The sequence below is a fragment of the Patagioenas fasciata genome, chromosome 1 (assembly GCF_037038585.1).
Source record: "Patagioenas fasciata isolate bPatFas1 chromosome 1, bPatFas1.hap1, whole genome shotgun sequence".
NCBI lineage: Eukaryota > Metazoa > Chordata > Aves > Columbiformes > Columbidae > Patagioenas > Patagioenas fasciata.
In genome coordinates this window covers 117,916,158-117,987,554 of record NC_092520.1, presented here as the reverse complement: position 1 = coordinate 117,987,554, position 71,397 = coordinate 117,916,158, and the positions used below count along the sequence as shown (strand labels likewise).

The 71,397-nt window shown below is 38.9% G+C and overlaps 3 protein-coding genes across 9 annotated transcripts in view; 2 read left to right on the top strand and 1 right to left on the bottom strand.

Moving 5' to 3' along the window:
* Window positions 1-13,100, bottom strand: part of LOC136097122 (interleukin-5 receptor subunit alpha-like) — an 18,520-nt gene extending 5,420 nt beyond the window's left edge. Inside the window, exons 1-7 of the mRNA XM_065829192.2 lie at window positions 12,998-13,100; window positions 12,485-12,639; window positions 12,212-12,359; window positions 11,530-11,638; window positions 11,259-11,446; window positions 7,132-7,268; window positions 2,888-3,032 (exon numbers count right to left, since the gene is read on the bottom strand). Coding sequence (XP_065685264.1) covers window positions 2,888-3,032; window positions 7,132-7,268; window positions 11,259-11,446; window positions 11,530-11,638; window positions 12,212-12,359; window positions 12,485-12,639; window positions 12,998-13,100 — 985 coding nt within the window. The remainder of the gene's footprint in view (window positions 1-2,887; window positions 3,033-7,131; window positions 7,269-11,258; window positions 11,447-11,529; window positions 11,639-12,211; window positions 12,360-12,484; window positions 12,640-12,997) is intronic.
* A 25,199-nt stretch (window positions 13,101-38,299) lies between these two features.
* On the top strand, window positions 38,300-55,344 carry LOC136115410 (granulocyte-macrophage colony-stimulating factor receptor subunit alpha-like). Of its 6 annotated transcripts, none has more exons than XR_011740830.1 (10): window positions 38,300-38,415; window positions 39,304-44,197; window positions 44,290-44,465; window positions 45,238-45,377; window positions 46,998-47,036; window positions 47,864-48,002; window positions 48,945-49,032; window positions 49,613-49,694; window positions 51,179-51,628; window positions 51,759-55,344. XR_011740830.1 is itself a non-coding variant. In XM_065861544.2 (10 exons), exons 3-10 carry the CDS (start codon window positions 44,070-44,072, stop codon window positions 51,248-51,250), a joined length of 864 nt encoding a protein of 287 aa, XP_065717616.1. In that variant the 5' UTR covers window positions 38,300-38,415; window positions 39,304-39,458; window positions 44,068-44,069; the 3' UTR covers window positions 51,251-51,704. The 6 variants fall into 6 exon arrangements, 5 of the variants coding, with proteins under 5 accessions (XP_065717616.1, XP_071669482.1, XP_071669486.1 ...); XM_065861544.2 differs by lacking the exon at window positions 51,759-55,344 and having other exon boundaries at window positions 39,304-39,458; window positions 44,068-44,197; window positions 51,179-51,704; XM_071813381.1 differs by lacking the exon at window positions 51,759-55,344 and having other exon boundaries at window positions 39,304-39,458; window positions 39,582-44,197; window positions 51,179-51,704.
* A 1,092-nt stretch (window positions 55,345-56,436) lies between these two features.
* On the top strand, window positions 56,437-68,261 carry LOC136111483 (granulocyte-macrophage colony-stimulating factor receptor subunit alpha-like). Of its 2 annotated transcripts, XM_065855728.2 has the most exons (11): window positions 56,437-56,554; window positions 56,955-57,010; window positions 57,214-57,425; window positions 61,331-61,460; window positions 61,549-61,724; window positions 62,267-62,406; window positions 64,140-64,178; window positions 65,083-65,212; window positions 65,653-65,749; window positions 66,612-66,693; window positions 67,901-68,261. In XM_065855728.2, the coding sequence occupies exons 3-11, from the start codon at window positions 57,341-57,343 to the stop codon at window positions 67,973-67,975; spliced, it is 954 nt and encodes a 317-aa protein (XP_065711800.1). In that variant the 5' UTR covers window positions 56,437-56,554; window positions 56,955-57,010; window positions 57,214-57,340; the 3' UTR covers window positions 67,976-68,261. The 2 variants fall into 2 exon arrangements, with proteins under 2 accessions (XP_065711800.1, XP_071669476.1); XM_071813375.1 differs by lacking the exon at window positions 56,955-57,010.
* Window positions 68,262-71,397: the final 3,136 nt, after the last annotated feature.

Here is a 71,397-nt window from a genome sequence, read left to right as displayed (position 1 = left end):
TTCCTAGTTTGAACCCATCTGTATTGTAAACCAAGGATATTATGAATTTCCACAAATTTGCTGTGAAACCAAGAAAAAAACTTACAAACCTGTGAGCAATTCTTTATTCACTTGAAGTTGAAAAAGGAGTTTTTCCCTGCTTGTCTGTTGAGATGAGTGCACAGAAGATATATTCTGAACAATCTCTGGACTATGTAGTAGAAATTATTTTGTTTGAGGTAATTGTTTTGCATCATTCTGCTAACCCCATATCACGTACACAGCCGAGAGAAGAGGAAGCAGTGGTCTTTACACCAGCCAAACCGCAAAGAGGTTTGGTTCTCTTGCTTTCTTGCCTCATGCACTTTGGAAAGGAGGAAGAAAAGGAAGCATGTGTACTGTTTTAGATAGACTATTTTATGGTGGTTTTTCTTCAGATGCAAATGGTTAATCTTAGTCACAAATAACAGAACTTTGAAACTAAAACAAGTGGCTTGGTTTGCAAAAATGCAGAACACCTCTGAATTACTATTAACTTCAAAGTGATCTATGAATCCTCAGCAGCTTTAAAAATCAGACCAATTATTTTGAGTTTCTATATGTGAATAAAGCTGATCAAACATTTTTTAGCAGAAAGTTTCTATACTAAACAGTTCAGTTCAGTTTAAATTGTGGGATTTTTTTCAAGAGCATATGCTAATTCTAATGGAAAATGAATGTATTTCCCATGAGAAAATTAAAAAATTCTTTTCATGTCAAAGGAACATTTCAGAACAAATATTTTAGTTATGTTTTGAATTATGTTATTTCATTTTGATGTTTCAGCTTTTTTCAAAAGGAGACTGAAATTACTCTTAAAAACACATTCTTAAAGAAATGTAGTACATTTCCTAGATGAAACATCAGAATGTCATGTAGAAGTAAACAAAAAGTAGGTCATTGCATGCTCCACCAAGGCTTCCAGTAGAAAAACTGACACATTGCAAAATTAAAAATTCTGAATGGATGCTTCTCCTTCCTAGTTACTCCACAGAAAAATTTGATTTTTTCAGTTCATTGTGTCTCTGAAATTAGGTACCTGACTTTCATGGAGTTACAATGAGCGATACTCCTAATAAAGAGGTTTTTTTTAATCTAGGCAATATTAAAATGCACTTCATAATGTCCACTTATATATGTTCCCAAACTTTCTCTCAGCATCAAAGGAGATGTTTAAAGAGGTTTACCTGAGCATGTGGTGCCTCTATGTCATATATTCATAGATTCATATTATAAAAGCCACCAATCCTCTTCACATACAGGAAGGAAGAAGAGAAATTGCCACACTACGTGAACTTGTGCATCTGTGCATTAGGCTCGAGGGGTAAGACAACACACTGCACTGAACACATGGAGGTATTAGAGCTTATATGCAATGGCAGCCTTGTCTGCCATAGACTTTTCTGAAGCGGAAGAAATGTTTTGGTTGTTCAGCATCAACAACAGTTGTAGTGGAAGCTGGAAGAGCAGCAGGGTTGAAAACAGCTGTAGGAGAGTTGCAGCTGCTGAGAGCAAGGCTTGGTAAGCTGGAACCAGGATGGGTGACAGTTCAACTTCATTTCCTTCTTCTGGTGAGGGGCTGGCAGTGAGTGAATAAACCTACATCCCCCCACCAGAAAAATCCCTTCTAATTTCCCCTCCCTCCACTGCCCACCCGTCAGGTATGTCCAGCCTGACATCAGGTAGACCTCTCTGCTGGCCATGCTATGATCCTAGTCTCTCCCTGTCTTCAGTGATAAGAAATAAGCGTCTCCAAAGGGTAATTCAAATCCCCAATGGGCTGGAACGTGTTCTTTCCTTCACCACAATGAGCGTGTGGAGTAACTACGCTTTCCTCTACAAGCACTTTAGAAGTGAAATGCTTTATGAAATTAAATGAATGAATCTGGGCCAACAAAGGCAGCAGATGAGAGGTGGGATGAGACCAGTGGGATGTGGTGAGGCATCTGACAGAGTAGGCAGGCAACATCCTATAAACCCCATGACTGAGTTTACCTCCAATCCATTGCAAAAATAATAATGTCTGGCTTTATATTTCCTTTGTCTTCAGATAAATATGTACTAGAAGCTCAATAGATCAAAAAGACATATTCCAAAACACACAATCTGTTGCATTAAATAAAGATATCTATCTTCTTACTTATCATTAGTATTGTACTTTTTTCTTTTTTTTTTTTTTGCATGTCAGTGCACAGAGACAAGTCTATGCACCATTTTCTCTCCATAAATATAGTGTCACTCCATTATACTCCTTTGCCTTTACTTAACCTGACACTAAACTGCTGCATGTGAAGGTATTTTTCTCACCATGGAAAGCACAAGCTTCCCTTATTAACACATGAATGGTAAAATCTAGTCATAGGAGGTGAAGGAAAAGTAGTACAAGGTTATTGTACAATTTGTGCTGAAGTGAGTTCTAGGGGCCAGAGCACATATGTTTAAATGAGAGCTAAACCACTTCCTACCTCTGTTAGATAAGAAATTATTCCCCTGATGTAGTAATAGAAATGTTAGGCTTAGTCCCTGAGGACTATGTGATTTGATTAATATTATGCTGTAGTGAGCTTCTCAGCTGCCAACCATTCTTGTTTTCTAAAGGCTGTCAAGAGTCAGATATAGCATTTCTGAGAACAGCCCTGTGCTAGATGGCTTTAGGACCAAGGAGGTATTATACAACTCATTAAACCAAGGATTTCCCTACAGCACCTAGAGCTGTGTGAGGCTGGTGCATGGTGTGGACCTCTAGGTACTGCTACAGTACAAAAATAGGGCAAGGACAAGAACAGAGGTAGTAGTGAAGTAAATATGTTGAATAGTAAGAACATATTCAATGATAAGGGTTACGAATAGTAAATACATGATAACTTACCATCATGAATAAAGACTGGTTCACTCCATTCACTCCATATCTTGTTTCTTATACATATCTCTTTCTTTGCCCTCACTTGTGCTGCACATGTTTTTGCTGGCTTATGAAAGGGATACTCATATTTCTCTTCAGTGACATCTACAATCTGTCAAGAAAGGTTCAAGGGGGTATTTTAGGTGATTTCACATTGCAGTTCAAATAGATACAGATCTGAGGATGTCAAATACTATTATTTGCATCTCAAACCTAGTAGGAGAGATTTTCAAAACAAGTGTTTATGTCCAGACACAATCTGACTCTTACCTGGCTTGTATTAAAACTCAGGACTGAAAATTAAGAAGAACCTAGAACTGATAATATGGAAGGAGTTATCAGCTATAGTAGGACAGTAAGAATTTGAAAACACTGATTCCCCTTTCATTTTTTATCACACTAAGTGCAGGACAAATACAATAACTATGAAACTGTAAGTTTCAAGGTTTTGGTGTGGGTACTGTGCTAAACTTGCTTGTCTTGTAGAAAAAAATCTTGCATTTTTCAGTTGACTGGTGGTAAGGGATGCCCACTATTGTAGTGACTAGCTCGAAGTATCTTCAACTGTGCAAATAAAAGAAAGCCCGTTACTTCAAAAGATTGAGCTCACACAAGGAATGTCAGAGTTTAAAACAGGGATCTCTGAATCAGTCATCACTTTTGAAAACTAAAGCCAGCTTCTGTAAATAAACAATGTTGAGAATTTAAGAAGGAACAAAAAAGAAAGCAGGAGAGGAAACTCCTGCCTAGGCAACTTAAAAATAATGTCAGGAAGTTGCAAAGAAGTAGAAAGTATGTGTCTCAGACACAGAGAGGCCCAGAATTTTTTTCATCTTTAGTGTTCAGAAAGCACAACGAGGTAGTATTATGAGGTCAACTCTAAGAATAGGTGATATCCTGCTCTCCTTATACTGACTGGTGTGGTATGGATTTGACCCTGTGTACCCTGCCATTTCTTTCACTTCCTTTACACTCCTTAAGATCTTTCCAGATCTGCTGCCAAAAATAGGTCCAAAAGTTCACATGCTAAGTTTTTCAAAAGTAAGTAAAAATCAGGGAAAGCCCTTGGGCTTTCAAAAGCTAGTTGTAAATGACTACAAGGATGAAGTGCTAACCAAATGATGCGCTTGAAAATTTCTTCCTGAGGAGCCAATAATAAGCTTATGTCAACATAGGAATTTTTCAAAATGCAGGACTGAAAGGCTTCCTACAAAACTAAGTCAGTCACCTCCTGGAAGTCATGATGTGCAGAAACTTTCAGTCACATCTACCCAGACCATTCATGGAGCACATTTGTCCAATCCATTGTCTCTATACAGAGCCATCCCCAAGCAGCCTCAGAAACCTTTTCTTGTGCTAAGCTGTCCTTGGAATTAGGACACTTTTTCTAACTCTTAGCCTACATTTTCCTGACTTCAAATTTGGCCAGTCACTTTTTTCCCTACTCACAAGATGGCATGGGTAAATATGATGCCTATGCTCTTTAACACAAGTTACACTCCTTTAATCTAGACTATGTCCCTTAGTCTTCCATTCCTAGAGCACATTTTCAAAGCTTATGCTCATTTTGAGAACTCTCACTGGCATTCTCTGAACCTTTTTTTTAACATGTATTTTGTGGTGGTGCCCAAAGCACAGTTTGAAACTTCAGGTGAAACTCAGTAGCTAGGAAGGCAAATTAGTCACAACCTACATCTTACATGTGACATGCCTGTCATATATACTTGAATAACATTTGACCTTTGTGTAAAAACATGGAATTATTGATTCAGTTTGTGGTTCAGTGTATTCCACAGACCTCTTTTCTTCTGCAGTGCTGCCTATGTGTTAGTTCCTTATTCTGTGTATTCACATTTGACCTGTGCTTCCTAATCACAGGATATTTCCTTGTCACTGAATTTTTACTTGCTGATTTCAGACTTATCCAACATTTCAGATTCTAATCTTGTTTCCACAGTGCATGCCACCATTCCTAGCTTCCATCAGACTCAACTCCCTATTTTCAAGTTGTATCGATCTGTATCACAGTATCATTATTTGTGTGCCTAAAGTATTCAGCAATTCATCTCTTCAGACATTCAAAATTAATAAATGTAGACCTGTATATTTTAATCATTAAACTCTTACCTGTTCTTCAATAAATATCTACAAGCTTACTTTGGGACACCCTAATACCTGAACTCATTAGGTCTCTGTGACAGCAATTAAGACCTTGCTTTGACCAGGAAGAGTATCTCAGGCTTGCTCCGTTCTTCTCCCTCCTATGTTTCTAGCAACTGCTGTGCTTTTCTTCCTTAACTCTGCACTCACACCTGCCCTCTTTTTTTTCGTGCCTCAGCTAGGTAAATACTATCATAGTCATTGTTAACTTTGACACTGATTCTCCTCAAATCTACCGTAAAACCCCCTCATTTATCTCACACCCTCATATATCTTGTTGTTGTTGTTATCACACTTGCTTCTCTCCTGTATTCCCAAACAATCCCATCTGAGGAAAAACCAGAACAAAACAAAACATGATTTTCCGCTGCTCTAGATGTTTATGCACTTCCATGCCCAGATGATTTACTTTGCTTTCCTCTAGTATGTTTATATCCTACAAATGTGTACAAAGCAGAGGAACAGCTGTATAAGACAAGGAAAGCAAAAGAAGTTTATTCCATTTAACTAAGGGTATACTAGACTATTTTATGTATTTGATGTTTACTTCCAGAGAGTGGAAGGTGTTAGGAAGCTGGAAACAGTGGCTGCAGTGGCTGTATGAACGCTGTGGATTGCTCTGAGTCTCAAAACAGGAAGGAAAACTGTGTACATGGGCAGAATGGGATCAGAAGGGCCTCATCATGTGTCTGAATAGAACACCAAGGATCTGGCATGAACCTCCCTTCTCCCTCTGTTCACTGCCTTTAGTGAATAGGATCTATGTTAACGGACAAGGACAAGTCCCCAGATGTGGGACAGGGGTTTTGATGTATAAGACTTGGGAATGGTTTGGGGAATGACAATTATTTGCAGAGGTGGTCTAGAAGGAGGCTACTTGTCTGTCTTCTGGAAAAACTCAAAGAAGACTGGGAACATTCGGTATGTCCGCGTACAGTACTTGACTGTTTTTTCATGTGCTGCAATGAGGGAATGTGGGAAGAACCAGGCCAGTTCTGGAAACTGCCTAGAAGTATTAGCACTGCATCTGAATTAATAAACCCTATTGTAATTTATGAAGATAACATTATGTGATCAATAATGTGTCAACCTCATTGCACTTCTCCTTTCTACTGTGTCTAAAGAGGCGTGGATCCATACTAATTTAGTCGTATGTTCTTTCAGGGCTTAATCACGTTTAAAATGTTTGCAGCCGGCTTAGATGAGCCTTTTATTGTCAGAGCAATGGGCACTGATTCAAGTGTGTTTTAGCTGAAATTTAGGTTCTTAAACAAAAACACAACTTCAAAAACAGCTGGATGAAAACAACAAAGATTCAGAAAATTCACATTTCAACACACATCTGAATTGCATACCTACCGTATCCTGAATTAAGTGCTTGTCTTTCTACTCTATGAGAGTTCAAATAAGAATTTCCATGAAAATTTTTCAGCTCTTATTTCCAGGTAATTTAAAAATGCCACCAGGTAATGTCAGATGGTATTTAGTCACCATATGTCACAGCCTAAACTATAACACTGTTCCAGTTCTTACTGGTAAGACTTAAAAGAAGCTGCTGATACACCATTAAAGTTTTTAAAGTATATCTAACACATGCAAACAGCATGGATCATTCTTTTCATCGTGTATGTAGAAATAACAAAGATAACATGGGATTTTTTCTTTAAAAATATTATCAAAGCAGCTGCTAAACTTTGGTTTTTATCAATACTCATTTTTCTATATCAAAAAATTCAATAATCTCTGCGATAGTAACGTACAAAGAAAAAGAAAAAACAAAACAACAACAACAAACAAAAAAAGAAAAAAAAAGAAAAGAAAAAAAAAGAAAAGAAAAAACAAATCCAGTCCAATGCAAGTATGACTCTGAAAGACCTCATGTGTTGATTTTCCATTTTTGACAAGAAAGACAAAAAAAAAGTTAGATTAGTCATGAAAGATCTTGGGCCTTTTTAAAGTTTGGGTTTTAATTCTATTAAATTCAAGGGATGCATAGTTTTCATGGAAGTTATGTGATACAGGATAAGTGTATTACCAAAAAAAACACTTACCTTGTGATCTGTTATTTTCACTTGATACAAAAAGCACTTGCTACTTGCAGAGCCAATAGTAGGCGGGGGTTTCCAGTGAATTTTAATACTTCTGTTTTCAAGGGAAACTGAGACGTTGATCGGTGGGTTCAGTTTCTCTGAAAAAAAGAGCACAGAGAAACATTGTGTACCTCATGCTTTTTCTCATATTCATGGTGACGCAAAACAAACAGAGTGTGTTAGTCCTTAAAATACATTGCTGACTATTTGGGAGATTATCACACCCAAAGAAGGCGTTCAGTGAGTGACATATTTTCTTTGAAAGTGCTGCTCACAAATGGCATCCATTTCCGTCTCAAAATAAAGGGAGTCTTTTTTTTTTTTTTTTTTTTTTTCCATTTATCTTTCCAGGGAAGGTAGCAAGGGTGGACAGGAGGAGTGAGACCTTTGAGCTCACTCTCCAGAGTGAGGATTGATGTCAAGGAGACATCTGAGTTGCTACAGGCTCCCTGCCATGTAGGATAATTTCCACTGTGTCTGGTGGGTTACCACAAGTCTGACCATGAGCCTAGTAGCATAACTTTGAAAAAAAAAAAATGAAGTTTCATCTCTCACTGAGAGGTTACTGAAAAGATGTCAGCTCCTGACAAGTCTTATTAAACATGCAAAGTTTGCTACAGATGCTTCAGAAATCTCCCCCTCTCTCTCTTTTATATGAACAGGCAAGCACTTGCTATGGAGAAAGCACAACATGTTTAGGAGATGTAAACAAACAAACAAAAAATCCCCCTCCTGCCATTGTTCTCCAATCACAAAGTGCATGGAATATGATGGCAATGATTGTTTTTTTAGAAAGGGATAAGGTACAGGGTTGTAAGCAAGGGACATTTGACTTCCTGGGATTTTAACCTTTGGTTTAGATAAACAAGTCTACAGTGGCTTTCTAGTGTCAGGATACTGATCCTGGGTGCGTGCTGGAACACTCCCACTGAGTCCCCTCTGGCTGCTGTTGAATTGCTGTGAAGGGAGGAAATGCAGCTGAAGTTTTTTGGAAAAACTCTCCCAGAAGCAGCAGAAGTGTGTGGCAAGTCTATGGACAGGGTCAGTGAGGTCTGGGTCTAACAGGGCTGCAATGTGGTGCTGGATACAAAAGTCAGAGAGAGACAGAAAGGGCAAGTGGCAGCATTACTCATCCATGAAGTCGCTGTACTTGCTCTAGTAGCTGGGGCTGTGTGACCACGTCTCTCCACAGACTTGTATGTCACACTGGGGTTTCCTTTCAGACTTTTCTTTTTCCTTCCCCTCTTTGAGAAGTCTCCTCTATTTAAGCGAAATTCCTATAAAGTCAGTAAAAACACTTATTCCAGAGCTACCTCAGGCTTGTAAAATTGTTAGCTTCTGCCTGTCCCCAAGGCTGTTGGCAGTGACCAACACCTGTGTTTGAGGGTGAAGGCACACTATGAGACATGAAAGGTGATGAAAGTCAGCAGCAACCTTATTTTCATTTAGTCTGAGAAATACTATTCCCAGAGCATCTCTCCCTTCAGTGAGCATATCAAGAGTAGGAAAGAGGTTTTTTTCATGCTATTCTCTCCTACCACCTGGAAATTTCTTCAGCACACACCCTCCCTCCCAGGTAACCAGAAATGAGTAATTTTTGGGATGCTTGCAGCACAGGGTGTGCATGAATCCTGTTTTATCAGACCATATGTCATGGTAGAATCGTAAGAATAATTTGGGTTCGAAGGGACCTTCAAAGGTCATCCAGTCTAATCCCCTGCAATGAGCAGGGACATCTTCAACTAGATCAGGTTGCTCAGAGCCCCGTCCAGCCTGGCCTGGAATGTCTCCAGGGATGGAGCATCTACCACTTCTCTGGACAATGTGGGCCAGTGCTTCACCACCCTCAGTGTGAAACATTTCTTCCTCATGTCTAGCCTGAATCTCCCCACTTTTAGTCTAAAACCATTACTCTTTGTCCTGTCAAAACAGGCCCTTCTAAAAGTCTATCTCCATCCTTCTCATAGGCTCCTTTTAAGTACTGAAAGGTCACAATATCCAGGCTGAAAAACCAAAACTCTCTGTCTTTCCTCGTGGGAGAGATGTTCCAGCCTTTGGATCATCTTGGTGGTCTCCTCTGGATCCTCTTGAGCAGATCCATCTCTTTCCTGTATTGAGGACCCCAGAGCTGGATGCAGTACCCCAGTTGGGGTCTCCCCAGAGCAGAAGGGCAGGATCACTTCCCTTGACCTGCTGGGCATGCTCCTTTTGATGCAGCCCAAGATATGATTGGTCTTCTGGGCTGCAAGCACACAGTCCCAGTTTGTGTACAGTTTTTCATCCACCAGTATGCTCAAGTCCTTCCATGTTACTGGAAGAAAGCTTGGATTGCAGGGGCTGGTAACTCCCAGCAGGACTGCACAAGGTCTGGGGCCAAGCCCAGCTGGAGGCTTTCCTGTTTAAGAAGGAGAGCCCAGGTATAAATGACCCTTTTTGATGTGTGTGACCTAAAGGGCACCTTCTTAGGAGGGAGAAGACAACTCAGGTTTGCAGTGTTGGAGTCAGTAATTGCAAAGTGAAAACCATCCCCTGCAAGCACACTCAGATTTTGTGGTGCCCTGCCAAAGCTTGGCAATGGGTTTTAGAGGCAAGGCAAGTTAACAGGGTTTGTGTTTGGTGCTAAGGCATGAGGGAAAGCTGCTGGCTGAGCCAGCTCTGACAGGTGTGCACCCTGCTGATGGCTAAAAATGGCTAAAGCGGGAATGGAAGAAGGACAGCAAGCAAATTTTGGCACTCTGGCCTCTGCAAAGAGGTGGTGGTGACTGCTCTGAGCAAGGGGATGAAGATTAAGTGGATGGAGAGAGAAGGAAGAAAGGGAGATCCTGCTACCTCTCACCTATCAGCTCACTCACTCCTGCCCACCCCATCCGTATGTTCCATGGGGAGGCCCTGGGTGGGAAGTTTGCCTGAGGAGTAGCAGAAGGGTGGAAGAAGACATGAAACTGCCAAGGTGGAGCTGGGCAAGCCCTTGCTTGGGAGGTTGTCACGAAAATCAGAGTAGCTCAAGAATCATCCCTGAACATCACCTGAAAGCTTTTGTTGCTGTATGAGGCATTTGATCCTAAGACTGGATGCACTATGGCAACTCTGCTCTGGAAACTGCAGGTGGGATCAGACCCAGGCAGCCAGTCTGGAAGTGAGCATCTTCCCAGTCAGCTATGAAAACACCTACTACAGTCTTCCTGCACATAATTTTTCTGCTTTTTAAATTTTCTTTTTATTACTGCTGTCTTTCCAAGAAAATCTGATTTTCTTAAAAATGTTTTATTTTGCTAAAATAAAGCATCTTGCTTATAACTGGCTCTGACAGCAATGTAATTCTTTAGGTAAATAAAATAATTCTAATGTGTTAAAACAGAATAAATGAGAACTAACTGAAAATAAATTTTAGTAGGTTTGAATAAGCTTTTTGCTATTCCTTGAGTTATGACTGATTCTTGGGTTATAGATCTGGAATATGATCAACATGTTCATATTTTAAAGGTATGTGAATCTGCAGTCTGTGTTAAAAATCAGGTGAGTTTCTTACCCATGAGATTAATTCAAACTTCCTAGACAAGTAAGAAAAAATAATTTTATATGACTATTCAAAACTGTAGATAATTACAAATAACTGTCAAAGTACTTGTAACTGGAAAAGGGCATAATAAATAAATAGAAATATTACTGATGTTTGAGAACACTCATATTCTTAAATTCAGTTATGAATTACATTTTTTCTATTTATGTTTCTTTTTAACCATATTTTCTTCAGTACTATAAAAAAAAAAAAGATAAAAAGATAGTAAAAACTGGAGAAAGTAAGGATATAATGCTTTTCAAATTGCATTTTCTAACACTAACCCATCAATTTTTTAAAATGCCAGTTACAGATAAACAATGATATTTCATCAGAGAAAAAAATACAAACCTTTGAGCCATAATCCATTTTGTTTAATCTTTGTGTAAGATTCCAAGAGAGATAAATGCATAGAAAGTTAGAATTAATATTCTGACTTTGTCACACATCCCTCCTTTCTTTGCTTTCCAGACCAAGGAAATAACGCAATAAATGAACTTTTCATAGTAGATAATGAGATAGCACTTACCTATTCTCTGAGGTGTAACAGCTTTGTAATAAGACAGTCCACTTGAATTATTTCTCAGATTTCTTACAGTTATGTTTAAGTTGATTTTCCTTGATGGTTGGAAATATATTTCTTTCATATGGCAACCAATATTTTTTTTCCTTGCATTCTTTATATATTGCTGGCATTTGAAATCTTTTCCTACGTGTCTGTGGGAAGGAAATATGAGTCTTGTAAATCAAAGACAGGCACAAAAACATGGTTCCGTATCTATGTTGCACAAGACCCTTACCTGTGTGAAAAAAAGATCTGAATATCTTCAGGAGCTTCTTCTGTAATATGCCAGGTGCAATTGAAAAAAGAAATGTTATATATGATGCATGAAAGACTCTGAATATATACTGCAACAAAGAAAGGGGAAAAAAGAAAGAGTGATACATATTTTACATGGATTTCATAATAAAAAAAATGTTTTCCTTTACAAAGCCACTATGGAGCCTTATTTCTAGACGTGTGAATAGGTGGCAGGTGAGAACAAACGTGTCTTTCTGCTTTTTGGACTATTGACAACTGAGAACTGCATCTGCTACTACCACCAAAAGCTTTACTAACCCACTTACAGAAAAAATGTCCAAAGTATTAGCTGAAAACTTCTACTCTTTTAAGATTTCCTGAAACCAGGTGATCCAGAGCAATCTTCAAGAGATATGAGTTGCTAGGGAATATGGAGGGAGAGTTTGGGTTGTTCTGAGTTCTTGTTCAGCAGAGCTGGATTTTTCCGAATCTGAACATGTCTAATTAAGGAAAGAATTCTCCAATATTCCAAGGTGTTATGTGTCACCTGCTCAAAAAATCCGTGCCAAGAAAAGTAGCATAAGATAATAATGAGCTTTCAGAAATGATATGTCTCCAACTGAGACAGAACATTATCACAAATGCTTGGATGTCTTAACAGCATGCAGGAAATAACTGACCTGGAGGCGCCTTGTAAATAAATTTTGTCCAACCACTCTCCTCAATTACATCTTCTGTTTCTTTTGCAAAAAGCTGTGTTTTAACTTTAGCATTAAAACCAGAGTATAATTCAAGATGTATTATCTTTTTCTTCTCCTTCAGTCTTTCCTAAGAGGAGGAAGAAGGAATTGTACAAAGGTACTAAGCACTGAAAATGAAATTGTGCAAATTCATCTACTGAATGCAATAATATGAATTAACTTTAAACTATGGATAACCATTAAACAACTTACTTTCCTTTCATGAGTGCTATTGAAGAATTTGTAAATCAAAATATACTTCACTGTGTATTTGTCTGTTTCTTCTTTTGTCAAGTTATTGTTCCAGAACAGAATAACTCTTGACTCATGCTTGGTAATCCACAGAACATTATGTAGCCGAAGTGCATCTGCAATTACAATGAGATTACAGAGAGGAAGAGAGAGCCCACCACTGCATAGACAAAAGACTTGGCTCTCAGTAAGGCTTACATACCCCGTAGCTCCCCCAGGAGCTCTGCTTTTACGTGCAGCAGGTAGTTGCTGAGCTCCGTTGAACATGAAAATGACTTTAGCAGTGAGATTCATGTTTACCTTTCTGCAGTTCACAAAATGTTAGGTGACTCTCTTTTACCTGTCTTGGACATCTCTCCTAGCACAGGTCTCCATTTCTCTCTATGGGCTGTAGAAAGTGCCTTGATGACATGTTCAAGTCAGACATCTGTGATGGCTAGTGTAGGATGAACTATTGCTTAATATTTTACTTACCCATTATCTCTGGTTGTCCACTTGTCAGGCTAGTGGAAAACATTATCTTAGGCTGGAAAAAGCTTAATATCGGCACGACAAGAATGACTGTGGTACGTGCCATAGCAAATGCTTTGGGCCTCGGGTTTGTAGAAACTGAGACTCTTTAGTTCCAAGTTTGGTTGAAAAAGCACTTAAAACATGATATTTTCTTTTTGCATCTGTGAAATAAGACAAAACCGTCACTTCACCAGTTAAGTGATGTATGAAGCATAAGAAGTAAATATGAAATGACATATGCTTAAAGGATCTTGCTCATTGGTGCCTTCTATTCCCAGGATGTTTCTATTTAAGTGCACTCTTTAACTGGGTGCCAGGGGCAGAGGACAGATGTGCCGTGCTGAGCTGGTTTTGAATGGCAGTACCACTTAGACTGGAAGGCCAGACCACAGATATGACACAACGACACTGAAAGCAGGCAGTTGGGGTAGGAGCCACCTGACACAAGTTAAGTTAGACACAAAACCAGCAGCTGTAACTGTATGAGTTATCCAACCTCTAGTGACAGCAGAGTAACTGTCACTTCTAGGTTGTGATTTGTGTTACCTGGTTTAGGTATCTACTTTAGGAGGACGTGAATTGTAAATATTTGAGGATAGATGAATCTTGCCATTTGCAAACATGACTGTCAGCTGGAGTATATCAGGTGGCTGCTAAGTTTGGGATACAGGAAGCAGTCAGATTCCACACTGATCAAAGTTGATTTTAGAAAGACGTAATTGCTGTTTGATGGCTGAGTATTCATACAAAGGTTGCTTTATTGTAAAACAACCTCTAATATATTACGAGTTCTCCACAGAATTATTACGCCTCTGTGTTTGGGGTCTTTCACTCCCAAACTAACTGATTTGCCTTGGCTGCAATTGTTTCCAATACTAAATCCTCACACACTACGTGTGTTAGCCAGAGATCAGCAAAAAGACCACTGGAGCCATATTGAAATGTTCACAATATATTGACTGACAAGAGACATTGTTCATATAGAGGAAAATGTGTGAATGTTCAGCACATCCAAAAAATCTGCAATGAGATTACCTGGAAAAAAAATACACATATACATTAATTTATAGTGTTATTTTTGCATAATGACATGAATAAGAGGTCATTTAATGAACGCCATCATTGTTTATGAAGTGCTATGAAAAAAAACATAACAAAACTCTTTAAGGAGATTCCTCCACCTGGTTCATTTTGGCACTGGTCTCAGCTGTAGCAGCAGCAGCTGTAGTGTGTATGTCACACCATGTGCATGGAAAAAAAAAATCCTGCTGGGTGTTTATAGGAAGTAAGTCAGTTCTAATTGCCTGCAGAGGGAAGAGTTGAGCTGTTCTTACCCTCACTTCCCATTAATGATGCCCCTTGGACAGTACACTGTGTGGCAAGTGTAAAATTCGGGGAAAATATAAAATGAAAACAAGGAGCTTTCAAGGGTTTGCAGTTCAACATATAGTGGCTGTAAAGGCCTCATCCATTCCCACGAGGTGGAACTATCAAAAATAGTCCTAGGCACATGTATGAACTTTATTTGAATTAGGAAGAAGGGAAATTAATGAGAATGGAAAACACTAAGCAAGTAACAATATTTGTGCCTGTCAGTAACATGACTACATTTGTGAGAAAAAAAAAAAAAAAGTCAAAAGGGGACTTGAAATAGAAAAAAGAACAAAATAAATCTTAAAGTAGCAACAACATTTGGTGCTAAAAACTGAAATCATCTGTGGCGTAATATAAATGCTTTCAGTTAGAGAGAGGAAACACAGGGGCAGGAGAAGGAAGATTTTTGAACTCTGAATAAACTTCAGAAAAAACAACAACAAAACTCTAATTTGAGTCAAATAAAGGTATTTCAGGGTGGTCATTGCTGTTTCCCACAGGTAACTTGTTCCCAGGAGTAACTTTTGTACAGCACTGAGAGTTACTTCTCCATTCAGCATCCAGTGGACTCCTGCACCTTGCTCCCGCAAACACTGCCAGCAGGCTGAGAACAGGATCAGGCAAATTCATGGAAAGCAGGAATGTGAAAAGGTACTTAAACGTATTAGAGACGGATGTACTCTCTGATATCCCTAATTCAGCAACTATAGATGCGGGGAGAATACCTGGAGAATGGGCTGCAGGAGGTGGTCAGAGTTGAGGTTGATATCCAGTTAGCACCTCCTGATGCCACTGCTGCAGAGAGAATAGCAGATAGACCGTGGGGCTGAACTCACAGGGTGTTTCTTATGTTTATATGGAATGAATTGGTCCACAGGAAAGAGCAAAGTGAAAGCACTGCAATGTAAGGACACCCCAGGTCATCAGGAGGAATGAAAAGCCATCATAATCCATACATAAAGGCTTTCAACCCATGACTTCTCAAATAATGCATATTTCTATTTATGGCAGCATAGTTGAGCAGAATGACACAACATTTCTTCTCAAACATACACAGACAGGACTGTGCATTTCTAATGCTGTGTTGCAAAGAGCTTTGTGTGAGCTTATGGTCTTGAAATTCAGTCCATAAGGTGCAAAATAGAATTCATTGCTTGACTTTTTTTTTTTTTTAAAAAAGACCTTTTAGTCCTTTTTGTCTCCAGAGAAATGCACACTAACCAAATACACTTACAGACAGTCCAGTCAATCTAATGCAATATAAACTATCTCAATAATTGATTGCTTTCCAAAGAGTGCACTGTCAAAAAATACCTTTTTTTTTTTTTTAGTAGATAAATATTCTTAATACTTAAAAAAAAGTATTACACTTATATTTTAGGAGGTTTTTTTGGTCTTTTGCTTATTGCCTTCATTTCATTACTGAACTTCAACTATAGTCAATGCCTGTTTGTTGCTGCCCAGTAATGTCTGGTTTACAACAGTGGGTTGCTGGAGTAAAGAAAGGCGAGATAGCATGGGGGGAACTTCCAGCCACTGCAGCTGCAGAGACTGTAAGGTCTTGTGAAAAACCCACCTGGCAAATCGGGGAACTAGACCCTAAGAGAAAGAAAAATGAAAGTAGTGAAACCAATCTTCACAAAATATAAAAGCAGTTACTCTGAGTGTAGGGGAAGTAAACAGTTTAATTTTAAGAATTCAGGAGGCCTAAAAGTTTCCTGAATTGTAGTTCTGTTCACTGTCCCTGTGTTTGAATAAAGGCATTTTTGAAAATCTTGTGGGGTTGATTATTATATCTTCCTAAATACAAAAGTTAACATTTTAAGAAACAGATTATTTTTTAATGTTTTCTTTGTAAAAAATAGTAGCATCGTTCAAAAAGACAATTTCAAGTGCTCTTGAAAAATATGCCTAATTTAGAGAGTAAATTTAACCAGTAAGCAATGGAATCTTTTATTCGTGTCTCTAATGCACAGTCTTACCTAAAGGCAAACACCAGAACTGTTTGTCTGATTAAGACTACTTAAAACTTATACTTCATTTAAGGCTGTAATTTCCTATTTTTCAAGACCCTGTATTTTATAATAGACAATGTTGAAATTGATTAAGGAATAATGAAATAAATATTATAGGTCAAATACATGTTAAAGGTCTGGGTAGCTGAAGAGTCAAAACAATAGGACCATTTACACTATTTTTTTCAAAACTTACCTTCATTTTAATGCATGTTAAATCCTGGATACCTATCCATCATTAAGGCTGAGAAGCAGGAGAGTTCAGCACTGGAGAATGTCTTGCTTTAAGACTACAATGAGAAATTGATTCAAGAGACTTCCCTTTTTGCAAGAACCCCCCTCAGAAAAGCCCATTTCCACTGCCACTTCCCGCTGTGGGACCAGAGCCCACATCTAAATACGTGAACACAAGTTCTTCAAAAATGCCCTAAAAGAGACACACCTCTGAATAACTAGCTCATTAGTCAGAGGAGTTACTATTTTTTCTCTTTACGTACAGAAGAGGAAGTTTTCAAAACTTTTTACGTATTTTAATGAGCTTTTATCTTTCAAGAAAAGGACACTACAGAAGAAATCAAATCACATAATGCAAGTGGTTACTATGAAATTAAAATCTCACAAAGATCACACTCCACCTGCTATTTGTTCTCTTGTTTTTTCAGTGACTAATAAGAATCTTTTACTGCACACTACATTAAAAAAGACGAAAAAAAAAAAAAAAGAACACAAACTAGACAGATAACCAAAAGTCCCAGAAATCGTGGAGGAAAAAGGACAAATAAATCTTAAATTTTGAAGAGGTGTCACGGTCTGTTTTATTCTTCATGTCTGATGTTTTGCCCAGCTTTGCCTCTGAAATAGTCCTACTTTTACCCCATTTATTTTGTAAATGTGGTTAGTTTGCAGTTTTCACTTATGCAATTGTGAGCCACGCTGAGGTGATATAAGTGGCATTCTGGGGAGTTTGACTGCCTTGATAATAAATGAGTTTGAAACCAACTTACCCTTTATTCATACAAGGTGATATTTTACATTCTAGCTTTCCACCCTAAGCTGAATTTGGAGATAGAATAGTGGATAAAATAGTTCCGTTTTTTTCTGGGAATGTGGTTTGGAACAGATATGCCTCTTCATACATGTTATAAAGTTTATTCACCAAGAATCTGACCCCAAGTTTTGGTGCACAAATGAAACTAAGTTGTCAAGAATGCACTATTTACTGTCTTTTCAGGCAAATCTGGACAAACTATTATTGTCTTAAAAGTCTCATTTCACAAGCACTGCTACAAAAGGTTGAAGAGATCAAGGAGTATATTTTCTTTCATCTACTAACTGGTGTGTTCTCCTTCAGAGCATAGAAACTGGCTCTTCTGCTTTGCTTTTCCCCATCCTTAGCTACTGGGTCCACAGTGTGAAATGTTGGAAAGGACAGATCCCGTGCACCCCCTCGCCTGGATGGTTTGTTAGATGAAGTGGTAGATACATAAAGATCTTCATCCTCCTCCCAGGCAGAGGATGTTACAGTTAAGTATGGAAATATTTCAGTCTTTCAGTATGTATGGTAAAAATACACATTAAAAACAACCAACCAACCAAATAAACAAACAAACAAAAAAAAAAACAATGAAAGAGATATCATGCAAAAACTCAACTGAATGTTTCGACTTCCTATTATTATTTCGACTTCCTATTATTAAAAACTGCTGCTTTACGTCTTGAGTGTACACTATGTGCCTTTTTCTTTCAATAATGTATTTTTTGTTGTGATTACTACGACTGTTTTATATCCAGATTTCCCTTACACATAGAATCAATGAATTAATCTTTGCTTTAGATTAGAAAATAATGTATTCAGGTCCCTGTTTTGTTCTATTGTTAACACTAGATAATGCAATTATACAATGTAAAGCCAAACCAACTGCCTTTACTTCTAATGACTTCAATCCAATGCCCCGCTTCTTCTGGAGTTTATCAGACATGAGCTTAAGGTGTACAAAACCATAATTTTCTAACAAGAAACTAGATAAAGGGAGGCAAATCCTTTTTGAAAACTTTTACTATATTTAGTATTATGATGTATTTAAGTGAGAGGAGTGTGACTTAGAATCTCAAATCCAATAGTAATAGCAGCAAACCTGACCACAGACCCAGTACTTCATTTTTAAAATATAGAAAACCTATTTTCCCATTGTGTCTTCTGCTTTTTAGCAAAACATATAAATTTCGTCTGGTTTAAGTGTGCTTTGTACATTGAATTGATGGTAGAACATTAGTAATTGCAGTGTATTTCTTCCTGATTTCTTACACCAATAACATACAACCATTGCTGACTTCAGAGAAAAGGCATTCATTACCTGGTAGTATGTTTTCTGAAGTTTTCTTATCATTTAAAGTAAATAAAGATGAAAAGGAAGAAGGCTACACCTCAGGGATTTTTATTTCTTTTTTAAATTTTCACACATTTATAAATTATTCAGGAAAGCAAGAATGGTAGGAATTCAACAATTTCTTCCATCCTTATTAGACTCTCACACTGAACTGAATAAGAATTCCAGTTCATCAAAGTGCTGTATTTGAGTCACATATGGATTTGGGCTGATCTGTAGTCATCTGTGTTCAGTTAGTTCCAGTGAAGTCCCATGTGTGTGACTAAAGAATATGGGTTTTCCCTTCTCACATTCCCTTGAAGTCTTGCTTGTCATGTTAGCACCCCTAGTGTTTGCAATCATTTGCTAGGGGCATTTGGGATGTTCTTTAGTTCCATCTCTGTTTACATAAGAGAGGAAGAGGGGAAAACCTCATCTTTTGCTTTGCACTGATGTGAAAATGAAATATCAGAGATTTGGACTGTTGAAAATGAAATGTTTCACTGCAAAGAAGTAGTGAGGGAGGCTTGAAGAATATCAGTGAGGTAGCGTCCTGAAAGTGATATGTGCTTATTAGCAGATGGGAATTTTGATATCACAGTTTTCTACTGCAGTGACTAAATTACCACCATTTGGGTCTCTTAATCCTGTTTCGAAGCTGATCTCATGTTTCTGTTTCACATTATAGGGATGGCAGCTGTCCATGTGGCCTTCCACTCTGCATCTGCTGTCCCAAAATGTAATGTTTCTTTTGTTGTGGATTACTTTTGTAACGCTTTTCAAGCTAGCTAGATGCATATGTGCACATGTCAACACAAGGTTTGCCAGGAAAAGCAACGTCCTGGAGAAGACCTCACTTTGCTTTCCAAAAATTATTAATTACAGCAAATACACATTTTTTTGACAGTGAAAGGAAACTTCAGATACAATGTCTCTGCTCTAGTTTCTGTGGTTTTCTACATTGGTAAAGGTTAATATCGATTACTGTCAAATCCTACATGCAGAGATTTATGACACAGCAGTGTGTGGGTTTGGGGTACACTGTCTGGTATGCTGGCTTTGCATCAGGGGCAGAATGAGTCCTATAAAGGAGTACAACACTATATAGACATGCTTGTTCTCAGCTAATCAGGAGGAATCAGTGAAAGGCTTGAATTATACAGGTAGTGTTGTTAGTATTGTGATTACAAATCCATTAGAGTAAATCAGAGCCATTTAACACCTACCTTAAGATATGCACTACTTTTAATGGGGGAGAGAGAAAGGAGATGGAAAGATGAGGGAAAAACAGACCCCTAAACTTTTCTGAGTGAGGAAATGATACAAGTTTTCCAAATCACAACAGGAACATCTAGAACAGTTAGGAATTCTTACTATACTGAAATTTCCACTTTAAACTTTGTGAACTACATAGATAAATTCAGAAGCCTGATCAGGAGCTGATATCTCATTATGTACACAAATTCCCTCTTCAGTGATGGCCAGATCACATTGTGATGAATCACAGTAATTATGATGACAAGCAGCCTGAAAGACTAAGGCTTGAAAGAATGACTTAACTTATAGCATGGTAACAATAGATATGCATCCTGAATATTTCTAGGAAGAGAACCTGCCGTATTATAAAAGATAAGCTATATTTCATAACCATTATCATTCTTTCAAATGAATTTGTGAAATAGCCTAATACAGAGAAAAGTCCTAGACACTTTAGAACATATATATTGGTATCTGATTGCTAATTTATGCAAATATTCCTGATCAGATATTCAAACACTGACAACAGAATACTTAATAACTTTACTATATATATTTATTTATATTTACTCTTCATCAGCTACAAAATCGTAGAATCAGATAAGAGACTAAGAAAGTACGTCATGTTCACCTTTATTTATGCTTAGCTCTTAGAGTCAGTTTGAATAATTTGATGACTGTTGTGTTGCAAACAACAACTCCGCATGGTCTCAGGTGCACGATGTGCCCATTTCTGTATTGGAACTACTAAGATTCATGTGTATCATTGTACATCTCAAGGGGACAGAAGCCTCAATGCCTCCTTCTTTAATTCTGTTTGTCACTCATATTTCCCAATCAACAGAATGAAACAGAGCTACTAAAATACTGCATCAGTCTGTAGAGTATCTTCCTGCTAGATCCGTACTGCATTTCTGCTGGACTTTATCTACCTGGAGCGCACAGTGTATGAACAGGGAACAAATGAGTAAGCAGGCCACGCTAGGATGAGACAGGTTGGGAATGCCTTAGGATACCTGCTCAGTTTTTTCTCAATCACAAGTCTGGCAGTGGGATTAATCCCAGGTTTGGGTTTCTGCAGTCTAGGACTAGGATTCAGACATCTGCAAACTGACATATATGAGGAGCTGGTTGTTCACGTTTCCATTACAGCTAATGGAGTTCTAGCTTAAGTAATGTGTCAACTACAGAGAGAAGGGGGAAGGGGAAGAAGAAGACTCATTTCACCCTCAGGTAGACCCATACAACAAATGTGATAAGTCACATGGGAAACTGCTTTGATTAGATTTTTGCTCATTACAATTGAATTTCAGTTTCCTTAAGTTGTTACAAACACAATGTCTGCTCCCCCTGTTTGAATAAAACCTTTCAAAATGGACAGGCTGAAAAAAGTAATGGGGTCTAAATAAAAACTTTTTTTTTCACTCCATACCTTTAATGGAGGACTGTTAATTTCTCTATGTTCTTCCCTTATATAATTCATTTTAAAATGTCAACTCATAAATTGATATTCAATAAGAAATCTTCTAGTGCTACCATGGAGTGCTCATTGCCTAGGCAAGAAAGATGACATATATGTGCAGATGAGGTTCTCAGTGAAGAACAAGCATATTGGTGTTCTTTACAAAGCGAAATTTGGAAGGGAAAAACATCTCTTCATCTGCTATAGCCATCATTTAGGAAAAACTTTCTCACTCTCATAACACTCCTCCTCCACCAAATTCTAGTTGTCCAAGATCACAACAGTGAAGAACAGCATTTACCACTAATTTGAAAGAAAATTGTCTCATTGCCAAACAGTCTGATGATATAAAATTAACTAGAGACAGGCAGATGGAAAATGTCTATCCACCTTCCAAGAACAAATAAATAAATGACCAGTTTGTGAAACAGCTTTTGTTAATCCCAGTTCCAAAATGTCACCCTCTTTACAACTGAACTATCTAACAAAATCTTTGTCATTGGTCACTTCATCTAGAGAGATTTTGAAAAAATCATTCTGTATGTGAGAAAGAAATGTTTCTAAGAACTTTGATCAGCACTCTTGAACACCAGTCAACATTGATAATTGTGCTTGTTCAGACTTCCATCTCCTTATTACTAATCTGGAACTCATCAACAAAAATGCTTCCATTACATTCTTATGGTCTCTCAGTTTCTTATCAGTGAGAACAGACTGAGCAAGAAATCACACTGAAGACAGTGAGCTGTGTCCATTTGTCCCAAAACTTCTGAAGCATTGCCGTAGCTCAGCTTGGAGCAACCATTACACACACTTTTGAAGCAACTCTGTTCTCACCCAAAAGACTGACTTATCCACAGGTGCTGTTATTTGTCATTGGTAAAAAAAAATCAGATAATATTTTTATAAAATCTTAAAATATTAGACATTTAACAAATCTGATTTATTTTAAATTTTAAAAAGTTTCATATGAAGAGTCTTCTGAAATCTACAACTTTACCTGAAAATATTTTGAGAGTTCAAGTTTGCTTGATGGTTTTGGTTTGGTTTGGGTTTTTTTCAGTTTCCCAGTGGAAGGTACTTGATTTTTCTGACTAAACAATACGTTTTTTTGTTTGAGGATTACTGGATAAAAAACAAATGAGGTGGAGGAGAAGCTGGGTTAAAATTTGTCAGTCAGAGGAGGTTGCTCTAGGACGGCCCTGACTTCCTTGACAGAGGAGGAGGTGAGAGCTTCTTCCTCTGGGAAGACTGAGAGAAGGGAATGAATCTTGCCTGAAATTTTAAAAAAGGAATGCTGTTAGCACCTACCTGCCACAGAGGTTCACAGCTGTTGCAGTCCATCCATGATTCACTCCTTCAGTCCCACAAGAAGAACACACACTTTTATGATGGAGAAGATAAGAATATACAGCCCTATACGGTGCTATTTCCAACAGCAAAGCTAAGGTAATTCCCCTTTTAGCATGCTGGAGAGTCCCAACAATATATGCTTCTCATTCTAAGGCGATTTCTCAAAGCTGTAGCTTCCTCTATGGGTCAAGCTTGCCTAATGTTTCCAAATCCTCCCCTACACTCAGTCCGGTATTACTTGCCCTTTGCCCACAGATCAGCCCACTCACCTCCTTGCGTGCAACCAGATCAGCTAACTAGTAAATCACTCAGATCCCTATTCAGTCCCAGGCGCTACTTTATTCTCTTGCCCTTACTCATGCACTTGGTGATGCAAGCAGTACCAGCTATCTTGACGCAGAAGGACTCAAAGTTTGCCTGGATGAGTCAGGGTTGTCATCACTTTGTTAAACTGTTCCCTGCTTTAGGCTGAATCACATTAATTCAGACACTTTCATTTCATTTTATTTGACAAGTGTATGTGGCTAAATGTTCTCCTTCCTTTTAAGCAGTTGTTCCTTAGTTAAACAGAGGTTTATTTCTAAAGAAACACCAGAAGTGTTCATTGTGGTTTAACCCCACAATAGCTGCTCACTCATTTCTCCAAGTAAGGGAAAGAACGAAAAGAGAAGGGAAAAGCTCATGAGTTGAGACAAAACCAGTTTAATAAGACAAAATAATAATTATAATAATGATATACTACTACTACTAAAAATAATATATTAAAAAAAAAAAAAAGTGATATTCAGGGCAATTTCTCATGAACTCTGTCCACCCAGAACAGCTGGTCCTGGAAAAAGGAGCACCTTGGTCACGAACACGCAGTCTCAGGGAGAGAGCGAAAAGGGAAAAAGGCCCAACAGCCAATTGCAAAATGACAGAATAACAAAAGGCTGAACTAACATCAAACTTCCAAAGGAATGGAACTCCCAAACAGAATTAACTGAACTAGCAAACCAGAAAACCAGAACAGAACTAATAGAATTAATGAAACTAAGTGGCCAAAAATCAGACTATAATTCTATACAGAACATGATGCTAATGGCAGGGAATATTTCATTCATCAGCCTGGATGTCAGTCAAGGTGCTGTCTCATCAGTGGCCCCCTCCTTCCAAATTGCATCTGTAACTGAATGACCAAAGTCATCCTCGGTTTCCCTGGTAGCAGCCAAGATATCAATGAGTTTTTGCATTTCTTTCATACCAAACACTAGAAAGCTACTGGAAGGAAAACATCAACTCTGTCACAGAGGAGAGCCCTGCTACCTCATTATTCTTACACTAAATCTAAAACAAAGACTGTGTTAATGATTTTAAAAAAATCTAGCTGCATAAAAATAAATTCAATTTCAGTCAGTGTTCCAATAGCTGGAAAAAACTAAGGGGAAAATAAAGTAAACACTGCATAATCAATATCTTATTTGTAGTAGGTAACCTCATCACTGGAATTACCATTACCAGTATTAACAAAGAAGCCAAAGAAGCCATTTGTGGCACTGTACAAAGATCAGTCTCTGCATCAGAAGGATAAGATTCATCTGCAATTATTTAGGTATCTGTCAAAGATCCTTAAGTTTGGGCTTATAGCCTTGGATTTCCCTCACAGAGAATAAGGATTCATGATCTTGTCATGATTTAGGTGTCTGCTACAGGTTTAATCTCATTCCATAAAGCAGAGTGGGATTGTTTCTGGATAATTCAGAGTTTTGCCTTCTTGAGTAAGACTCTTGATCAGACTTGGATATAATTTTCAGGTGGTTAACATTAGAGATGCATCCTGCCCTATGAATTTGGAATTACTTTTCTGCTAACAATTAGCCTGTAGATATCCATTATATTAAGATTTCAGCTTTGGAAAATAGACCCATGCTTAAACCAAAGCCTCTGACCTCTAATTATTTGGCTGGTCAGAATGAGTGTACACAGGTGACATCCCAGAGAAGGTGCTATTGAACTCTAGCTTGATTTTATTTTACTCTTCTCTCTATTCTAGGAAGAAAAAGCAAAGCACTAGAAACTTATTTTAACATGCATTGAGTGTAGGTGGTTTGATGTGGTGACAGGTATAGCCAGGACTACATGGGTAGATCCTGTGAAAAGATGCCAGGGACTGTCCTGTATCCTATTCCAGCCAGTTTCAATGGACTCACAGTAGGACACAACTGAGTGGTGGTATTTCTGGGAAAACATATATAAGAAAGTTGTGTGTGTATGTGTGGGAAATGCTGGATAGAGAGAGGAAAAAAGAGCAAAAAGAGTGAGAAAATGCAGAGAAAACACCAAGGTTGGAGGAGGAGGAGGAGTTGGACATGCTGCATCATGGAACAGAGATTCACTTCAGCACATGGAGGAGCCAGGTTGGAGCAGAGAACAAGCATGAGGAGAAGGGAGCAATGAAGATGAATTGTTCATGTACTGATCATCGAGCCCTCAAGCCCCACATCCCTTTTGCACCACTTGTGAAGGCAGAGAAGTGTAAAGTGAAGGAGTGAGGTGAAGCCTGGGCAGGGGTGGAGAGAGGCAGGTGTTTTAGTGTGTCTTTTTATTTCTTGCTACCCATATCTATTTTAATTGGCAATAAATGAAAGTTAATTCTCCCAAGTCTGTTTTGCCCACAGTGGTAACTGGTAAGTAATCTCTCTTCTTCATCTCAACTCATGAACTCTCATTCCTGTTGTTTTCCTATTTTCTTCCCCTGTCCCAATGAGTAGGTGGAGTGAGGAACTGGGTGAGAAAATAGCTAACCCACCATTGTATTGCACCAAAATATGACTCTTACCTCATTTAGACCATACAGTGCTACATAAGCAGATGATATTTGCAGTTGGCATACATGCTTTTACCTTATCTCACCTAGAGTTACCAGCATCTGCACATGAAATTGCTGAAGAGGTGCTTTTCTTCCAAGCCCAGCCCTTCTGGTGGATGGAGGACTAACATTGATCATTTCCTGTTAGATTAGACCTATGACCACAGGGCTGAGTTTTTGACATGTCCTGTTTAAACAGAAAGAAATTCAGCTAAATAAAGAAAAAATTGTGATCATGAGGTCAGTAGAGAAGGCTGCTAAATCTAAGAAAGATGTGTCAGCACTATGAAGATGGACTGCAGCCAGGCCTGGGATCTTTTTTATTCAGTAATAGTCTGGGAATGTTTCACACTGTATATGTTATGGAAGGCTTTACTGATTCAATAATGCTAATGCAGAATCCATTACTGTTGTGAGATTGTAACCTAATCTTTGGAGGAGATGTGTTATCTTCATTTGTCATGAGACTTTGGTCATTATTCACCCTTTCAACTTTTCTAGACAAGTATTATATTCAGACACACTCCCTGTAGAGCCAGAAGTGTTCACGGTGTCTGGTTTTGACAAATACTATGCAGGTCCTTTCAGTTGGTCTTTGCATGTGATTTGGACTCAACAAGCATTATCACCAAAACAAAGCTTGTGTGGGAACAGAGTTTGAAGCACAAGAGAATCACCAAGCAATTGTGTCCTGAAGAGCACCACATGTATTCTGCCACTGCACAGCTCCATCACCAGCTCTCCTATTAGAGATGCTCATACACTAGGCTACCAGAAGAGGTCCCCACAGATTCCCGAATTGAAGTGCCTTAAAAACAAACAAGGTTTGCCTCAAGAACTTTCTACTTCCACTGCACCCCTTCATGTCGTGTTGGAATCCTGTTGCTGATACAGCGAAGTGCATATTAAAGAGGCTGAGGCAGTCTCACAGGGTCAACACCTCGGTGTGTGATGCTTCACAGCTGAAAACAGAGTTGCTGCAACGGAGGCTACCCCCACATGGGTGGAAAGAGTAGCAACTATTCAGTATTTAGGGTTTAAAAAGTACTATATCTTTTTACAGAATGTCTCAGATGAAAAACTACACCAGCTTGAAAAATACAGGTTAAACAGTTGCTAAAAATATTTGGGGGAGGTGGGGAGGAAGGAGGGGCGGAAGAGAACTAGCCTGGAAAATATTTCTCATGAAGTTGAACACATCAATGAATTAGGTACTTCTAAGAATAAAACTGGTCTGATGCAAAACTTCACTAGAAAGTAAGGATTAGAACATGACAAGCCCAAGTTTACCAAGAAATACAGAAGGGCAAAGGAAGAACACCATTAGTTTACTTCCTTAGTATTTTTTCACACAATACTCAGCACAGCATAGACTGGAAACGACTGAAGAACCTGAGCACAATTCTTTGTGAGTCACAGTATAATCATGAGCACATGCAAAAGAAAGGAAGGTACAGTTACTGCTGTATAACCACAGTTTCAGTCTGATGCATGTCACCTTTCTGGGAATAATCAGATGATTGCCACTGCAACTTAAAAAGCAAAGAAATTCAGAAACGAAGTAATGTCTTTTCAGTGGAGACATTTATATCTGCACAAGTTAGGTTCAGCTTTCATCACTGATGAAAAGAAATACACTCTGACAAAACAACATTCCTCTCACCCTGTCCATTTTCACCCAGAAAACATCCATTTCTCTTCACAGAGTCTTAAGCAGACAGTCACATAACTAAAGTACACATGACTACAATATGCAGCTTTAATCTGCACTTCGGTAATGAATCCTGTCCTTGAAGTCTTAACATTCAGTGTATGGAGCTATAACGTATAGAATCATATAATCCTGAATCATTTAGGTTTAAAAAGACCTGTAGGATCATTCAGTCCAACTGTTAATGTAGCACTGTCAAGTCCACCTCTAAACCATGTCCCTAAGCACCACCTCTACACATCTTTTGAACACCGTCAGGGATGGTGACTCAAGCACTTCCCTGGGCAGCCTGTTCTAGTGTTTCACAGCCCTTCCAGTGAAGAAATTTTTCCTAATATCCAATCTAAACCTCCCATGGCACAGCTTGAGGCTGTTTCCTCTTGCCTATCACATTTTACTTTGGGAAAAGAGAGTAACACCTCACTACAACCTCCTTTCAGGTAGTTGTAGATAGAGATAAGGTCTCCCCTCAGCCTCCTTTTCTCCAGGCTAAACAGCCCCAGTTCCCTCAGCCACTCCTCATCAGATTTGTGCTCCAGACCCTTCACTGGCTTAATTGCCCTTCTTCGGCCATGTATAAAATGACTGTAAACAAAAGCATAAATTAATCCAGTCAGTCAGCTTGCCTGCAAATTCAGTGTTGAACTACTCCTTGTCGTTCTATTAACTCTGTTAACAGAACTTATGTTTCAGTAAAATTTTTAAGAGCTTTAATTCTCAGTAAAATAAAATAAAAGGAAAAGAAAAGAAAAGAGAAGAAGAGAAGAGAAGAGAAGAGAAGAGAAGAGAAGAGAAGAGAAGAGAAGAGAAGAGAAGAGAAGAGAAGAGAAGAGAAAAAAGAAAAGAAAAGAAAAGAAAAGAAAAGAAAAGAAAAGAAAAGAAAAGAAAAGAAAAGAAAAGAAAAGAAAAGAAAAGAAAAGAAAAGAAAAGAAAAGAAAAGAAAAGAAAAGAAAAGAAAAGAAAAGAAAAGAAAAGAAAAGAAAAGAAAAGAAAAGATAATAAAATAGCTAGGACCAGGAGTTAACAATGTCAAGGTCCCTCTGTGTGCCATCCCATCCCTCTGCTGCATCAACTGAATCACTCAGCCTGGTGTCTTCTGCAAACTTACTGAGGGTGCACCTAATCATGCTGTTGATGAAGATTTTAAATAGTATTTGTACCAATTTATACCCTTGAGGGACATGACTCAACACTAGTTTCCACTTGGACATTGATTCATTTGCTACTGTAGGTCTTTGGATGTGCCCATCCAGCCGGTTCCATAGCCATCTAACAGTCCATCTGCAAACTGATATCTCTCCAATCAAGAGGCAAGAACGTTGTGGGGAACCATATCAAAAGGCTTTTAGAAAGAGATTTACATAGGAATGATTTGAAACTCTCAGTTTGTAATGCATGGACAAAAATGCTCGACATAGATAAACATATATCTTAGAGTTTAATATATCGAGTACCCAGCGGTGGAACTTACAGAAAATTTTGCACCTTTTCCTTCTGAAATTAGGGTATGTTTTGATAGTATTTGAGGGGGAGGGGGAAGCAGGGAATAGTTAAAACATAACAAAATACACAAACCAAAGGGCAGAGTGTCTAAGTAAGGGACGACTAAGCGCAATCAAGAAGAAAACTTAAACTGTCTGAAAGCTACATGTGGCCTTCATCTAGTACATAAGCTGCTTTCCAGGCTGAGTTATCAGTCTTTGTATTACTTAGGAAGATTCCCAAAGTGGCCACATGATGGTAGCCTAGGATCAGAGACAAGCAAGCTAAATCACAAAAAATAAAGGAAATGGAGTGAAAAATTACTTTGTCTTGTAAACTCAAATCAAAACAAACATTGGAACCAGTCACTGCTATACAGTGAGGGGCTGAGCTATATATCGGCTTTCAAGCAGTGTAACGTTCATGGTAGGGCTATCTAGTATACCTACTGGATAGACCTACACCAAGACATGCTAGGTGTCTGGAGCTCTGCACTACTATGGACCGTTTCATATCTAGCAAACTTCTGCTTACACTTCGCTTACCACATGAGATCAGCATATCATCTACCGCAGTTGTCTGCAACTTCCCCTCTTCTTCTACAGTGCAAAACAGAAGGAACAAAATGTTTAAACAAGTCTCCTGCCACAGAGTGCTTTATATATTCGAAAATAGCTTTGACTGTGTACTACAAATAAAGGAAAAAGAAGCTTTTCGATAAAATCAGCCAGTTCTGTAGTTTGAGGAGACCTGGTGGTACTTGCATATTTGTACCAGATTAAGCCAAGAAATTCTTAACCTCTGTTTCTTGGAAGGGTATTAACTCTGCTTGTAAGATCTGAAGCATAGCTTGATCATGCAAAATGGCGAAGACAATATTCGTGTTCTGCAGAAAATGTCATTGGCCCTGAAGCAAGTCTCAGGCTTGGGCAATTCTGCTACACAGATGTCTATATTTGTTGGTGAAATTTAAAGGAAAAAAAAAAAAATTTTAAGCCTTATTGAAGTTGCTTTCTGCTTTTGATACCTCCCATAGAGGCGATAAATTTAAAATAGATTAAGCCAGAGAAATTAAAATAAAAAGAAAATATTCTCTTTTGATTATCAACTTATTGACTATGGTAGCTGTGTTCCTTCTTAGCGGTGGTTATAAGAAGACTAAGGGTAAATCTTCTAATTCTTATGTTTTAAATTAAAGGTTATAAAACTAGTCATATAGAGCTTGTACAACTAATCTGGTTGTAAGAAGAATCCAGACTGATGCAAAAAGTTTGTGGTAAAAGATGCTTTTACACTGCTCTGGCAGGCAACACCTGTCCCTCTCGTTAGACAAACCAAATTGCTCTTCAGACTGCACAGCAATTAAGGGGAACTTTATCTTCAAGTTGATGGGTTTGTTGAAAATAGCCATGTTTAGGTCAAATTCTGATTATCAAACTCTGAATGATCAGACTGTGATGCATATGTGGTACCCTAAATCCTCTGAAGTGTTTATCTTGAGCATTTTGTGAATTTTCATTGTCATACATTCTATATAGCTTGTTAAATTGCCTGTACTGAAAATGATCACATATTGTTTATCTGCACAAATATTGAAGGTTTTAACTTTTTCAATCTATATGGAAAAAGTCATAATTAAGGAAATTCACTTGACAATAAATTAAGGCTTTTGTTCCAGTCCAGTTTTCTGTATCCTGATTCATTGTGACAGTTATATCATGACCCAACTTCCCTAGTGCTGGGGCTCGAGGTTCCAAGAATAATTCTGTTCTGAGAACAGGCAGGGTCCAGTTTCAAGAATTACGGAAGCTAAATAGACACAAAAGTCTCCACACTGTCTTTATCGTCTAGCAAGGCTTTTCCAATTTCTCTACAGAGCAACAATCACAACAACTAAGTTTTTCTTCTCTCCCGTTTCCTGTTTTCTGAAGACAATAATTGTACTGATTAAATGCATTGGCTTATAATTCATAAGTCTCTCAACCTCCCAGAAATTGTCATAATGTAATTTGTCAAAATAAATTTGTGGCGTAATTGTGGACTTCTCCTTTCACCTACTGTTTATGGACATGCTTTATACAAGTATTCTTTGAAGAACTATAAATAAACCTATAACACATCTCTTCTCAGAAGGGTGCCACTTTCATTTCACATGCTCTGGCATGTGTGCTACGGCTCCTCGCTTCAGGAAGGTGTTTCTCTTGCTGAAGGGATTTCAGCATGAAGCAGCATAATCTTTGGAAGACTAAGTAAATTCTGTGTCTTCTTACTGACATCCCTTGGCTTTCTCAGTAGTTTGCTCATTCTACCAGGCTCAAAGAGGCTCCGTTTACATCTATTTGAAATCACAACATTAACCTTTCTTGGTATGTTTATCCTTGGTATGTTTATGCAATCACCTTCAGTGTGAACATGAAAGCACCACTGAAGGAGAGATAAAACCTAAACCACTAAACCCTCTGATATCAACCTCACCACTGGCAATATATTTGTTTTTCAGGGGGAGCCTTTTACAGGAAAACAAACACACCTGAAGTGCCAGTTTTCTTAGGGAGGTTCACATTTAATCTCACAAAAATCAGTTTGCTGAATGATTCTTCACTTGCAGGCTGGATTGTCATAAGACCATTTGTCTTACAGCGTTTCAGCTCATCTGACGCAAACTTCCATCTTGCCACAGATGCTACAGAGGTAGACTTGGTTTGACAGAATTTTCTCCAGTCACTGCAAGATGTCAGAAGTAATGAGATTTCCTAGGTATCAAAATGGAGAATGCACACTAGTTCCAAGATCATCAATTAGTGTTTGTTCTACCTGAGCATAATAATATAAAAACACACTTCACAACTTGATGGTTGCCTTTCTGTACACTACAGAACAGTGAAAAAGAAACAATGCTGAAAATCTTGTTTTCTGTACAACCTGCCAGTCAGATTGAAATATGTGTATGTTAGTACCTTACCTAGAGAACACATCACGAAAGATGTTGTGTTTCTATTTTGACAGTTTCACTTATTTCTGAGGTTAGGTCATGACTTCTGGGGTTTAGTTGCAAACAATTCATATCTTGCTTCAGGGAAGTCGTAGCAAGTGCAAGCTCATCGATACCATATCTTGGACTTAAGTTAAATATGAAGGCCTGAACCAAAAACAAAGACAAGTTCTTCCTCTGTCCCTGCTGACAAATAAAACATCCCTAGTTTTATTCTGCTTTCATGAGTGGCTTCATGAAGGCTCATGTGTTCAGTGATATTATACTATATAGTGATGCTTATGGTTCTGCATCAGGTCTCACATTTTTCCTCCTGGTTGGCATGTAGAGAATGCATATCAAGTGTCCAATTGCCTAGGAGTTTGTATGTACCACTGATGGGATTTGGACTCTTTTCTATTCTGACCTTTCTAAATCTTTTCATTGCTTTATCTTCCTGTTTTTTCGTAGGCAATTTGCCCTTAACAGGTTCAAGGACACAGTAACAATGTGCTTTGTCAATAGTTCATTAAAAGTGAGTGTAGAATTAACCGACACTTTGAAAAGCAGGAATCCTACCAGTGAACTAACGAATATAATAATTAAAAAAAAAAAAAAAATCACTGTACTATTACAGTTGTTTTTGTTTTCCTGCATAAATCAGCTCTCTAACAATATTAAATGTTCTGAGAAATTATCATTTACTAAAGTAGAAAATAACAGCTACAGGATTGCAGATTGTGTCTGCTACTCCACAACTAGTATTTCCTGCCATACTGAAATGCTTTGACATCAATGTGATTTCACACTTGCATTCTTTCTATGGAAGGTCCGTTTTATTCTGTGAAACTCGAGCCAGCACTGTGCCCTTGTGGCCAGGAAGGCCAATGGCATCCTGGGGTGTATTAGAAGGGGGGTGGTTAGTAGGTCAAGAGAGGTTCTCCTCCCCCTCTCCTTTGCCCTGGTGAGACCACACCTGGAATATTGTGTCCAGTTCTGGGCCTCTCAGTTCAAGAAGGACAGGGAACTATTGGAGAAAGTCCAGCACAGCACAACAAGGATGATTAAGGGAGTGGAGCATCTCCCTTATGAGGAAAGGCTGAGGGAGCTGGGTCTCTTTAGTTTGGAGAAGAGGAGACTGAGGGGTGACCTTATTAATGTTTACAAATATATAAAGGGTGAGTGTCATGAGGATGGAGTCAGGCTCTTCTCAGTGACAACCAATGGTAAGACAAGGGGTAATGGGTTCAAACTGGAACACAAGAGGTTCCATTTAAATTTGAGAAGAAACTTTTTCTCAGTGAGGGTAACAGAACACTGGAACAGGCTGCCCAGGGAGGTTGTGGAGTCTCCTTCTCTGGAGACATTCAAAACTTACCTGGTCACATTCCTGCGTAACCTCATCTAGGTGTTCCTGCTCTGACAGGAGGATTGTACTAGATCATTTTTTGAGGTCCCTTCCAATCCCTAACATTCTGTGAATCTGTGATTCTGTGAGACTTCTGAATCATAGATTGATCAAATCATAGAATGATTTGTGTTGGAAAGGAACTTAAAGACCATCTAGTTCCAGCCCACTTGCCATGGGCAGGGACACCTTTACTAGACCAGGTTGCTCAAAGCTCCATCCAACCTGGCCTTGAATGCTTCCAGGAAGGGGACATCCACAGCTTCTCTGGGCAGCCTGTTCCAGTGCCTCACTACCCACAAAGTGAAAAATTTCTTCCTTATATCTAATCTAAATCTACCCTCTTTCAGTTTAAAGTCATAATCACTTGTCTTATCACTACATGTCCATATAAAAAGTCCATCCTCAGCTTTCTTGTAGGTCCCTTTCAGGTACTGAAAGGCTGTTATAAGGTCTCCCTGGAATCTTTTCTTTTTCAGGCCGCACAACCTCTGATCATCTTCATGGCCTCCTCTGGACTCACTCCAACAACTCCATATCCCTCTTTTGCTGCGGGCCCAAGAGCTGAACATGAAACTCCATGTAGGATCTCACATGAGGGGAATAGAGGGGCAGAATCACCTCTCTCAACCTGCTGGCCACATTCTTTTTGATACAGTCCAGGATACGGTTGTCTTTCAGGGCTACAAAAGCACATTGCCAGCTCATTTTGAGCTTCTCATCAACTGACATCCACAAGTGCTTCCCTCCAGGGCTCCTCTCAATGTATTCTCTACCCAGCCTGTATCTGTGCTTGGGATTGTCCTGAACCATATGCAGGACCTTGCCCTTGGCCTTGTTCAACTTCATGAGGTTTGCATGGACCTGTCTCTCAGGCCTGTTAAAGTCCATCTAGATGGCATTCTTTCCCTCCAGGGTGTTGACCACACCACACAATTTGCTGTAGTCGGGAAACTTGCTGACCGTGCACTCAATCCCACTGTCCATGTTGCCAACAAAGATGTTAAACAGCTCTGGTCACAATATCAACCCCTGAGGAATGCCACTCATTCCAGGTCTCCACTTGGACATTGAGCTCTTGATTACAACTGACCATCCAGGCAATTCCTTATCCACCAAGTGGTCCATCCATCAAATCCATGTCTCTCCAATTTAGAGACAAATATGTAATGTGGGATGGTGTCAAATTCTTTTCACAAGTCCATGTAGATGATGTCAGTTGCTCTTCCCTTATTCACCAACATTGTAGTCCTATGTAGAAGGCCACCAAATTTTTCAGGTGTGACCTGTCCTTAGAGAAGCCACCTTGCTGTCACCAATCACCTCCTTATTTTCCATGTGCCTTAGCATAGTTTCTAGAAGTATCTACTCCATGATCTTGCTGGGTACAGAGGTGACACTGACTGGTCTGTACTTCCCCAGGACTTCCTTTTTTGCCTTTTTAAAAACTGGGCTTATATTTCCCCTTTTCCAGTCAGTGGTAACTTCACTGGACTACTGTCACTTCTCAAATATGATGGCTAGTTGGCTTAGCAACTTTATCCACCAGTTCCCTTAGTTCTCACAGATACATTTCATCAGGTCCCATGGACTTGTGCACCTTCTGGTTCCTTAGAGGGTCTTGAACCTGATCTTCTCCTACTGTGGGTGGTTCTTCATTCTCTCAGTCCCTGTTTCTGCCTTCTGCATCTTGGGTGGTATGGCTAGAGCCCTTGCTGGTGAAGATTGAGTCAAAAAAGTCATTGATTACCTCAGCCTTCTCCATATCCTGGGTAACCAGGTCTCCCATTTCCTTCTGGAGAGGGCCCACATTTTCCCTAGTCTTCCTGTTATCACCAACATACCTACAGAAACTTTTCTTGTTGTCTTGGTGTCTCTGGTCATATTTAATTTTATTAGGGCTTTAGCTTTCCTAACCTGATCCAAGGCTGCTTGGATAATTTCTCTGTATTCCTCCCAGGCTACCTGTCCTTGCTTCCACCCTCTTTTTGCGTTTGAGTTTGTCCAGGAGCTCCTCCATGATGAAGCCAAAGTCTGCTCTCCTGAAGTTCAGGGTAGTGAGCTTGCTGTGCACCCTCTTCACTGCCCTAAGGATCTTGAACCATCATTTCATGGTCACTGCAGCCAAGGCTGTCTTTGAACTTCACATTCCCCACCAGCCCCTCCTTGTTGATGAGAACAAGGTCCAGTAGAGCACCTCTCCTCATTGGCCCCTCTGCCACTTGGAGAAGGAAGTTATCATCAACTCATTCCAGTAATCTCCTGGATTGCTTATCCCATGCTGTGTTGTCCCTCCAACTTATATGTCGAGGGTTAAGATTGCGGGGTGACAATCAAACCCTGGCAGATGTATTGTTAACTTCCTCTGCCCCCAACTTCCCCCTTTTGCCCCTCCTTCTCCCCCCTCCCCACTCAGGACAGGTGATCGGGAGGGAAAGGAGGACAGAGAGAAGAGAGTTAGAAAAGTTAAAGATGTTTTACTAATGCTACTAATAAGAATAGAGAAAATAATACAAAATATACAAAACCAATCTTGTAAGTCTCAGCAACTGCAGAGCCAGCACCCAAAGTCCTGGATTAGACTCTGTAGCCAACCGGAGCTGGATTCAGTCTCTCACTAGGCCTCAGTTCGCAGGGATGACCAGCAAGGTCCTCTCCTAATGTTGGCCATAAGCAGAAGGGAAGGAAAAAGGGCAAAGGCCGAGATCCTCGTGATCTCCCACTTTTATATGAAGTATTCATGTGAATGGAATGTTATACACCATTGGTCAGTCTCTCGGACATCAGTTTCTCGTTGCCCCTCTCACGAGATGTCCATCCGTGTTTATCAATAAGTTTCCATTCCATTGCTAGGTTTAACCAAAACATGTGTTGGGTTCTCTAGGAAAATGCAGCTAACATGAAGGCTTTAGCTGACAGGCAAATTCACTAAAAGAGAAACTTGTTTTTAACAAAACCAGGACATTATATCAGGGTGATTAAAGTCCCCAGTGAAGGACTAGAGCTTGTGAATGTGAGGCTACTTCTATCTGTCTATAGAGGATCTCATCTGTTAGGTCTTACTGGTCAGGTGGCCTGTAGCAGATCCCCACAATAATGCCACTTATTTCTGCTTTCACCTTTAATTCTGACCCATAAGCTCTCGGTCAGTCAGCTCCTCATCCACCCTGAGGTGGAGCAGCATGCACTCCAGCTGGTCGTGATTCTGTCAGTCTCAGGTCTGTCTCAGATCTCTCAGTGACTTCCTCTCCCTGTCTCCCCTGCCTGTCCTTCCTAAAGAGTCTGTACTCTTCAATTCCAACACTTCAGTCATAAAAACCATCCCCCCATGTCTCCATTATGCCAATAAGATCACAGCCCTGCAGGTACGTGCACGTCTCTAACTCCGCTTGTTTATTCCCCATGCTACATGCATTTGCATAAATGCATTTAAGTTTTTTCCCCAATGAAGCTGACTTACTAGCTGGAATTCCTTTGTGCTGCTCTTCAGGTGTTCTCCTGCTGACCTGTGATCCCTTTCCAGGCTCTGGGCATTTGCTGCTGGCACTGACATCATATTAGTAGGAGTGGGATGGATTGAGGTTCCTCTTACCCTCCCCAAATGGGGGAGAATCAGTTGTTCAGCTTCCAACCTACACAGCACTGGTGTAATCTATCTGGGCAGGTTGTACATACCTTAGAGAAAATAAGGTTTCAGGTTCACTGGCACAAATCTGTCCTCAAATCATAGTTCACTCTGTCTACAACAGAAAGTGAGAAAGAGAACAAAAGCCATTACTTCTGCAGGTCCTGAAATTAAGTGTCTCAGCAGACAACGTGCTAGTGTCCTGTTGCCTACTCTAGGAATAAAATTGAGGAATTGAGACCTGAAGAAGAGGAAACATCTCAAGAAACAGCCCTGATTCTTCCTCTGCCCAAAAGAACAACAAGAACAAAGACTGATGGGAATGAAGCTCTATGAGATACAGACAGACAGAATCAGGACAGATTTTATTTGATTTACCACTTCTCCAGTGAGATATATAGTAAGAATAGTACACTCAGTGAGCAAGTAATCAGATTCAAATGTTGTTGTCTACTTAAAAAAATTTCATTTTCCTGTTCAAATTATTTAAACATGAGAAAGGCAGAGGGCTCAGTAATCAGACTGTACTGTAGGGTACGTGAAATGCAGGTGCTATGTTTCTCAGTTCACAGAAAGTTGGTTTGCTGGATAAACATCTTTCAGGACCCAGGCACACTTTTCAGTATCAAAAGCAGTCAAGATTAAAAAAAAAAAAAAGTCTTAAAAGCCTTAGGTTTACTCCTTTCAGAGGCTGCTAACGAGGGCAGTTATGGATGTCCATGCCTGGGCAGTGCACAACCATGTTAGCATCACACATTGTTGAATGCAGTTGGAAAGAGGATGTTCAGACTCTGCAGCCAGAGGCCAATAGGGACTGGACACTACCTGGGATCAGGACAAGCACAGACAAGCCATGTAGTGTGAAGAAACATTTTCCAATCTGTACATTGAATTCACCCAGCCCAGAAAAATGTGTACACATGTCACAGTGGTAAAGTTGTTCAGGCTGGTGACATTGGTTTGTTATCTATCTACAGCAAATGAAGCTGGCTAGTGCAGAACTAGGAAAAAGCTGTTATGAAGTCCAGAGCACCTAGCTTACTTTCTTTGTAGGGCAGTGGCTGTAAGCAATAAGCAGAGAACAGTGGTGTGGCTTGAAACAATGGTACCTGACCTATACCTGAGCCAGGAGGTAGACTCACATATTCACCTACCTTTGAGGCTGTGCCCTATAAAAATGAAAAACGTGACAGAAAAGATTTAAAATTATGTGGATAAAGTGGTAAAGAGGGTGTTCATCTATTCTGATGTGTTTGTCTTCCTGTAGAGAAAAAAAACAGCTGTAATCACCATTTTCCCTGTTACATTACAGAATTATAGGGTAAGGGAAATGAGTAAGACGTAGGCGGGATTTTCACACCCTGTTGCATGAGTGGTTCAGAAGAACTTAATGAAATCACATTGTTAAAGCACAAGAAAATAAGCCACCAGGGCAAATTCACAGCTTCTGTCCTTTTTGTGCCTCGTTACCTTAACTGGCACAGGGAAACAAGTTTTCAAGGAGGAGGTAAGTTTACTTTAATCTTTGTCTGTTGTTTGCTTTCACTCCAAGGAAGATAGGGAAAGAAATACTGCATTTTGTTATTCATGCTAGTTTTAATGTTGTTACAATACCTGTGAGGGGTGGATAGAAACTACCTGCAAATGCATGATTTTTTTCTAAATAATGTGTCTGCTAAGGTTTTGATAGTTTGGGTTTTTATACAGTCTGAAAATAATTGTATATACAATATTTTAAAATTAGCAGTTTCCAGTATTACTGGCATCATCCACATAGTAGTATTTTGCTTGTTAACTTAAAACCTGCATTACAGCATTGAAAAGTGTCTATGTCACTTTCTCTTAAAAACACAGAAGAAGTGGAAATGTTCAGATTCTAGTTATTTACATCCATAGAGCTACACCACTATACAGAATGAACATCTTTCAAGAGTACTGCATTTAGGCACCAGTAGAATGGAAATATGTCAGTGTCTTTTATTACAATTTTAGTATTGAAGTAGAAGATTTCAGTTATACACAGTTTTCTGAAAATGGTGCGGGAATATAAGTATAATTTTATCCTGACAACACATTCAACATGTAAGCAGTGATTCTACTTCATATATTCCCCCAGACAAAATAAACTTTACAAGTGTATTAAAGGCAAAGCTGGGAAATAAATCTCAGATGTCTAGTCTTAAGTACCACACCCAGCACAGATATTTCCTTTACATGGAAAAAAAAAAAAAAAAAAAGAAAAAAAAAAGAAAAAAAATTATAAAAAAACGAAGTGTAAGGTTTTGTTGTTTTGTTTAGTTTTCAATTACCAACCTTCCTTTTCATTGTTTATAAAAATCATAGCAGTATTGAGACATGGTAAGCTATATGGTTATATGTTACTTGTAATCAGCAGGTTATCAGACAGTTTTTATTCTCATCTAATCAAGCCTCTAATCAACCTGGACAAGAATAGCCACTGCAGCAGGATTTCAGCCTTGCTGATATTTCCAAATTCCTAACGGGATCGTCTCCTATGGACATATGCCAAGATTCAGCATTGTCTGAGAGGTAACTGAGAGTGGTTTGTGTTATAGCATGGAATCTAGCGGTAGCCAATTTTCAAATACAGTTTATAAACTACAATGTAGAAAGGAAATAGCTTCAAAAATAAATACTTTCTGGTTCTTTCAGATTTTGATCGATAATCTGGAAGGGAATTATTTGAGATGTGAAAGGAAATTCAGATCACCTGTGGGGAAAATAGTACTGTTCTTCTACTGTACCTGTTTTTCTATTGAGAAGAAACACATGACACCAGTACAGGTATAAGAAAGAGGAGGAAAAGGCATTTTCAAAATTAATTTTCAGTTTTTAGTAAGAAAAGAATAGTGGGAACATTTCTGTTTGGTACTTACATGTGGATTCCAGATGATGTAAGAGGAGAAATTAATGAATCCTCCTGGATTGATCTGACTGAGGTGGATAGCTTAATGTTAGAGGGATATTTCTGGGCTGGTCCCCCTAGACTATATTTTCTATGACTGGCAAGAAAGAAACATAATGAAGCGTTCATTCATCTTGTCTTTGACTAGGTTAAATAAGCTGTGTCTTAAGTAGCTGTTGCTTTCCAGTCACTATTAAGGCAGAGTAAAATTACAGATTTCCCTGTGGGCATATCTATATAGCACTTGGGTAAGTTTAGGGAAGACAAACTCCACCCCACAGCTGACAGCACCTTCAGGGTTAGATTTAAAGGTTAAAGCAATTTAATTTCCTTTCATTCATTTCCAATAGTAATTATATTACTCACAATCCTTTACAAATTATCTGATCCATTGTCTCCAAGAGTCAAGTGCAGTTTATGCATTTCCTGTTCAAGAACTACTGAATGAAAAGAAAGATTCTCTCGGGCTCAAGGCCCAGAGGTGAGATCTTGTCTATTCTCATTAATAATCCTGATTACTGTGAAGGATTGCAGAGTCTTTTTTTTTTCTGGTATTTTTCTGCAGCTACTACTCCTGCACAGTTTCTAACATCTGCCCAAGAGATGGAGGTAATCTAGGCTGACTAAATAAAAGTAAATAAATGAAAGAAAGTACTGTGTGTGCCTAAAGCTATGTGTCGTTTTGCAGCTAGGTGCAATCACAATCATCATATTTATCTCAGTTAAGTATGTTACGTCTTTCCTGAAAAGAGATAAAGAATGTCAAGAAAGATTTCAAATATAGTTACAAATACTAAAATAGGGGAAAATAAGTTATTCATGTATGAAGCAAAGGATGCTTGTGAGGATATTAGTATATTTGCATTTGTATTTTATTAACAAAGAATATAGAAGGCAGTTCAGAATGAAGAACGCACTACAGAGAACCAAAACTGTTATTTGCATCATAGCTTGCAGAAAAGGATCATGAGAGTATAGTCCTACCTCTTTTTTTAAGGAAATGGTTATAAAAATGTGATAAATATGAGGTTATTACAAGAGGAGTGGTTAGATGAGAAGCCACCAGAACAATTTAGCTAGTCATCAAGTATAAACTGGAAAGAGGAAAATTTCAGTGTCTCATTGAAATCATGGGAGATAATGGGAAAAAGTCTCATGAAGACTTAGCTCTGCGTTGCTAAAAATAACAGTAAAACTATAACAGTTACACTGTGGGTGAATACAGTAGGCCCAAAAATAAACCTTAAAAGAAGGGTAGTTGAACTTGTCTATTCTGCTAGGTTTTCTTTGGCATATCCACACAAAGGTGAATAAAATAAAGGTAAAAAATAAATCCCCTCAAAACCTGGAAAAAAAGTCCTGTCAGCAAAGGTTGACTCACACATATCTGAGTGATTGTCCCAGCCTGTGCTTGATGTTGTTATGAAGGTGATACTGTGCAGCTGACCATGGCTGTTCTGTAGGCAGAGTAATGTTCTGGTTGTAGAACTTAGGTTAATTAAATAACATCTGAGTATATCTCTATCTGCTTCTCTTGGATATAAATAACTGAGACAATCACTGAAGAGGCCAAAGCTGTGTTTTCTTTTGCTTTTTCCTTAACCATAATGCCATTTTAGAAGTTCCTTTCACCCTATTTCTTGTTGCCAGCCAACTCAAGTACTTGTTGGGTCACATGTGAATCAAGTTGTGATCTGATTTGAAACTAGAATGACCTATTTTCTTTTAATTTGCAGTATTGCCAAAGGCTTTATGAAGCCCATCCCTCTAAGACCCTTCCACAGCACCTGTGATCATACTCCAGGCTACTGCATTTACCTCACAATTTCATGATCGGAACAAAACTTCTCTATTTCTTCTGTACATGAGGAAGTACACATATTTGATTGACCCTGGGTCATAAAGAGCATCTATGGCAGACCAGAGAGCTGAGCAAAGCTCTCTGTCTCCGTAATCACTGGACTCTCAGGAGTGGTTTGTTACAGATATATACATATAAACACACATAAGTTGGATATAAGAGGCTCTAAGCTGAGAGCTTAGATGCCTCTAGCAACTAGATAGGGGTCAACATTTACATTTCTTTCAGTGGCAGAAATGCTTAGACGGCTGTCCTTCAGTTTTTTTGTGGCACTAGGACAGTCAGGGAGGCAGGATGGGATTGGGAAGGAGAAATGGAGGATGGGGAAGGACAGGGGATGCTTAGGCCAATACTACTGTGAAATAAATGCTTCTGAACCAAGTTCTGGAAACAATTTCAACCTTCCTCTTGGAAAAGAGAAAATTTTCAACAAATCTAGGAGTACTCTGACAATTATTTATCCTTCAATAATTCCTCTTTATTTCCAGTTTTAAGAAACAGATAGGTGCTATTCTTGAGAGTCCTTTGCAAAGTTGTGTCCATGGCATTATTTCCCTAGTACATGGTGTCTCCCAGTGTGATGAGTGTGAAGTGAATATTTCCACCAAGTTGTTTGGAGGGATGAGGTTTAACTTGTCCAGCTCTATTCATAGGTAAGCTATGTAACATCATATTAGATCAAGTCTCCTAGATATCAGCCTTTTGCTCTGGAAACTGTGACTCTAACCTCTTTTTGTATGTCCCTACACATGTAGTACATTCAAATGAAAGAATCTTCCTTCTGTAGAGCGGTCCCAAAAGCCTTCATACAGCACAGTAGCTGCCTGGAACAAGCCATGAAAAAATATTAGGTACAAGAATGTGTTTGAGCTCCTTCTCTTCTGGAGAAGAATTGACATTCCTCACATTACAGCTGAAGAGAGGACAGGAGAAAGAAGGAAAATACACCTTCTGAATTCTGTCTTTGCTCATCGTATTGGTAAAGGGTGTGGTAGAGGCCAAAAAAATAAATGGATTCAACGGGGATGAAGGAAGTTAATGGGGGATCAGACTTTCTCAGGCTGTTAAGCACAGTGATCTATGAGGTAGCCTTTAACTTTGGAAGTCTACAGGGCACTGCTTGCTAGTACCTGAGAGAACACATAGGTGAAGGCTTGCTTGGTGTTTTCTCTCTTCTTATACTTTTCTCTAAGCATCCAATGATGTCAAAAGTTTTGGTCTACTCAATAACACCATTTCTTCTAGAGTCAGTGTTCTCAGCTATGAGATCAGATTCTTGTAAGAACATATGCAAAAAGAGGATTCCAGCTTGGATACAGTGAAGCTTGGACAGGAAGCAACCACTTGTTTTCATAATATAGTGGCTTCTAAGCCATGTTTGGGAACATATGTTAGATGTGTGGGAAACTTTAAGGCGAACTGGGGAGGTACATGTAATGGTAAGCAGTATAAGCCATGGCGGTGCTTAAGTTTAATGAACCACTGTTATGGGAAGCTGTGACCCAGCCCTTCACTTCATGATGACAGTAGTTAAGAAGAGGTACTGCATGATTATCACTTTCTGTAGGAGATCTCACCTTTCTACAGGGAAGAAACAACACAAGGAATTAATTCCTCATGTGAATACACAACCTGAATAGTCTCCTAACTTAGGCAATCTATCAGCTTCTGCTTTTTGTCTTAGTTTTACATTAATGGCATAGATATGCAGGCCTGCTTCTATCAAGTTCAGTGCAAGCAACATTCCCCCATCTTTGAACGGAAAGTGCCAGAATGGATTAGCAACTGTTTTTCAACTCAATATGCCAATGTCTCTTCAAAATCATGATGCTTCTGCAAGGACTAGCTTCAAGAAACAGTCTCAGGATTAGGTTGTAGTCACTCAGCTGTCACACAGAAGAAAGTGTTGAACAGCTTATTTTAAATCCTTAGTCCTTTATAAGCTAATCAAGGGTCAGAGCACTTCAGACAAACATGGGAGAGAGAACTTGCCTTGCTCATGGTAACAGACTTTATGTTCCACTGTAGACCGGACCTTAGCTAAACAGGGGATCTAAACAAAGGACACAACAGTGACAGGCTTTGCTGCTAACTTCGACTACATCACTGTGTCTGAGTTGATTAAAGAGTTGATTATATCCTAGTCACACTTTCAGCATCTGTTAACAATGCTAACCCTCATGGCTCAACAGAAATAAAATCATTGCTATCTTAAAGTAAGCATGTAACTGCAAGATCCGAAGAATATACTATTGGATTTACTAATCAGGTGATTGAAAATTACTAAATGAGCTTGCAGACATCTGCATGATTTGAGCAGTTGTACAGTCTTTCTGCAGAGTGGACATGGGATATTCTTCCTGTGTTTGCAGACATGAATGGGACAGCCATTGAAAATTTTGTCTGTGTCATTTTTAATGTTTCCTTCATGAACTGCACCTGGCATGTGGGCAGGACTGCTTCAGGAGATACCCAATATTTCCTGTACTGGAAGAACTCAAAGTAAGTAGGTCTGCTTGAATGTAGGGAATTTTGATTTCTGGTCTGACATGTGACATTGTCCATATTTAACTGATGCAATGTGTCATGTGAAGGAAAGAAAATTTCACAGGATGCCAGAATTACATCAAAGATAATCATGGAAGGCATACAGGATGTAGATTCCAAAATGTAACGATAGAAAATAAGAGAGCACATTTCCTGGTAAATGTGTCTGAAAGTGGACAAAACATTCAGACATATGAGAAGATGATTTCTCTGTACGAAATTGGTAAGTTGGCTTGTTTTCTGTTGTTGTTTTTGGTTTGGTTTGTTTATTATTTTATTTCCAGAATTCATCCTTGGAAAAAGCATATATTTTAAAAATATTCCTCCTCAGGACAGATGCTTTTTTTCCTCCTTTTCACCAGCCTTGATGGCTGAAAAGTCAAAAGTACACGAATGAACAAAAACAAATGAATGCAGAGACCATCTGAAATCATAGGGCAGAGAATTATGAACATTTCAGTCAAATACTTATTCTCTGAAAGAAAGGTGTTATCTTTTGGGATTAACTAGCTAAGGATGCCTGAGTGGGACTATCTAGAAGTTTATTTCATTATTATTATTATTATTAGGCTTATTTCATTATCTTGTAATTTTGTTCATTCACATAATATGAAAGAACCGATTACCTTAACACTGTGAGCAAAAACCTTCTTTTTTTAAAGGAAGAACCTCACTGAGGAAAAAAAATAAAAGTAACACTGATATGAACACAATACTTTTAAAAAATGCATAAACTATATGCTGAATTCAGTAAAACCTAAGAAATGGTTCGTGTTTTTTCATTTACCTACTGTTACTGCTGATACTGCAGGCTTCTCAACTGGAGCATTAAATCAGGAAGTCTTGCTTCAGAATATGGGCTGAATATAATAATTCTGGTAAAGATGCGTTACATCTTTTTATACCAGTTGCTTGAAAATCTACCTATATTTTTAAAAGGCAGAGTGAAGAGAACTGATTATTAATCAATTGTATTTCTAATTACATTATTGTAGAAAAACTCACCCCTCCTTTAAATGTCACTGTGAGCTGTACAGAAGTTTATCATTTTTGTGAAATTCAGTGGCAACCACCTCACACAAGTCATGTGAAAAGACATGCTTGTTTCAAATATGAACTCGTCATAGAAAACAAGGTAAGAATAATTATGACTCTTAAGAGTATAAGCCTACAAAGGCTTATATTTCCACACACACTACCATACAACCAATAACCTGTTCTCTTTCCCTGCTTAACTAATCTCTTATTTTTGATATGTAATACCCAGCTTGCACATGAGCTGAGAACTGCTGCAGCTCACAAATACAGGCAGGAAATTGAGGGAATGCTTTCAATCCATGGTACAGCTGGTCCTTAAAGAAACTGGGTGAGGGATTCCCCACACCCAAGGTGAATAGTTACTCAAGCACATACAGGGGGATGGATCATATTACCTGACAACTTTATTATGAACAGTTATAGGATACATCAAATGAAATCTAACTATAAGACAAAAAACAAACAAACAAACAAACAAACAAACAAACAAAATCTACTGTTAAATTGGATGCAACTGATTTTATTTGTCCCTGTAAGGCAGTTTGGGTCCCAGTGTAGTCATTCAGTCCTACTGCTGTTTTTTTATGAAGATAGGTCAGGACCTCCTGTTCAGTGGTTTTCCTCTCTGCAGTCTCCTGTCCCATCAGTCAAATTTTATCATGTCTTTCACAGACTCATTTTGCATTTGTTCTGGTTTCTTTTAATCACTACTGATCAATCAGGCTTATGATATTACTAAACTAGGTCCAAAGAAGTAACACATGCTTTACCAGAAAGGTGGACCTGTAAGATAGGAGTTGCTGCAAGGTCAATTAGGTGTCTCCACCTGGACCCTCATACTTTCCATCCTACCCTTTGTGTATCTTAACTTGCCTTCTTCTCCTGTTGCCTCGGTTTACTGACACCAGTGCGGTGCTGCTGGAGGAGTTTAAGTTTAGCTGAGGTATACACAATAAAGCACACACAATCAGGCTGGTTGCAGCTGTCACAATCAGATGTAAGAGGCAGTGATATAGCATCTGTCCATTGTGGGTTTTTTAGGTCCAATGTCCTTAACTTAAAGTAGAAAACATCATCCACATCTTTGAATAAAGAGAAATATTCAGTCAGGTTACTGGAACAGAATATCCAGGCATTTGAGGTCTTAATTGTATATGGTTGTTACCATATGTTTCCATAATAGCAAGTGTTTTGAATACTTAGATGAATACAGAAAGCAGTATTATATCCATTAAGAACAAAGTTTGAAAGGTTTGCAGAATTATTTGTGAGTTTGTTGTTCCAACAGTAAAAAATTAAAAAAAAAAAAAAGAAAAAATAGGGACATAATGTAACTAAATTAAATGTTAAAGAATGTAAAAGCTACACAGGCAAAAGTTTATCCTGGTTTACCAGTATTTTTTAGATACTTTGTTTTGTACAGGTAAATGTGTAATTTTAATTGGTGGGGAACCTGAACCTTTTCTTGTTTAGTTCTTTGACACTCAGTTCTGCAATCAAATTTGAAGAGTACAGTATTTCAGAGTACTAGTGGTGAGCAGTAACCGTTCAGTGGAAGAACAGCTTAACTTCACAGTCTTTAGAAGAACGCATTTAAAATATTAGTTCTACTTTTTTTTTTTTTTCCCTGAAAATTAAACATCTATAAAGGAGGACCCTTTATTATGCAGTAATAAAAAGAACAACCGTAAAAATTGAAACTTTCTCTTGTTTCTAGGCTGATTCTAACAAAAACATCAAAACCACTTCTAAAATGGTAAGTGTTTATAACTTTATTAATCTAACATTATGCTGGGCTGAAATTTCGCCTGCATCAGAGCATCCACCAAGCAAATTGCTTTGGTTTCACACTACCAGTTTTGGTATACTGTGTATGCTTTTTATTGATAACTTTCCTAAACTCAAAGTTTTAAACTGCTATTTATAAAACATAATACAAAAAACACCCGCACATGTGGAACTTTAAATTACTTCTGTGCAAGTCACAAAATCTTCCATTTTACTGTCTTTTGTACTTCCTACCATATTCATATAGAGAGAGAAATATGGATAATAATTCCACATTACACTTAGAAACACAAAATGTGGAGAATTTTATTAATGGTTGAGATGGAGGAGGCAAGAAACTATGACCTGAAAGATTAAGCCAGCATAAAGAAAGAAGAAAAAAAAAGTTTTCAAGAAGACTTGATTTTCTAAGAATTTCAGTATATGTCAATTTTTTTTCCCTTCTGTATAATCTGGCTCTTAAACTCATTTTATATTTTAAAACATCCACAGTAAGGGAATGTTAGGTCTTTAAAGAATTATATTTTAGTAAAATAAAACATTTACTGATTGTTCATCAGAAGCTAAGGATCCAGGAAAGCATACTGCAAATTTCATTTTCACATCACCAATAACAAAAATGTTCAAACAAAAGGAATTAGGATGGAGTAAACTAATTTATTAAGGGATAACTTTTTATTTGTTATTTCAGTCTAATCTAATCACAGAAGTATGTGTAAAATTTTCTTTTGTAATAGTTTGCATCATCAAATGAACTTGAATAAAAAACTCTCAGTCTTCTTGTTTCATATTTAGGAAAGAAATGTCACAGGAAACTCCTATATGTTTGAGAGCTTCAGCGTGGAAAAAAGGTACAGCATTAAAATCAGAGCGACTGACAACAGTTGTTTAGTGAGCCCAAGCTGGGGAGAGTGGAGTACACTCGTAGAGTTTGGTAAGAATGAATATCACTTCCTTGACCTAGATTTTCATAGAATCATAGAATCATTACAGTTGGAAGAGATCCTCAGGATCATCGAGTCCAATCATAACCTAACTCTAGCACTAAACCATGTCCTTAAGAACCTCATTTAAATGTCTTTTAAACACCTCCAGGGATCGTGACTGCACCACTTCCCTGGGCAGCCTGTTTCAATGCCTGACAACCCTTTCCATGAAGAATTTTTTCCTAATATCCAATCTAAACCTCCCCTGGTGCAACTTGAGGCCATTTCCTCTTGTCCTGTCACTTGCTGCTTGGGAGAAGGGACCAACCCCATCCATGCTACAACCTCCTTTTCAAGTGGTTGCAGAGAGTGATAAGGTCTCCCCTCAGCCTCCTTTTCTCCAGGCTGAACAGCCCCAGCTCCCTCAGTTATTAGTTGTCTGCCTCATTTATTTACTACTTCATCCTTACAGATGGAAACATATTGATTTTTGCACATTAATTTGCTAGGATGAAAAGAAGCAAAGAGCTGGCATATCTCTTAATAAGGGGGAGGTCTCCAAACATTCTGGTGTGACACTGAGTGCTTCTTGTACAGAAACAGCGAAAAAAGCAGACTTTTTTGAGGTCTGTTGCTAGCTCTTGTTCAATTTTTATTTCTGGCTTTATGAACTACTCTCTTTCCCTGTAACTCTCTGCCACCTTGGTTTTTGAAGTAGGCCTCAGGTCCTCACAAAACGCTTGGTGAATTCTCAAGTTATCATGGGCAATCCACATACTGTCATCCATTCTATTCCTTCGCAGGTTACAGGGCAATGAGGTGCTAAGCTAAAGAAGAAGCCACTTCATACCAGTGTTTGACACTACCTTGCAAAGCAGATTGTAGATGGCTGTTTGATCATTCCTGTTCTGTGATACTCATCAACACTTTGATGATTTCTTGTTTTGCAGGAAAAGGAGAACTTACATCTGCTTCATCATATACATTATTTGTGATACCAGTGCTGGTAGCAAGTCTCGCACTTTTTCTTTGCACAGTGTAAGCCTTATTTCTTGTCCAAAATTTTCATTCTGTAGTTGAAATAACACCTCTTTCCCCAATAGATGACTTCTAACTTCCTTTTAAAGGAGAGGAGGGAAGGAGAGAGAAAATTGACAGTGAACTGTATCAGGAATCATGACCTGCTAAGTATTCCTTAAGTGTGTTCTATAGTTCTGATTCTCATCCTTCTTATCCACTTGATCAATATAACAAAACACCTTCCAATACTGGGACAAGGCCTTATATCAATGCTGCTTTCCTGCCATCAGACCCTGCAATGGAGATGGGTGGTGCATGAAATTGTTTCCTTGTCCTGAGGAGGATATTTCTCTTTCAGATAATTAAAAAAGCCACTTCCTATGATTCTCTGATAAGTCATAAAATAAATTATTATTATTATCTAAATTCTGGACAATGAAATTATACCATTGTATTCAGCCTATGTAATTTTTAGTTACTCTTTCACTATTTTTGTCTTAGGGGAAAAAAATAATGCTTCAGGAGCATTGTTATATGCTACCTGTTCATATGTTTCCATACTAAGTCTTTTTTTCACCAAACTTTTCTGTCACTGTAGAATTATTTATTTGAAAAAAACATCTGCTACAGTACCACAGCCAAGAAACCCATTCCATGGCCACTCTCCAATGGATTTCCAGGTATGTTTTCTTCCCATTTGCCTGAAATTGGTCATAAATAAAGATCTATTGCAGTGACAAGAGTATGACCAAAGTGTCAGAAAGAGACACAGAAGCAAGGATAAATTTTCTTTCTTTTTTTTTTTCTTGAGCTATTGAAAGAGGTCCGTATGCAAATAATTATTCTGTTTTTCCTTTTCCATTTTGAAACAATTTCTTCCATCTACATGCAGTGTTAGAGTAAATACACAATTTCACCCTGTTCTTCCTATAAGCCATATGCTACAACAAGAATAGTGTTTAGCCTAAGCTTCTTAGCACAATAATAGTGTAGAATCAGACTGTTGATCAGGCAGAGGGACAGAAGGGACAAATAAAGCTACTGATGGACAAAGATAGGTGTGCTATAGCAGATTTTGAGACCCATCTGTTGAATGTTGAGCCCCTCACTACAAGAAAGATATGGAAGTGCAGGAGCAAGTTCAGAGAACGGCAACGAAGCTGGTGAAGGGTCTGGAGCACAAGCCTGATGAGGAGCGGCTGAGGGAACTGGGGTTGTTCAGCCTGGAGAAAAGGAGGCTGAGGGGAGACCTTATCGCTCTCTGCAGCTACCTGAAAGGAGGTTGTAGCATGGAGGAGGTTGGTCTCTGCTCTAGTAACAGGTGATGGGATGAGAGGAAATGGCTTCAAGTTGCACCAGGGGAGGTTTAGATTGGATATTAGGAAAAATTTCTTCATGGAAAGGGTTGTCAGGCACTGGAACAGACTGGCCAGGGAAGTGGTTGAGTCATCATCCCTGGCGGTGTTAAAACAAAAAAGACGTGTGGTTGAGGTTCTTTAGGACATGGTTTAGAGGTGGACTTGGCAGTGGTGTGTTAATGGTTGGATTCGGTGATCTTAAAGCTCTTTTCCAACAAAAATGATTCTATGATTCTTTGTTAGTATTCAGCAATTATGACGAAGGAGGAAAAGTTTCTAAGATACGGTAAGCAAGAAAGTACAGCAGAAAGCTGAGAGGTTCTAACCTATGCAAAGATCTGGAAAGATTAATGAGAAAAAGAAGGAACAGACAGGCAGACCTTCCAAGTAACAGAGGGGAACTGCCCATCTAGAGAGCATGTTACAAAGTTTGCTGTAATTTGCTGAAAGTCTTTAAGTTGGCTATAGGCAGGTCTGGAAGCATGAATGTGTCTGCAAGTACACACTGGATCACCATTAGTAAGTCTTTATAAATCCTTTAACTATCTCTTCATTCATGATATTATCTTTTCCATGTTTAAAAAGATTAATCTTCTGGCTTTTGAATTGAAAGATCTTTTGTTCCTCTTTGGGCAGCTTACGGAGGGGAGACATGTCTGCTTCAGTCCTCTCATTGACAGAGTCCCACTACACCTTCTATATAACAAATAACAACTTTCTGATTGCCAGGAAATTCATAAATGGTAAACTAGTGGTTAATCTCATGCATGAAACACTAATGGAATGTTTTATTCTTTCTTTAATAGACAGAATATAAGAATATATTAATAAAGGATGAACCTGAAGACATAATAACAATTATTGAAGAAATGGCCTAATGACATGCGAGTAAAAGGAGAAACTTGATTTTTTTTTTGAACATGCATATCTTGTTGGCAGTAATTGACAGGTTTTTCATATTTTCTCACTCTTGCAAGCAGAGAAAATAACATCACCTGAAGAGACAGTTCCCCAAGAGCCTGTCTTTAAAGGACTTTTTGTAGTTATTTGAATTTTCCGTAAATAATTTGAGTTGGTTGGACTATTTTTATTTCTTCTTATGATGAATATTCTTGTGATGTTTCAGCAAAAAATATTTCAGTAGTGATTTTAAAGTAATTATACTGCTTTTCAACACCATGCAAAAGAATAAAATAAGAATGACCAAACTTCAACGGTTTATACAAGATCTCCAGTGGTCCAACGCCATGGAAAAGGTACAGCTATATTGAGATTGTAACCAGGAACAAAACTTTGTCATCTGTGTGAAAACTCACTAAAAACTGATCAAGATTAAGCCTCTTAAAATGGTCTTCTTCTTTCTCCTTCTTCTCATGTCTCTTACAGCTCCTGGTGAGGTCATTCAACACTAATTTTATGGTCTCTAAAAAAATAATAGAACATGATAACAACATCAACAGCACCGGGTTTGCTTAGGATTTTTTGTTTATTATTACATTTTGCATTTTTGAAAGCCTCAGGGCAGGACTTGCCCTAAATATAAACAAAGAAATCCCCTGGGTAGGAGAGTTCCTTCGTCTGTGGTAATGACACTGTTCTTGTGGGCTGTTTGGATTGTTCTGCTGCAGTATATTCTGGTTTAAAAACAAAAAGTACCCAAACCCCAAAATGTCAAAACCGAGACTTCCTCATTGTGTTACAGAGGTGCCTAAACTAAGGAAGCACCAAAGATCATGCTGATCCTCTGCTGCCTGCTCTACAGGCTTGGGACATCTTCAGATTGAGCGCCCGGGGCTTTGCCTGGAGTGCATGAGTAGTCACGCAGTTGAGGATTCAACTGGAGAAAGAGAACCCAGCACTGGAGATATCTGTTTGTCTTTGTCCATCCATTGCAAGATGTGTAATTGGGATGACTCCAAGGATGGAAGTTGATGGCACTTCCCAGGACCAGATTTAGGCACAACAAAAACACACAGTTGCTCAGGGCAGTCAACGTCCCACTGCATCAACACTAAACAGTGTGATGAAAGGGTGTCTCAGATACAGACACTGCCCACCAATCCAGTCACAGCTGTCAATAGGCACAGTCTTGTGGTCCAACTGCTTCTGCCAAGAAATCTCCAGAGGAGTGTGGAGTTGCACCTGCCTCACAGCAACAGATGCCCTTAAACACCATCCCTAAAGTGGTGCAGGATCAGCAAATGCAGTTTTGATTAAACTGATCCTAGCCTTCCTCCTCCCCAGCCCAATCTCTGGGCTGCATGGTTCACCTCGACTCCCTCCCTTCTCCGTTCCAGCAGTGTGAGATGCCAGAGGGTGAGCAGAGCTCCTGGTTTGGATCTGTCTGCTGCAGGAGTGAGTAGGAGGTTGCCTAATGCTCTGGGAAATGACCTGTTGGAGCAGAAAGACCAAGGGAGGTGAAAGGCTGCGTGAGAGAGAAAGAAAGAGGTAGAAACTTTGTCTTCCTTAATTTTTCAGAAACCCGTTTGATTCTCTGTGACATTTCCTATGACTCCGAATGTATTACTTTGGGCACTTCCTACCCTCCCTTCTCCATGAAATGCTATCTGTTACCACCTCAAAATTGAGTGCTTTTCTTCTAAAGATGAGGACACAACAAAACTTTTTTGGTTTTCTTTCTTTTTATTTTTCATTTGTTGTAATCAGAAGTCCTTTATTCCGACTTCACAGCACAGTAAGTGTTAAAAAAACACCTACATGAATAAGTATGGAGTTTCTTTAATCTGTAAGTGCAGTGAAACTTCTGCCAATGGACTGCTTTTCCCTCTGAATGACTACTGTGGGCCCAGACCTGAAGTCTAAACTTTCCGTTGATTTGTCTGTTGACACCTTTAATGTGATATAGTGATAATTATTCTTATCAAAAAGAACTTCGATGACTAAGAAAGTCTATGGCTTTTTGGAAGAATATCCACCTATTCTTATTTGTTCCTCTTTGCCACTGTTTGTTTCATAACTATGCTTTAGAAAAACTTGATTACATTTGTATTCCGTCCTGGCATGTGAAGAAAGTGAATGGCCATTAATTGGTCCTCATAAAACCACCATTGCTTTAGACCTTTCCCTCTGAAACCACGAAAGATCAGGCTAGGCTCTGTGAATTTTCTCATTATTACGATTTCTAGAAATGACTGGAGATTTTTAAGTTCTGGATGCTCAAGTTGAGTTGTTCATCTCCTCAATTGATACCAAGTTACTGACAGACAGGATCAAATGCATGAACACAACCATAGGATGTCTCTTTACACATTGCTTTTCAGTTCAGGCCTTGCTCTATGCTTCCAGTACCGCATGTGAGCAGAAGTGGAGCTGGTTCAATTTTTATTTTTTGTAGAAAATACTTTTGCTGCCAAAAATTTGGTAATATGATGAGTAGACTTGTGCTACGCCTGTTCCCTTTATACTGTATGAGTTGTGGAGAAGAAAGCAGCTCAGATATCCACTTTGGGATGTTGGCTGGTGTCCATGACAATTCAGTATCATTCATGTTTACAAGCGACGTAAGGGAATGAACCTGGAAAATGGCAAAACACTTATAGCTCATCAGCCATCAACCTCACACTCCAGAAGGAACTGAGGAAGCAGAAATATTCATGAGCCTGGACATTTGTGGATGTCTAGAAAGTAAGCCCTCTTCAAGTCTAAAGGCAATCAGCATTGCACTATCTTTAGTTTTCTCTTTCAGAAGTAACAATATCTTAGGTATGAATAGCTGATATATGAACTACTGCTGATATGGTTATATCACTCCATATGTCAGTAAAGACACAGTAGAATGGGAATAAACTTGGAATTTTGATAAAGGTGAATCCTGGAGCATCCTGAAAAGGTGCTGGACAGCAAGTGGCTTTTTCTAAATATAGTAGCCAAGAAATGGGAGTGGTAGAGAAGCACATGGACAGTTATCTCTGTGGTGGCTGCAACCCCTCCTCTCTTCTCCTGGGTCACTCTACTACCTGGCTACCAAGGTGTTCAGGCATGATCTGGAGAAAACAAATCCCATTGTGTGAGTGCAGTTAAACAGAACACTGGTAAATCTTCCCTGTATTCTTGTAGCTCTGACAAGAACAATCCTTCATTGTCTAAGTGCAATGAAGTTGGGAAAACTGAGGCACAAATGCAGTGAGTCAAGACAAGGAGGCACAGCCTCCATACTCTTGGAACTACTGCCATATGGGAAAAGGTGCCCTTTCTTCCTGGAAAAGGTATTGGCCATCAGTCACTTTTGACAGTTTGGTACACCTGCTACCTGGGACTCAGCCTGACTGAAACGGTACCTGAACTACACAATTTAGAGAGTTCTGGATGCTGCCAGAATATTACTTCATCCTAAGAGTGGTTACAGGGGAAAACACTGTCTAAAGGCAACCACCTCATTACCCTACAAATTGCTATCCTAAATTGTGGCCCTTTGAGCTCTCCTGGATCGCAGCAGCTGTGAGTCAGTTATGTCCCTCCAAGGTGGGAATCCCCTCAGAGACACCTTGTGATGAACCAATTAATATGCACAAAGCTGTAAGTTAGTATGTGTGAATATATTCAAATATCCATGGATTAATACGCTTAAGTATGTGTGTGTTTATAGATGTGTACTTCAGCTTTTACTGATAGACCTCTGTCTGTCTATGTACATGATTTAACTTTCTCTTTTGTAAGTACAGCATGACCCTTGATATCATCAAATCTATAATCAAGTCACTGGTTTAGTTGTAACAAATCCCATTGAATTGTTTTAAATCATTTTCTTAATCAGATGTTGATTAAGTATTATTAGAAATCATATATTAAATTTGTAATCTACGTTAATAAATCCTAAATTGTTGCTAAATCAAAGCAGTGTTAACATTCCATTCTGTTACACTGTCTCCGAGTTTTAACTCCAGCAGAACAGATCTGCCTGTTTTTAAGAGAAAAATGTTGACATACCTTGCTGTTTGAAAAATGTCCTATTTTCTAGTGGTTTCAATTTAAATCTGTGAAGAAATAAAATTAGTTTACATGGATTATTAATCTCCATATTAAGTAAATTACATTGTTTTCTGTGAAGCAAGCCTTTCAGGATATGAGGGAGCTTTTGATGTTTTTTACTGTTTATAATAACCCACTCCTTTGGGAAATGCAAAACTGTGATCTGAGAAGGGAAAAAATGCTCAGCAGCAGGCCACAGAGTGGCTTTTTGTAGTCAAATGCTTACTACTTGCAAATTTTGTCTGCCTTTGCACTGGTTTGTGGTTTGGTTTTTTTGACACTGGGAGAAATGGACTGAGAAAAAAAACAGATCACAACTTCATATAGCTTATTTGTAGACTTCATATCCAAGGTTTGAAATCCTCTTTTTCCAGAGGCTTAAGGAATTTTTACAAATCACATTGTCATCTCCCTGAATGCATCCCTGCCTATTCTCCCAGGGCTTCCCCACCCTAGCCATGACCCAGGATTCCATGTTAGCCCCCTGGGGCTCCCTTCACCTTGCCCAGGCCCCAGGACTGTCAGCCTCTGCCCAATGATGCTGCAGCAGAGCTGGTCTCCAGCTCCCCACAGCTCTGCCCTGCCCAGTCATGGACCCCTCTGAGCTGGGCCCATGTCCAACATCCCAGCCACAGCTTATCCCCAGGGAGGTGCCCAATACTGGGGCCTGGGGCTGCCCCAGTGCCCCCCAGTGCCCTGCTCCTGGCTGGGGCTGGGATGGACCCTGGCTGCTGGGCCCTGCCCTGGGTTCCCATGGGAAGCTCCCATTGCTCCAACCCTCACAGCCCACAAGCGTGGTTTGTATTGAGAGATGCTTTGTACTATTCATCATTATTTAGAGCTGGAGAGAAATACCTGTAAACCAAAGGATTTGTATGCATTTGTTGGATTCCTAAGCACCAGTGGACTCTGTACAACAGAAAGGAAAATGTAACTGGCCAACTGCTTGCTCATGTTATAGGAAATCACAAGTTATGAAATTACATGAATTTGGCAAGAATGAGATCGGAAGTGATGAACATCATATCTTGCAACACTTCCAATGACACAACAGTTCCCCAAAACACAAGCAGCAAGGGAGACAGCCCTATTTATAGCTATGCAACCATTTAAAATACGAGTCTTTCCACCTTCTCTGAGCCTGAGGATTGTGATAGAAAGATAAACAAGATAAAGACATTTTGAAATAGAAGGTAGGTCTATCTATGTCTTTCTGACTATTTTGTTTCCTGGGATATACAGTGAGACTCTAGGAATGCCAGGGCTGGAGAGGTGATGCCCCAGGAAAAATCTAAAAAGCTATCAGAAGAATATGTGAAGCTAAAGTTGAATGAATTTTTTTGCAAATGAGGTAACTACTGCTTGCTAAAAATTAACCTAGTCACAGTTTTGATTTTATACTGGGTTTTATACTGAATTTGTAGAAATAAGGTACCACTCCTGAATCCACTTTTAAACATATACTCAAAAACATCCTTGAAAATACATGAACTATAATGAGCTAACACCTTCACCAAACTTACCATGCTCATCATTGGGTAACTCAACCTGATGGATATTGCTGTGACTCATTCTGGTATTTTCTGTTCGCAGCTGTTTACCCAACTGCTTGATGTCTATTCATCCTAACCTTTGTATATAGCAAACAGGTAAATAAGCTTTCGACCTTAAGATATCAGTCATCAAATGTATATATGTAACATTTATACAGTGCTTCAAAGATCACCATCTTTACCAAGCATCAGACAAATTGTTTTGTTACACAAAAAGACAAATTCTTTAACTTTATTACAGTTAATTTGAACATTTATCTGACTGCTTAAGAAGTCTATTTGATCTTTCCTCCCACCAGAACTGCATATAGTGTAGAAGCAGGAATATGAGCAAGCCAGACTAGACAAATTCAAGAGACAGTGATTCACGCTGGCATCTTTCACCTTGAGCAAGCTTCACTGTTCTCTGTATCCAAGGAGGAAGAGATGGTTACTCCTCTTACATTCATCTTCATGGCCCAGTGGATGCTGCTGATCACCCAGTTGTGCATTGGCTGGAACTGCACAAACTGTGAGTAGAACACATCCATGGGGCAATTTTCAGGGGTGAAGTGTAGCACGTTTCTCATTATGGGTACTTGTGCTTAAGTTGCCTTCTGTCTTAGATGTGCCAGGTAGTAACCTCTGCACACAAAAATCTGAGAATCAGTCCTGCACCTTACTAATCCTGTTATGGGACACTTGCAGCAGAAATTTGATGCTCAGTCAGTAGAAAATGGGACTGAGTTTGATGAGCAGCACGAATTTCACTGAGGACTGGTGTTCAGTGCCTGCAGGAAATTTTACCAAGACGATAATGGTAAATTTGCTTTGTAAATTTTTAATGGAGATAAAGCATTACACTTTCTTCTTTTTCTTTGATAGCCTTAAGTAACTGAAAACAAAGCATCCTTGGGAGGAACAAGACAGTCTGTGTTTTAGCAGTACTTTCTAGATTTCGTTGAGACCTTTCTTGGTACTGAGGCATATCTGCCCTCTCTGGCCATTCTTGAGAAATTCTTGCATTCAGACAACTTGTGTGGAATCAGGGCCTTGATGCAACTTCAGTGTAAAATCGTGTCTTTTCGTGGTTACACAGGAACTTTGGTGAGAAGCATCTTATATTGTTTGAATTAGAATTTTTAAGCACAACAGACAGACTGAATTAGATACCTGGGTCCTTACTGACTTACCTAAAAATGAGTCATAAGCATTCAGGAACATTGGAGATGCAGTGATGTGCTTTCTCAGGGCTGATTGATGTGACAGAAGCCTGTGAAGACACAATATTTCTGAAGTGGATCCGGGGGGCCAGACAGGTTCATACAATCATAGAAAGGATTCACTTGGAAGGGAACTTTTAAAGATCATCTGGTTTAACCTCCTTGCCATGAGCAGAGATATCTTTCAACAGATCAGGTTATTCAAAGCCCCATCCAACCTGATCTTGAACACTTCTAATGACAGGGCATCCACAATTTCTCTGGGCAACCTGTCCCAGTGTCCCACCACCCTCATTATAAAAAATTTCTTCCTTATATCCAATATAAATCTAACCGTTTTCATTTTAAAAACATTGCCTCTTGTTCTGCCTAGTAAAGTCTGTCCATGTTTCTTATAAGCCACAATGATGTCTCCTCAGAGCCTGCTCTTCTCCAGGCTGGACAATCCCAAGTCTCTCAGCCTTTCTTCAGAGCAGATGTGTTCCATTCCTCTGATCATCTTGGTGGCCCTCCTCTGGACCCTCTCTGACAAATTCATGTTTCCACTGTACTGAGGACCCCAGATCTGAACACAGTACTGCAGGTGGGGTCTCTCAAGAGTGGAGTAGAGGGGCAGAAACATCTCCCTCAACCTGCTGGCCACACTTATTTTGATGTAATCCAGAATATAATTAGCTTTCTGGGCTGCAAGCACACATTGCCAGTTCATGTTCAATTTTTCATCCACCAATATCCTCAAGTCCTTCTTGGCAGGGCTGCTCTTAATCCATTCATCCCCCAATATCCTCAAGTCCTTCTTGGCAGGGCTGCTCTTAATCCATTCATCCCCCAGCCTATATCGATACCAGGGGTTGACCCAACCCAGATGCAGAACATTGTACTTGGCCTTGTTGAACTTCATGAGGTTAAATTGGGCCTACTGAAGTCTGTCAACGTCCCTCTGGATGGCACCCCTTCCCTCTAGAGTATCAACTGCCCCACTCAGCTTGTTGTAATCCACAAACTTGTTGAGTGTGCACTAAATCCCAATAGCTGTGTCATTAATAAAGATATTAAATAGTATTTGTCGCAGTTTGGACCCTTGAGGGACACCACTCATTACTGTTTTCTGCTTGGACATTGAGCCATTGACTACTGTAAGTCTTTGGGTTACACCCATACAGTCAGCTCCTCATGCAACAGTCTGTCTGTTAAACTCATATCTCTGCAACTTCGAGGCAAGAATGTTGTGGGTGTCCATGCCAAAGGTCTTACAGAAATCAAGGTAGATGATTTCCCTTCATCTGTTGTTCTCCCTTTACCTATTGATGTGGTCACTTCTTTGTAGAGGAGTACTAGATTGCTCAGGCATCATCTGACCTTGATTACACCTTTTTGGATGTCTCTAATTACCTCCCTGTCTTCTATATATTCCAACATAACTTCCTGGAGGATTTGTTGCATGACTTTACAAGGCATGGAGGTGAAGCTGGCTAGTCAGTTGTTTCCAGGATCCTCCTTATGACACTTTTTAAAAATGGGTGTGATATTCACTTTTCTGTAGTCATCAGTACTTTGTCTGACTGTCATTACTTTTTAAATATGATGGAGAGTATCTCAGCAGCTACATCAGCCAATTGCCTCAGGACCCTAGAATACATCTTGTTGGGTCCCATGGACTTATGTATGCTCAGGTTCTTCAAGTAGTCTCAGACCCGATCTTCTCTTACGATGGGAGAGACTTCATTTCCCCAGTCCCTTCCCTGAGATTTGGGGACTTAAGATATGTGGGAAGAGTGCTTACCAGTGAACATAAAGGAAAAAATTTATTGAGTACCTCGCCATCTCCATTTCAGTTGCCACTAGTTCTGTGTCATTTATCGGCAGTGGTACACTTTCTTTAATCTTTCTTTACTGATGAATGCTCATATAGAAGCCCTTATTATTTTTGACATCCCTTGCCAAATTCATCTCCGTAACAGATCTAAACTTCAGCTCTAATTCAGATTCAAAGTTTTGATAGCAGGTAGGAGTTCTATAATACAACTCAGATCTTGTGTAAATAGATTACTTGAGAAGTGCCATGACTTTATGAAAAGGCAACTTCTGCTTCTGATTTAGTCTGTTTTCTGGAGGGAAGCGCTGAACTCTTCACCTTGCACTGGTCAAGATTTGTTACCCAGAGCTTCTGGGAAACAAGTTCTCCACCCTGGGAAGCTGTCAGTACCTACTTCACTATTGTAGTTGTCCTACTGTTACAAATCAAGCACAAGCACTCCTTTCTACAGAGAGTAGCACTGTGTAAACCGATAGATGAAAAATAAAAGAATAAACCTTCTGCATGGTATCTTTCAGGCAGAGAATATAAAGTGCATGTTTGGAAATATAACACCTCCTCTGCACAATAGGGAAAGTTTTTCTGTTACATCAATGAAAACAAATGGCACATATTCAAGCATATGCAGATATATTCCTCAAGGTTATACACTAGACTTTGGGAAAGGATTTGCCTATTTCCAATGGCTTGGAGATAAAAGAAAAACTGAAACCCCTCATTCTTTAATTCATTTGTATGAATTGTGTATTTAGTCTCTTTATTAGCTTTTTGTGGGAGTGGAAGTTAAGGAGTAAATTGATATGTTTGTGATCAGAAGATTCCTCATGTTAGTCTCAGGTAGAAGGAAGTACCACTGCAGAGCAAGAACACCTCGCCAGTTTGCATCTACACATCCCTGAAGTCTTGAAAATCTTCACAGCTCTATACTTGGGTTTCTCTCCCTCTCTGGAGTCCACAGAGAATCTCCTCATGCCTTCCACTCATTCGATAGGGTGATGAAGAACATCTCTTAAATAGAAATGCTGTGGCAGGGTACTGAAAGATGACAGGTAAATATTTCAGGTTGTGGCACTGTGGCACCAGTGCCACCTTTTTAATAAGAACAACTCAAAGCACAGGGGCACACTTTAGGTGTCAGCCACTACTAGAGCAGTGTAGTCTCCTCTGAGACTTACTGTATCACATGCAGCTATTACCATATCTTTGGAGGATATATTCATGACAAATTCTTCTTTGAATCTGTCAGTGTCTGTATCTTCCAGTGTTACTACCTAAAATGAAACAATTTATTCCTAACCCCTGAAATAATCAGCTGGAGTTGCAGGTGTGTAACACACCTAAGCATGTGCCAGGATCCTCCAGTGTGGAGCAGTCACATGATTTTTCCTGTGTTTGCAGGCATGAACAGATCGGCCATTGAAAACTTCTCCTGTGTGATTTATAACGTTTCCCTCATGAACTGCACTTGGCAAGCAGGCAGGGATGCTCCAGGAGATACACAATATTTTCTGTACTGGCAGAACTCAAGGTAAGTAAGTCTACTTGAGTCTAGGGAAGCCTGAATTCTTATTTAACACATCATGCTGCCCAAATTTAACTAAAATAACTATGCACAGAGATGACGACGAGATGGAATGTGAGCTTTACATTAAAGATGAAAATGGCAGAAACACAGGATGTAGATTCAAAAATGTGAGGATAGAGACTCAAAAATCTTACTTCCTGGTCAACGGGTCTAGCAAAGACTCGCAGATTCAGTTCTATGATGAGTATATTCAACTGTACAAAACTGGTAAGTAAATAATTTCTTTCTGCTTTATTTTCATTATTGCACGCACATCTGTGGAAATAGGCAAGATATGTGAGTAAGCTGACTAGATTCTTAAAGCTGAAGTGTCATTCTTAAATTTGTGTGGCTAATTTTTTGGAAGGGGGAGGATAAACTGCACAGTTTACAACAGCTACTAAGCAACACCTTCATGTCACAGAAGCATCATGTGAGAAGCCTTGAAGAAAAAGTGACCTTTGGATTTCCTGCATTAGGGTTAGCATCAGCTTAAGAAGACAGAACTCTACCATACTAATCTAGAAAAGTAAATGGAGTGGGCTTGTGTTTGTATGCTCCTAACTCATGTTCCCTGCCTTCATTCCTGTTTTTCCTGATCATGGGCACAGGACTTAAATAACTTTCGCCTTTCAATTATTTTTAACTGAGTTCCTAAGAAAAATTGATATAACTATCTTTATTCATGGAGATATTATTTGCAATTGTACTTTTATCAAAACAAAATCAAATTATTTCAATTATTTGAATTCTTGGTTATATCTTTTCAGAAAAACTCATGTCCCCATCAAATATCACTGTCAACTGTGATGAAACTAAAGATGATTGCATAATTCAGTGGCAACGACCCCAGATAAGTCATTCTAATAAAGATAAGTGTTTTAAATACGAAATCAACATAAAGTATAAGGTAAGAGGAATTTCTTCACCGACTTTTAATTTTGATACATACGTTTTTATTTACAAAACACACAGATAAAAAGAAAACCAGTCTCTCTTGTATGGTGTAGCCTTCCTCATGCGTAGCACCATATTCCTGTGTGGTTGTGCCTTTCAGGCACCCTGTTATACCACACTGACCCAATTTTTAATGCCTGTTTCCCTGTGTGGGATGTTGCTGGAGAAACACTGGATGACTGTGCCTGTGTGGGACTAAGAGGAGAAGCATGGCTAACCAAGGTTTAAACATATTTCAGCTTTGGCTGTGACATAAAAAAAAGGTACTTTCACTAAGACCTGTTGGAGATGTTCTGGAGTCCTTCCAGTGGTGACTGTATCTCTGTGAAAGCACAGAGCTGGGCTGTAAATATTGGACAGAGAAATGCGCATTCACTTAATGAGTTCATGGAGGTGAATGAAATTTATATATACATGAAATGTAAATAACTTATCTAGATATCATACATAAGTAACCAGCTGTTGGTCCAAGAGTTGAAGCTTTATGATGTTAAAAGGAAAATAAATGTGTGAGAAAGCAGAAAGGCAGTGTGAATAAGCACAGGTTACCGGGGCAATCGTTTAAACTACTGAAAGTCAAACTCAGACCTTGGCTTTACAGGTCTTTTGCAGCAATATGAAGGAGTGAGATGGATGTTTTCTGCTGCAAGACGAGTAGATTTGAACTATTCCAACTACGACAGAATTGTGTCAAGTGACCACATGGTGGCGTATAGTGGCTACAAAGGAAAAACCTGCTTGTACTACAAGCAGATTTGGCCATTTAGCATCTGATTTAAGGCATTCCCCAGATTTCTGCTATTTCGAACTTTTAGGTCTGGATGGGGCTTGCTGTGTCATAGATTAGTTTTCTTGAAAGTTCAACTAACTGCTAAAAAATTGTATTGCTTCTTTGAGTCCCTTGGCCACTGCAGCAAAGAAAGCCTATAGAAAACTGTTTGACATTGGAATAAAAGGCTAATGCAGATGGTATAGTCTGCCAGTCATTAGTTGTGGGTGGTCACTACACGTCGTGATAGTCTTTATGGCCATTCAGAAGAAATGAGTGAATTTTATTCTGTCTATCAAAAATGTAGTTAGAGGGCAGCCTGAAATATCCATGAATCCATGTCACTCCTGAATGTTGTCATCTGAGAGAAAAGGAATCAACATTTACATAGTATTTGCCATTAAATATAGTGACGCGTTGTAAAATGTAAACAGTAGATGAAAACTAAAAATTGTCTTTCACAGATTATCTTCTATTTTTCTTTTTTTGTTGTTTTCCGGTGTGTCTGAGAATAAAGTTATAGTTTTCATCCAAGTCCATTTTGCTTGTGTTTTAATTTAATCACCAATCTGAAATAAAATGTATTTCTCATCTCTGATGGTAAGGAAAACAAACACAGAGAGTTTCAAAAACATGGACCCTGTTTCAAAGTAGTATGCACGTACAATTGAGTCCATCTTTTTGAAACATCCTACACTTTTCCATATAAGTTATTATATAAACTTGGCTTTGTAGATTAATTATATATTAGATAATAAATGTTATATAAATTACTAGTTCTTCTGACCAAACTGTCAAGTAGATAAACCAGGGTAATGGAAAGAAAGGGGAGAATAGATAAAAATGACTTCTTATCTTAACACGCAACAAGCAATCATAAAAATAAAGGTGTTTGAGTTTTTTTTCTCAATTTACAGGATAATCCTGAGGGAAAAACCATATATACTTCTATACAAGTAAGTGTGCTTTCTTTGTTAATCAACAATACATGTTAGTTCTATAGTCATTTATTAAAAGTAAATAGTATGTAAACACCTTTAAATCTGCATGTGTTCCATGTCCTATGCTTTATGGGATCCTTATTTCTAAATTCCACAAATATATCAAACTACTAAAACATCATGACATTTATATAGTATTTATCCTACATTCAAGGGCAGAACTTTATTACTATTCTGCAAGTATTTTGAAAGCCTTTCATTTTACATTACTTTACATCATGAAAAAACAAAGACCACAAAAGCCCTCTGGGATGGATGTTGTCCTCCACGTACACTGCATCTCCTTCTAATAAGTGTAGTTTGCACATCTCATCTCTGTCCTGAAAGTATCCAAGAGCAAGCATGTTTCAGCAAATTCTAGTAACATTAAGCATTGCAGTTTTCTATTTATTTTACAGGTTTGGCTGGAAAGCTCTGCTTTTCCTGTGAAATCATAATGCAAAGACTGAGGAAGATGAAGTGCATGCACTGTTTATTTCTTAAATCACTCAATTCTAGCAGTATCAAAATGAGGCAATTCAAGATATTTTTCTGTCTCTGTCAATGTGCCAAGGGAAATTATCAATAGATTGGACCATAATGTAAGAAATTACAGGATGTAGTTTAAAAGGCAAAAAGCTTCTAATTAGAAAAAGTTTATTGACTGAAAGGTTATTTTTTAAAGGAGATAAACAGATACATACATATTATATACATAATAAACATGCATATATTTATTTTTTGCTTTGTAATAGCAGTCTACTTTAACAAGCAATATTCTCCTAGCCTTGTAAAAGTTTCACTGGTAAATGGAACTTGCATATTATGAACACCTAGACACGCAACAAAGAAAAACAACTTAGTTTTGCTTTCTTTTTAGGAAGGGGGAAATAGTCACACATTTCAAAGATCCAATACAAGAAAAAAGTACCTCTTGAAAATGCGAGCAGCAGGCAGTGCCTGCTTCGTGAGTCCAGCCTGGGGGGAGTGGAGCACACCTGTTGAGTTTGGTAAGAACGAAAATCCATGCCATAGGCTACTCTCCCCCAGTGATGTCCTTTCTACCTCACACATTGCTGTGCTCCTATGGACACACAGATGTATAAAGATTTGGCAAACATTTTGTTTCCCTCCACACTACTGAAAAGAAGAGGAAGAAAAGAGTTATTGCATCACTTAACACTCTGACATAGGAAATAAATATAAAAATATACACATTTGCAGCTGAAGTGCATACCTGCTTACTGCAGGGGATGAACAAACAGGGACAATGCTAATCACTCCCAGAACACACTACTACTAAGGTGCTAAATGAAAGAGTTTATTTTTATTCCAATAGAAATCTTTCAGACTGACATTCACCCGTTGGTCACCAGGGTAAATGTTTGATCCAGATGCAAATGTATTCCTTTTTATTAGAAATAATACTTTCTGACTATTTCACTTTCAGGAAATGAAGAAATTATTTCTTCTTCAGAAAGTATTTTACTCGTGGTAGCAGTTGCAACACTCTTAGTGACAATTGTTGCAATTTCGTTCTGCAAAAGGTAAACAATTTATGCATTTATTTTATTTTGTGTGGGTAAGCGAAACATCTGCAGTTCTTACAGAAATAAGGCAGAAGTGTCCCTGTAGTACAGATAAAACTTTTTCACTCTCATACCAGTAGAAATTTATCCAAATTAATGATCCTGAGGCAGATACTAAAATGGTGATGCTCAAAGTCCCTCCCCAGCTGTTCTGCACAACTTTATCCAAGGCCTCTCCTGTCAACATGTCAAGGAGAGCAATATCATCCAATTACTCATATTATCAGTACATCTGCTCTGAATATTTGCAATGTTGACCGTCTATGCAATAGGTTTTCTGATTTCTTGAACTGCTCAATTTATTGTAAACACACTGTTGGATTGTGCTTACCAGTAAAGATTTTGCGATGTTCACTAGAATTGTCCCAGCACACTGAATGTATTTGAAAGCACATAAGCTAAGCAGCTTGCTTCCTGAAAGAAACTATGGATGTGAAGCAGAAAGAAAAAGGCTGTTCCGCCATATCATACACTTTGTATAGGAATACACAGTAATTCAGATAAGATACTGTGCTTCCAACTAGTTAAAATTTTTACATCTACTTTTCACTGTTTTAGTGACATAAAGGGCAGGACAATTGGGAGTTGCTTCTTTTTAAAGAAGAAATAACTACTAATGAATCTTTAACAAAAAATTAAACCATTACCATTCAAATTTTTAGTGCTTTCCTGATATGTGTTCATTCTGTGCTAAGATGTATTTTTTTCATTTCCCTTCTATTCCGGAAGAGGAAGATAAGAGCTGGTTCAAGGGTGCAATGGTTTTGACAGAGGTGGTTATTTAATTTTTCTTTTCTATTCCACCTCTTTTGATCTCCAGGACTGGCTGTTGGAAAGCAGCATTTCCACAAATCCCAGAGCCAAAAAATGCATTTCATGGACTGCATGATACAAATCCAGAGGTACGTTTTCATTCTATTTTATATTAAATGCGTGAAATACATACAAGATTACTGCAGCTATTTTTTAAATGATAAGGAATTTAACGCAGGGAGTAACTCTTTGCCTTATTTTGAAGAATTGCAAGAGAAAATCAGCAGGCAAGTTTGTTAAGGGAAGGCGAATGCAGTGCTCTTTCAGAACCAGGGGGTTTCTCCTGCTCCAGTCTCACAAGTACAGGGGCTGATGCTCTCATTGGTAGGTCCAGACAGCAGCAAGAATTGTGTATTTTCCCAATACAAGGCACACATGTACAAAGACACACACAGAGGACACTAATGCAGCCAGCCAAAAAAGCCAGCACAGGTGTCTTTGCTGGCACCACATCAACATGAACTGCAGTCACATAAATGGGGCTGCAGACATCTCAGTCCTCCTGCTTCTCTCTGACTGAGCAGGGCTGAAGTTTGCCAGTGAGATGTGCACACGCCCTCACTCTCTTCATTCACAACAACCATAAATTAGCAAGTTCCTCACATCTGAACTTTGTGTCCAGACCCTGGGTCCCCCCACCAGACTGCCAGCTCTCACCTTGGGTCTCTCCAGGTGTGAGTCCCTCTGCATGTAGGTCTCTCCTACTCATCTACTAGTCCAGCTTGAATGAAACTCACTAGCAAGCTAGACACACGGTATAGAAACGCAAGGTGACACAGAGGACAGTTTAAAATAGGATTTTGTAAAGTAATGAGACCAACTGCAGTAGTCACATACAGCGTTTAACCAGACCAGCACACTCACCAACAGCTCACTTGTGCCCTTTCTTGTCCAGTGATTTTTCATGTTATTTCCAGTAATTTATCATGGTCTGTTCAATTAACTAAACTTCGGGCCAATGTGTACTCATCTCCTTTTACACCTTAGCGAAGGTTTGAGGTCTTTTTTTGTATTAATTTGTTTGATAATTTTTGTGGTAATCTGCATGGTGCCTTGGAGAAAAGCACACGTTCTCCCTGCCCACTTCCAGGCCAGACAAAAATAATACATCAGCATTACAAAGTTGATGAAATTTCATTGTTGTGTCCAGCAAAGGAAAGTGTGTAAGTTAAATAAGAAATGAAATATTGATATAAAATATGCAACAAAAGTTGAAATACTCTCGGAATTGCACGTAAGTAGAGGTTAGTCTAACTTTATATATAAAGCTAATGGAGGTTTTTGTTTTACTTTTAGCTGATGGAGAGCAAACTTCTGTCAATAAAATCTGAAAATGAAGAGATTATGTTAGTTGCTGATGTACTGAAATAACCAAGAAAAACTGAAGAATTTGAAAGTGCATTTCTTAGCTTTCCCCGTGGAAAGTCTGCAATACTGTGTAGGATTTTGCCACTTTTTTCTTTTTCTTGACAAAAACAATAGTGCAGCTGAGAGAGAATGATACCTCACGTGTAACTTTTTTTTTTAAATGACATTGTATTTTCTTTTAATTTTGGCTAACTTTAACTGTTTGGGTAACTTGTCCTTATTGGATATCTTCCATATTGTGAATATGATTGAAATATTTCAGTCAAGAAGTTTTAGTTACATTTTAATTTGTTTAGGGAAAAATAATGGTTTTGTCTCATATGAGAAATAATAAAAACTAATTTAATGAGACTTTTTTTTTTCATTTCTGATGCCTGAATGTCATTTTTCTGCTGTCAAGAATGGGACTATGCATACCTGAAGTTTCCTCAGATTTCTTAAAGGAAATTGAGAAAGGGATTGAAAACAGGCTGACACATTGAGTGGTGGCCTGTAACCAATAGGAATCTCAAAGGACAGAAGTATGTTTAAAACCCTAACTAATTCAAGAGTTTAAATGCATTACTTACAGTTAAGAGATCAGCTACCATTAACTTGATATCAGCCCAGAATTTACTTCTGTAGGTATTCTCTTTATGTTCTTACTGCCCTTTTGCCTTTTTGCTACTTCCATTCCTCTTTAACTTCTTAGTATTTTAAAATATTGAGTGCATGACTCAGTCAATCTCTGTGTCCTTTTGTTCAAACAGAGGCCTTTACTACTCAGGTGGACATTATTTTTTCAGAGACATAGGGTTAGGACCAGGTATTGGGAAAACAGCCATGGCTGTTGTTGAGCGCAGTGACTGGTTATGAGTGGCACTTGACAAGGATCAATGCTGAGACTCATCGTGTTTAGTACTAACAGTAACTTAGACAATGGGCGTTAGCAACACTGTGGATGACAGCAGACTGAGGACAGTGCCTGATGTGGTAGAGTGCAGGTGTGTTATTCAAAAGGTTCTTGACAAGCTGGAGACTGTTTGTTAGGAACCTCCTGAAGCAAATGCTAAGGCAAGTATACAGGAAAAACTAACTGTATGTATCCTTGAGAAAGACTGACAGATCTGCAGAAAAGACTCTGACATGTTGGTGGGCAAAAAAGTGAAACCAAGTCAGCAGTGCTTCTTTATAGTAATGAAAATTAGCTACACACTAGGTTATACTGGGAGAAGTGGACTGTGCAGTGATTATTCCCTCTGCTCAGCACTCAGGAGTCTGCATGGGCAGTTCTGTGCCCAGTTTTCAGCCTCCTAGTACAAAAATGACATTGACAAACTGGTAAGTTCAGCAACAGGGCACCAAGATGACTATGGGGGCTGAAGCACACAATGGGGGCCTGAAGGAACAGGGAATTTTCAACCTGGAGAACAGAAGATAAGGGGGCCTACTGCTGTATTCCACTGCATGTAGAGAAGACAAAGCAGGCTTTTCTGGGAGTTGCACAGTGTAAGGATGAGAGGGAACAGTCACAAGCTGCAGAAAGACAAATTAAAACTTGGTATATGGAAAAAGATTATTTGCATGGTCTCTGGAATGGTTGTCCAGAGGGCCTGTGAAATCTCCATCCTTGGATATACTCAAACACAACTAGACAGGAACTCAAGCAACTGGATCTGACAATGAAGCTGGCTCTGCTTTAAGCGTGAGGTTGGACTCAATGATCTTCTGGGGTAGTTTACAACCTAAGTATTTCTCTAACTCTTTAAATTGGGAGAAATGTCTCTTGTCGAAGGTGGTCAGGCTTTATAAGTCCCTAGTGTGAAAAAATGGGACACATTTGTACATTTAAAGTGGCTGGGAGAGCTGGAGTCGTACTATGTAATGGTACAGTTGCCTAGAGAACTACTGCATAACACATGCATCCTCACCTGGGAACAGAGCCTGACTCAGAAGGATCTTTTTTCTTTTCAGTACTGAGCTGTCAGTTTGAGTCAGCGTTTCTTTTTCATTTCCTTATGCATTCTCCACCTAATACATAGCCTTAGAGTTTGGATTAGGGCTTGGGGAAGCATAGGAAAGCCCAGTATTGCAAAAGATAAGAAACTCAGGTTACTTGTGTTTTGGCAATCCTTCTGAGTTAGGAAAAGGAATAATATTCTTTAGAGAAAGTACTTTGCTTTCTGTTTCACTGACTGGAATGGCCCTCTTCATGTCACAAATCCCGAAAGGAGAACTAGTATTTGCAATCAGAAAGCATCAGAAGCTGTGTTTTCTCACAGTGTTTTTCATAGTTGAGTAAGGAATTACTGACACATCACATTTATGCTTCTGTGTAAAACTGCTTTTCACTTTGAGACTCAAGGTCTTGAATTTCTATACTAGACATTTGAACATAGCTATTTGATTACTAGATTTGTTTGATTGTGATACTAGACATTTGATCATTAGACTAAATACTCTCAGGACTACTTTCTGGCACGGAGGCCAATTGCCATGTAAGAGCCCAGATACATTTTATTAAACCTTTGAATAAAGTGGATACATGCAAACACCCTCTAGAAATTAGCCCTGACCTGAGCTAATCTCTGGATTGTGTCCAGGTGTTGTTCAGGACATTGCTTGCATTGCTGGGAACTGTTGTTTCTGGACATGTTCCATTGCTGGGTAGCCTTCCAGTTATCAGTGCAGCTAGGGGTGATCCTCTACAGCGTCCAACGTCTACAGTAGCCGGATACAAACAGTTCTTGGCAGACTACTGCCTTTGACATAGTTAATGATTGCTTTTAGGTCAAAGAATCACCTGGGAAGCTTTTTGCAGTGTATCAGAACAACAAGTCCAATTTCTTAATGAGGATGAGTTCATGCTGGACACACATGTAAATCCCCTTTGTATTTCTCTCAGTATGCAGCAGTAGCCAGAGTTGGAATGCTCACAGTCACTTGCTAAAAGAATGACGGAGTTGCACTAGACTCCACTAGTTTATACAACCTTTCATGATATCTTTCCTCCTATGCAAAATTTCCAGAGCAAGCATAGTTTGGCTTTAATCCACCAAAATCTAGCCATGAGCTATGAACCATTCATTGGCTCTCTGTAGGGAAGAGGAAAGTACAATACCTTATTGAGACACTCAAGAGATGACATTATGGTCTTGTTAAATAGATGCTAAATGAACTCCTCATTTGTTTCCTGTTTTCTCCTGGAAAAGAATAACAAAATCCAACTTATTCAGGAAAGGTGTTACACCCATACTCAAAAAAAGTCCAAAGGTTCAACCCAATGAACTTCAGGCTTATCAACGTGGAAAACTCATGCCATGAGTCCTCTTGGAACACACTTCTGGACCCATTAAGGAGAAGAAAGTCACTGGGAAACTTTCTAAGCCAGTATGGTCCTCGGACTACTACCCTTTACTGGTCTTCCATGTGGGTGGCGATGAAGT

Excerpts from the sequence above, each read along its gene's own strand:
- LOC136111483 (XM_071813375.1), top strand. The coding sequence starts at position 57,341 with ATGGTTACTCCTCTTACATTCATCTTCATGGCCCAGTGGATGCTGCTG. Across the intron at positions 61,725-62,266 it reads TATTCAACTGTACAAAACTG|AAAAACTCATGTCCCCATCA; the intron begins GTAAGTAAATAA and ends ATATCTTTTCAG. Across the intron at positions 66,694-67,900 it reads TGCATGATACAAATCCAGAG|CTGATGGAGAGCAAACTTCT; the intron begins GTACGTTTTCAT and ends TTTTACTTTTAG.
- LOC136115410 (XM_065861544.2), top strand. The coding sequence starts at position 44,070 with ATGAATGGGACAGCCATTGAAAATTTTGTCTGTGTCATTTTTAATGTT. Across the intron at positions 44,466-45,237 it reads GATTTCTCTGTACGAAATTG|AAAAACTCACCCCTCCTTTA; the intron begins GTAAGTTGGCTT and ends ACATTATTGTAG. Across the intron at positions 49,033-49,612 it reads GCACTTTTTCTTTGCACAGT|AATTATTTATTTGAAAAAAA; the intron begins GTAAGCCTTATT and ends CTGTCACTGTAG.